Source organism: Miscanthus floridulus, chromosome 1, assembly GCF_019320115.1.
Source record: "Miscanthus floridulus cultivar M001 chromosome 1, ASM1932011v1, whole genome shotgun sequence".
NCBI lineage: Eukaryota > Viridiplantae > Streptophyta > Magnoliopsida > Poales > Poaceae > Miscanthus > Miscanthus floridulus.
This window is the reverse complement of record NC_089580.1, coordinates 48325712-48387933: the sequence shown is the minus strand read 5'-3', so window position 1 is coordinate 48387933 and position 62222 is coordinate 48325712. Positions and strand designations below refer to the sequence as shown.

General features: G+C 46.3%; 2 protein-coding genes, 1 long non-coding RNA gene and 2 pseudogenes across 7 annotated transcripts; 4 read left to right on the top strand and 1 right to left on the bottom strand.

The window, feature by feature from the left end:
* Positions 1–3564: 3564 nt before the first annotated feature.
* Positions 3565–23068, bottom strand: LOC136482986 (uncharacterized). Its single transcript, XM_066480127.1, has 2 exons — positions 22834–23068; positions 3565–3687 (listed from the first exon to the last, which is right to left on the bottom strand). The coding sequence occupies exons 1-2, from the start codon at positions 23007–23009 to the stop codon at positions 3612–3614; spliced, it is 252 nt and encodes an 83-aa protein (XP_066336224.1). The 5' UTR covers positions 23010–23068; the 3' UTR covers positions 3565–3611.
* A 1564-nt stretch (positions 23069–24632) lies between these two features.
* LOC136513055 (uncharacterized) lies at positions 24633–31143 on the top strand. 4 transcript variants are annotated; one of them, XR_010773296.1, is made up of 4 exons: positions 24633–25000; positions 26092–26210; positions 28356–30083; positions 30344–31143. It is a non-coding gene; the product is annotated as an uncharacterized lncRNA (long non-coding RNA). The 4 variants fall into 4 exon arrangements; XR_010773301.1 differs by having other exon boundaries at positions 28465–31143; XR_010773290.1 differs by having other exon boundaries at positions 28356–31143.
* A 14659-nt stretch (positions 31144–45802) lies between these two features.
* On the top strand, positions 45803–50208 carry LOC136512241 (pentatricopeptide repeat-containing protein At5g55840-like). 2 transcript variants are annotated; one of them, XM_066506303.1, is made up of 2 exons: positions 45803–46094; positions 46764–50208. In XM_066506303.1, the coding sequence occupies exons 1-2, from the start codon at positions 46008–46010 to the stop codon at positions 50064–50066; spliced, it is 3390 nt and encodes a 1129-aa protein (XP_066362400.1). In that variant the 5' UTR covers positions 45803–46007; the 3' UTR covers positions 50067–50208. The 2 variants fall into 2 exon arrangements, with proteins under 2 accessions (XP_066362400.1, XP_066362345.1); XM_066506248.1 differs by having other exon boundaries at positions 46729–50208.
* Positions 50209–53035: 2827 nt separating this feature from the next.
* On the top strand, positions 53036–54580 carry LOC136482974 (presenilin-like protein At2g29900; annotated as a pseudogene).
* Positions 54581–56739: 2159 nt separating this feature from the next.
* On the top strand, positions 56740–59980 carry LOC136456353 (uncharacterized; annotated as a pseudogene).
* Positions 59981–62222: the final 2242 nt, after the last annotated feature.

Below are 62222 nucleotides of genomic sequence, written 5' to 3'. Positions count from 1 at the left end.
TGTGAATGTGTGATGTTCTGAGTGGAATGTTTCACCACTTATTAAATGTCTCAGAACCCCTAGAAGTGTTTCTGACACTTTTATCTATAAGTGTGTCAAACACTTCTCTAGATGTCTAGGATAGGAAATGTCGTAAAAAAAAGGTGTGCAGCGGCTGCACATCCTTCCTGCAGGGGGCGAGCGATCAAGTTCAAGTTCAGATCTAGGATGCAAAGGCGGCGGCGGCATCGTCGAGCTCGCGAGGAAGGCAGCGGCCTCGGTGAGGACCGAGTGGGCGGTGCGGGTGACGGCCACGCGGCCGATGTGGAACTACTGCGGCGTGCAGCAGCGCAAGAACAGGTACTACGCTGTGATTTGGAACATAATTTGTGAAATTTGTGAACAATTTGACATATTTCTCTGATGTTTGGAATCCACAGTAATAATTTGAATTTTTTTTGAAAAAATTGTCATATATTTGTTTTATTCCCAAATTACACACTCCGTCTTATAAATTATACTGCCAGAAACAAGAAATGACACTTGTGCAGAACTGCAAGTTGTGATATAGGCATTGTAACAACTCCATGTGGAAGATTTTCAGCTTGAAGAGGTGGAGGAGCTCTAGCTCAAGTTTACTCACACGAATCTCAATATTCAACAGTGCATTCAAACCATCTTCTAGTGTGCCCAACAAACATGCATCCAGGGTGCATGGTACTCCACAGACAAGAAATTTCATGTTCACATCTTCATCATATATTCTTGTAGCTGGAAAACCTTCAGAACAGCCTTCTTCCTTGTTCACTTCATTCCCAGCAGGGATGACATTTGTTTTTGGAGCATCCCCAAGGCGGGGGCCAAGCTTAACACTTTGTACGTAATTATTTCTTACACAGTATAGTCGAAAGGAAACATGTGCAAGTTGAATGCATCCCATGTATGGCTGCAGGAACTCTGAATGACTGACATTAGCGCATGACGAAAATGAGATGCTGTATAAGATGAAAATGAATTCCTCCAATATACCACATATGGTGTGTGTGTGTGTGTGTGTGTGTGTGTGTGTGTCTAGTACTATTTATAGCCAAAGAGTGCTTTGAACATGTTGACTTTTGTGAAATCATGATGAAGGTTAAATCATGTGGGTTATACTATAGCCTGCTGGACAATTTGGAAAGCCAGGAATGGAATCATTTTTTATAACAAAGCAGCATCCCTGGTGGACTGGAAGGCTGCCCTCAAAGATGATCTTAGCTTGTGTATCAAGGCTAAGAAGAGCACTGCTGACCCCCTTTCTGTGTGGCGAGATAGTAGTTTATGATGTATACTTTTCTTTTTATTTGGGCTTTACAAGCCTTGTACCCTGTACATATGTACTTTATGTCTCTGTTCATATTAATAGAAAAAGAAAAAAATAGGTAGGGGGCTTCCCTGCCGTCTCCCCTAAAAAAATATGTGATGTTCTGAGTGGAATGTTTTACCACTTATTAAATGTCTCAAAACATCTAGAAGTGTTACACTTATATCCAGAAGTGTGTCTGACACTTCTCTAGATGTCTAGGATAGGAAATGTCGTAAAAAAGGTGCGGCCACTGCACATCCATCTGACAGGGGGCGAGCGATCTAGTGCAGTCAGGCCGTGTATCCCATCGAAGGCGGTAGGCGGCGATGGGAGCATGCAGGTGGTCAGCTTCAGGTCGGCCAGCGCGGCGGGGTCGTAGGCGAAGGACGGGAGAGTGGAGACCTGAATTTTTTGTTATCAGTGGATCCGCTACGAGCAGGGACGTGAAGTGTTTCTGACACTTCTCTAGATGCCTAGGATAGGAAATGTCGTGACAAAAAAAGGTGTGATGTACATAAAGGGCTTGTTCGCTTCTGAGGGCCTGGCCTGTTTGGATCCATTAGCTGCTCTACCTATTAGCTGGAAGTGTTTGGATACCCAGCTAATTAATGGAATCATTTGTTAGACGCGGTCCGCTTGCGAGCTGATATGGAAATAACAGTATTGCTAATGGACAACTGGTTGATTTGGGCGAACCTAGCAACCGTTTTTCTAGCCGTTGATTTCACATGTGTCGCGTGCTGGACGGTGGATTTGGCTCTCTGTCGCTCACGCTCCCTCTGTCGCCGCCGCTCGCGCTCCCTCCGCTCGCTCCCTCCCGTTTCTTCCACCGCCAACCCCCGGCACTGGCTCCCTCTGCCACCGGCCCCTAGGTCGTCCGTCCGTCCGTCGTCGCCCAAGTCGAACCCTGGCACATTCACATCGGCTGCAGCCACTGCACATCCATCCGGCAAGGGGCGAGCGATTGAGTTCAGATCCAGGATGCAAGGCGCGGTGGCATCGTCGAGCTGGCGAGGAAGGCGGCAACCTTGGCGAGGACCGAGTGGGTGGCGCAGGCGGCGGCGGAACTATCGCGGTGTGCAGCAGCGCAAGAGAACATGTACTACGCCGTGATCTAGAACATAATTTGTGGCGCTCCCTCCGCTCGCTCCAAACCGTGTCTTCCACCGCCGCCCCCGGCACTGGCTCCCTCAGCCACTGGCCCCAGGCCGTCCATAGTCGCCCAAGTCAAACCCTTGCACATTCACTTCGGTTGAAGCCGATGCACATCCATCCGATAGGGGGCGAGCGATCGAGTTTAGATCCAGGATGCAAGGCACGGCGGCATCGTCGAGCTCGGGAGGATGGCGGTGGCTCGGCGAGGACCAAGTGGGTGGCGTGCACCACGGCCACGTGACCGGTGTGGAACTACCGCAGCGTGCAACAGTGCAAGAACAGGTACTACGCTGTGATCTGGAACATAATTTGTGGCGCTCCCTCCCGTGTCTTCCGTCGCCAGCCCCCGGCACTGCCTCCCTCAGCCACCGGCCCCAGGCCATCCGTCCTTCGTCACCCAAGTCAAACCCTGGCACATTCACATTGGCTGCAGCCGCTAAACATGCATCCGGCAGGGGACGAGTGATCGAGTTTAGATCCAGGATGCAAGGCGCGCCGGCATCGTCAAGCTCGGGAGTATGGCGGCGGCCTCGGCGAGGATCGAGTGGGTGGCGCGGGCCGTGGCCACACGACCGGTGTGGAACTACCGGCCGCGGCGTGCAGCAGCGCAAGAACACAAGAACAGGTACTAAGCCGTGATCTGGAACATAATTTGTGAACAATTTGCTCATTTGACATATTTGTTGAAAAAATCATAGAGATTCTACCAATGAACAGATCATTCTGAAATCTGAACGCCATCTAAGGATTTGAGCTGGAGCAAACACGACATTTTTTTTGGTGGTGGTGGGGTGGGTGTGTGTGTGTGTGGGTGGGGGGGGGGGTGTTTAAACACAATCCATTTGTTTTCACAGGGTTTCAACACTACACAGGGAACCAAAAAGTAGAGCCTCAACGAAAGAGAGAACTCTTAAACTTTCTGCACCACAATTGATGACTTGACACAACCTCAGTCAACTGTCTCATGTAGTTGGAAAGTACGATGACACAAGGGGAAACTGAAACATGTTAAAACATGACATGATTGGTATCGACTGTCATCATCTGATACAAAGTGTACCACATTGACTTAAACATAAGTGTGAGCATGTGCATCAGCTAACCCTAATATGGCAGGAGAAATCGGCTCACCTTAAGCTTTCTGTTGCTTCTTCTCAAGAATTTTCTTCCAGCGCTTTTGATCAAGCACCAATGTCATGTCTTGCCAGCTGAGATAAATGTCAATCAACTTGTATTGGGCAAGGAAAAACACGGAATGTTAATAAATGGGATTCCATAAATACAGTCATACAGCCATAACATCGAGACAGATTTTATAAAAAAAATATACCATTCGTTCACAATGAGGAAAAGGACAATAATTCATGCATCTCAAATGCTAAGGATAACACTAGAACAGTTGAAAATAAAGAATGACAAACGACTCATTCAATAAGAAAGTAAGAATGAAAAGGATGGACGACCCCAAAATCTTAGCAAATTCAGATTGATGAAAATAACATTTGAATCCCAACACATAAGACTCAGAGCATATGCCTAAATTTGATGGGTGCCATAAAACTTGCGAGCGTTAGATTGAAATCCAGAACAGATTATCCAAACAATCTATAAACATGGCAGCTCCGTGGCAGAAGATTCTGTAAAACCATGCAAAATTTATAGATATGCTACTGGTGAAAAATAATTTATAGTGAAATCGCGAGAACCATTTTTTCTAATTTCTCCATTTAAACATTAAAAAGTTAATATGGTAGTTCTATTGGTTAATCTACTAATATTCTGGTTTTCATTTTAACAATAACAGTTAAGTTAGGAGGAATACAGGTGTTCGGCATATTGGAGTATCAGTATGCAAGCTTCCTAAACGTCCGTGCACCGCAGCAAACATTTATATATTTGATTGAACAGTGTCAAGAGTCCAATGATACCAAACTCCAGTAATGCAGCCAGCACTGCAAGAAAGACTCGTGGTCAAGTTTGCCATTGACCTATACTAACAACAGTTCTGGGTGGTTTTGCATTACTGGCCATGTGATTTTCGAATCAATGTGCAAATGAGTGACTGATTGCTGGCTTGTAGATTTTTTGAAACGAACGTAATGAGTTCCTCCTCTGTATAGATTCCCTCTCCTAGTTTCGCAGGTCTCCTTGCGTGTTTTGGCTTGGGTAAAGCCTCCCTTTTGTACAGTGCCTCCTTTTTTTCTAATAAATCTCTACAGTGGGGGTCTCCCCTGCTGTATTTTACGCTAAAAAAAACAAGACAAAATATCTATTCCCTTCCGTTCCAATTCAAAGTCATTTTTTGCTTCAGCTGCATTAATAAAGGAGGAAACTGTTATGGTGGGCCGCGTCTACCAGCGCCGCAAGCGGAGCCGTGGCTAAGGATGCAGCGGAGCGGCATGCGACGCGCGCGACGTGCATGCGGCTGCATGGTGACCACGGCCAGAGCGGCTTCAGTTCCTTAAATCTAGGATCTCAGATTTGAGTTTGTTAAGTCAGCTAAAGTTTGTTAGTTAGTTAGTGAATTGTGGAACACTTGGCTATATAGCCTAAACATTTGTTTAATAAAGAGTTAGCTGGAGATTGATATCAATCTCTCCCGTTCTGTTAGCCTCAACGTCCTCCTCTGCTCTTGTGTTCGACGCCGGCCGTCAGCACGGCGTCGCACACTCGCCGCCGAGGAGAGAGCCATCCTCGCCCTCCCACGTCACACGGCTACAACCTCAGAGGAAGTAGCAGCGGTTCTAACAATCTGGTATCGGACATGCCAGGTCCGATGACTGGCGTTCCCACCACCGCCCTTTCCTCCGCCGCCATTCCTCCCATCCACCCAACGACCACCGCCGCACCCACCACCACCGCCCCGCTCCCGCAAACCACCGCGCCTCCTATACCGGGAGATTCCTCCTCCCCAGACCCCCTCACCGCCGCCATACTTGGACTGCAACGCCAGATGGGGCAGTTCGCCACGCGCCTGTCCGCCCTGGAGGGGCGGGCCTCGTCATCCGCCAACGGTCCGTCCGCGAGCAGTCCACCCCCGGCCTCATTTTCGTATGGCATGCCGGGTTACGGCGGCATTCCCGCGGCGCAAACAACCGGCTCCGTCGTGATTCACTCGGCGGCGTCGGCTGAACCCCAAGTACCCTCAGCGCCGCTGCCCATCACCCAGATCCCATTTCCCCATTCTCCTTCGCCACCCCCTACCTTCAGCGCGCCACCTCCACCGCCGCCGAGCCACTACGACGGCCACTCTGAAGGCCGCGGCGCCCCGAGACACTACGAGGGCCACGCAGACGCCCGCGGTGTGGCCCGTTTCCAGAAGCTGGCCTTTCCGACATTCGACGGGACGGACGATCCCCTAGCGTGGATGAACAAATGTGAGATGCAGCTCCGCATCGCCATTGGCAACTGAAGGGTCGAGATGGCGACTAGAGGGGGGGTGAATAGTCTTTTCTAAAACTTAATCGCGTTGGCTAACCGATACAAATGCGGAATTTAAACTAACGGTCTAGCCAAGACTACACCCCACTATATATGTTCACTAGCACCTTGCAAAGATAACAATTATGCAACAAAGGTGCCGGGCTAGCTAGAGCTCTCCTAAATAATTCTAGGAGCAAGGTCACACAAACCTATGCCACTAGTAATTTAAACAACAAGGGAGCTCCTACACATGCTAGTAAGCAAAAGCACAAAGCTAACTAAGCTCACTAGCAATGCTCAATAACAAGGCAACCAATGCCTAATTAGAGAGCGCAAATACTTAGTTACACAAACTAAGCAATGTGACTAACAAGGTTACTAAAACCAAATTAGCCACGCAAGGGAGCTACTTCTATGCTACACAAGCAAGAAGGTAAATAGCAAGCTACACAAGCTATCTAATTACAAGAGCAACTACACAAGCTTAATATGTATAGAAGTAATTGCAAGCTTGTGTAATGGGGATGCAAACCAACGGGAAGAACAAGGTTGACACGATGATTTTTCTCCCGAGGTTCACGTGTTTGCCAACACGCTAGTCCCCGTTGTGTCGACCGCTCACTTGGTGGTTCGGCGGCTAATTAGCATCACCCGCTAAGCCCGCACGTCGGGCGCCGCCAGAACCTACCCCTTGAGTGAGGGTAGCTCAATGACACGCTTTACTAGAGTTGCTCTTCGCGACTCCCGCGGGGCGAGCACAATGCCCCTCACAAGCACTTCTCCGGAGCGCCGCACAAGCTTCTTGCGCGCTTCGACGGAGACCACCACCAAGCCGTCTAGGAGGTGGCAACCTCCAAGAGTAACAAGCACCACCGGCTTGCAACTCGACCACCTAGTGCCACTCGATGCAACCTCACGATGCAATCGCACTAGAATCGCTCACTCACACAATCGAATGATCACTATCAAGTATGTGTGTGATGGAGGGCTCCCAAGCACTCTCAAGCATGGACACAAAGTCCCCCAAGGTGCTCTACACCAGCCATGGCCGAGGGCCACTTCTATTTATAGCCCCAAGGGCTAAACTAGCCGTTACCCCCTTCACTGGGCAACGGTCGGGACGACCGGACGCTCCGGTCGTGTTGACCGGACGCTGGACCTCAGCGTCCGGTCGCCCACAGACTACCACGTGTCCCGGTTCCAACGGTCACTTGACCTGACCGGACGCTCCAGCTTCAACTGACCGGACGCTGAACCCCCAGCGTCCGGTCGTTTCCAGTAAGCTCCCGAGCATGACCGGACGCGTCCGGTCGAACGCGATCGGACGCAGCCAGCGTCCGGTCACTCTCCAACTACTACTGCGTCACCGTACGTCAGTGCGATCGGACGCAGCCTGCCAGCGTCCGGTGCATTTAGATCCAGCGTCCGGTCAGTTGACCGACGCCAGCATCTTCTCCATTTTCTTCACCCTTGCTCAAGTGTGCTAACCACAAGAATTTGCATCCGACGCAATAGAAAATAGACATTCCATTTTCCCGAAAGCGCCGAATCCCGCCTCACAAGCTCGGCGGGAGGGAGAGAGGGACCCAAACCCATCTCACCCCTACAAACACCACCGCCTTTGTAAATGTGCCAACACCACCAAGTGTACACCACAATGTGTATGTGTGTTAGCATTTTCACAATCATTTCTCAAAGGATGTTAGCCACTCAACTTGCCACGCCACTCGATCCTAGCGACAATGCAAAGTTAGATCACTCGAGTGGCACTAGATGACCGATATGCAAACAAGTTTGCCCCTCTTGATAGTACGGCCATCTATCCTAAACCCGGTCATAAACTTCTCTACACACCTATGACCGGTGAAATGAAATGCCCTAGGTTATACCTTTGCCTTGCGCATTCCATTCCATCTCCTCCAATGTCGATGCAACACATGCACCAACACGATCAACAATGATATGATCCACTCCATATCATCACATGATCATATTGGTTCATCGATCTTGACTCTACTTGCTCTTCACCGTTGCCATCGTCCATCGGCGCCAAGTCTTGCTCAAGCTTCACCGCCACGCGGTCCATCACTCCAAAGCCTTCGACTTGCCCTTCACGCTTGCAGCCGGTCCATCAAGCCAAGTCTTGTCTTGATCTTCTCCACCTTGATCACATGACTCAATGTCATGTCTCATGTGCAATAAGCTCCTTCATCATCACATGTGTGAGCTTTGCAACATCTCCAAGCCATTTTCACCTCCATGGCATATGTTGCTCACACACATGTACCTGTGGACTAATCACCTGTGTATCTCACATAAACACAATTAGTCCACCTAAGTTGTCACTCAATTACCAAAACCAAACAAGGACCTTTCAATCTCCCCCTTTTTGGTAATTGATGACAACTCTACAAAGATATAGAAATTAAGCTCTTTTGAATTCATGTTGCTTGCCCAAGCAATTTTACCATGTCAAAATGATTTTGGACAAGTACCATAAACCCGAGATGGTAGTATTAGCTCCCCCTACATATGTGCTAGAGTATTTGACTTTAAGTTTGCACATATGCATAGATTAAAAATGTGGGAGAGTAAATACTACAAAATGATGCTAAGGTGTATAGAATAAACCTTTGAAGCGTGTATCAATCGTAGTTGCACCTTTAAGTTCATCCTTAGCACCATGATTAGCTAGACATCACTTGGAAATAAAAGCACTAGATACCTTGTGAGATCAACATTAAAAGCAAGGCACTAGCATTACTTGAAAAGCATACCAAGTGTCTAGCTATCATCCTATGCATGCTAGTTATCAAATCATCATCCAAGTTCTATAACTAGCATACACCACACAAGCATGCATATTGAATTTGAAAACTTATGCATTGCATGCAAGCACATGAATATGCACATATCAAATGCAATCAATCAAAGTTCATGAGCTTGCTCCCCCTACTTGTGTGCTTCTCTTGTCCAAGACTTGTGATCCATTCTTTTCTCCAATGTTGCTCCCTCTTTGTCCATGTCCACCCTCTATGTCTTTTGTATCTCATCTCTTCCATTGTACATTCTCTCCCCCATTCAATCAAGCTTCATATCTTTGTACAATCTCTCCCCCTTTGTCATCAATTTCCATAAAAGGTGTGCTTCTCATTGATGCAAAGGTATGCTCTTTGGGGTAGATGGTTGAGATTACAATTTTACATTTTTGATGGACCTTATTTGAATATTGGAATGACACCGCATGTAGATACCATTTAGAATTTGCAACTTGTACTACTTGTATCTTATCATTCTTATGCATGGGTCATCCATTTTATTTCACTTAAGCTCTTGTAGGTGAGGGATGCATTCTCTATTTGATGATCACTTAAAGTTGAGGATCACTTGTGGAACCATCGTCTACTATGTATAGATACCACTAGTAGGAAGTGAATACCATTTGAAAGAATCTTCTAGTATGGAACCACTTATTTGATTTATCAATAAAGACCATTTCTTGAACATTTGCTATTTTCATGAGTACCACTTATAGGATATCACTTGTGAGTTGAAACATACTAACTAGATATCCATTTGCATTGTTGTCTTGTGCTTGTACTCTTATCATTATCATGAGCTTCTTATGTGACTTGAACTAAATTGATTTGCTTAAGCTTTCAAGTCCGGTTTGAACCAATGACAAGCTTCTTCACACCTCTTGCAAGGGTTATCTTGCCAATGTTGTACTTGTCACTTGTTAGCAATCCAAATTAAGTCAAGTACTTGGGTTCACTAGCTCATGAACAAATTCATATACTAACCACTAGATCAAGTAATCATTCAAGCAATAGTGGTATGCCATGAATTTAAAACATTTCATTTGTAATGCATGATCCTATGAAGCATGTACTATATGCACTAACCGCATACTAGTAAGGGATGAGATGATCATGCACATTACAATGATACCTTTGCTATGTTGGAGTAGAGGATAGTCACATAGATTCCAATTCATTACTCCAATAGCAATGTGAAGTCCAATTATAAGCTTGGTGAAGACCAATAGATACCAATTTGAATCTCATTCTTCACCCATATGAAATGAATACCACTTATGATCAAGTGCACTTTCTTGTTGTGGTTGACTTGCTTTATCTTTTGATCTTTGCTTGCATGAGAGCATCAATATGAGAATACCACTTGAAATATCATGACTAGCTCTCTTTTGGGTGTTGCTTGCTTTTCTTGATCAATCATTTTGATTGCTTCAACTAAGCATCTCAAATGTTCCTTGGATCACCACTTCCATGTTAGCCTTCCAAGTACCACACTTGGTTTACCTACACATAGGCGGCAAGCCCCTACACTAGGGAGAAGTGACCTCTCTCCAAGAACCATTGTTGACACTCACTTGAAATAACTTGATTGATTGATCCAAGTGATGGACTTAACTTGATGAGTAACCTTGATTCCTTCTTTAAGTCCTTTTCTTTCTACTTGTTTAAGTCCTTTTCTTTCTACCAAATGATCTCCAATCACAACTAGAACTTAAACTTTATTTTCATCTTGAGTTTGATCTTGATCTTTTAATTTGAGTACCAAAAGTGTGCAAAGTATACTCCTCAATCAAATGGCCTTGTACTCATATCTTGTCATGCTTCTAGATCAATTCAAAACCAAACTTAGGTACCTCAATCACTTGTAAACATGTTTCCAACTTGAGGACCTTTCAATCAAAGTGACTCTAGATCAATCCAATACTTGTCACTTTTATGGCAGATTCTGTACTCTCCAAAGAACTAAGCATATTTCTCAAAGTACAAATCCAAATACCACGAAATTTGGTGGAGATGTTCTTTACTAAGTTATCTATCAGCCATAAAAATTTTAGCTTCATTTGATCTCATATGGACTGCCAAATTTTAATTCTTCCACCACTGCTACATGCTGAAAACTGCTGCACTATAGCTGACAAGAACCACTCCAAAACCGAAGCATTTCTTATCTAATTTCCATGAAATTTATACAGCATCTCATACCATAAATCTAGAGCATGTACACCAATTTTCATGCCAATCCAATAAGTTTTCAATACTCAAACATGGCTTTGATCACAGCTAGCTTAGATTTTGAATATAGGACAGATTTCAAGCAATTGAGCTATTCTTCATCACATATGAATCAAACTTGAAACTAACTTGTTTGAATACTTCCATAAGACATATATCCATTCAAATCACTTACTAAATGTCATCTCATGAATTTATCCAACACAAATCAATCCAAACTTGATTACTAAGCAATTATCCATTCAATCATCTTATAGCAAGCAACATTGCATATTTATCTAATTCAATCAACTCATATGCACCCAAATGAAATGATCAACAAGAGATATACCTTTGGTTAGCTCATGATCATCCAATTAGCAAGCTTTCAACTCAAATATTTGCAAGCCATCAAATATATCCAATGAATTACCAACAACTTGAAATTTACACTTGTATGTTATAGCACATTTGGACTTCATTCAATTTGTCATGGCATTGGGATAATGATCATCATATAGAAATACTTGGCTCAACTACATGATCAACAAGATGAATATCATTTGAACCAAGCCTCCAATGCCGATGGTACCTACAATCAATCATCCACTTTTTGATGGTACCCAAACAAGTTTGGGTCCTCTCAAGTTAGGAGCAACATACTTAGGCGTAGCCTTAGTATGAATAGCGGGATGTTTTGCAATTACAACCAATGAGGTACCATTGCCATCCTTTCTAAGCATATCATGATCATCAATTGAAATAGGCTTAGAAATTTTACCTAGGGGACATGAATGTGCCATGTGTCCCCTTTCCCGGCATGAGTAGCACTTCCTCTTTGCTTGAGCCTTCTCTTCTTTGCTCATGTGGTGCTTCTCATTGCCTTGCCTCTCATGGATTGCTTGAGCCTTCTTCTCAAGCTTGTTAGGACACTTAGAGGCAAAGTGTCCCATACTTCCACACTTGAAGCACTTGATGTGAGCATAGACTTTCTTCTCATTGTCATTCTTGCTCATCATCTTGGCATCTTGTATTTGCATTGGATGCCTTGCCTTTCCACCCCTTCTTGTTTTCTTCTTCTTTATCATCAAATCACCACCATCTTCATGGTTGATCTTGATTTGCTCTTGGGGTGTCTTCTCTTGCTCAACTTGTGGCTTTGGTTGAGGCTTCACTTGTTGCTTCACCAATTCCTTGGTTGGGCACATCGAGGTAAGATGACCCCAAGTGCCGCACTTGAAGCACTTGACATGCTTAAGCCTCTCTTCATCTTTTAGCTTCTTGAGCTTCTCGATGTTAGGGCAACCATTTGCAAAGTGTCCCACTTCATGACACCGGAAGCACATGGTATGAGAGAGCTTTCTTTGTTGTAGCTTCTTCATCTTTCTTTCTCTCTTCATTTTGCCCTTTGTCATCTTCTTTTCGAAGCCAAGGCCACACTTGTCACCATAGTTTCTTTGAGTTTTCAACATATGCTCAAAGGTGACTTTTGAGTTGTAGCACCTCTCTAACTTGTTGCTCAATTTCTTCACTTCATTTTTGAGCTCATTGTTCTCCTTCAAAAGGTTAGTCTCACAAGACATAGAAGTAGAACAAGCATCTATATGTGGAGAGCATGGCATATCTAATAAATCATCACAAGAGGTGGATACATGCTTCTTGCCTACATCACAAGGGTTAGCAACAACATGTGATTGATCATTTGACCCATGTGATGAGCTCTCATTATTTTTAAGTTTCTTTGTAAATATTTTAATGAGAGAAGCTTGTTTTTCTAATAATTCATCATGAGATGCAAGTAGTGTCTCATGATTCAATTTAAGCTCATCAAGTGAAGATTTATATGCGTCAAGTAATTTCTTATGATCTTCACAAGAGTTCTTTAGAAATGAGTTCTCACTTTCTAATTTTAATGTTTTAGCTTTCTCATTTTCTAAAGACATGGTCATGCTAGCAAGTCTACTAACAAGCTCATCATATGAATCAATATGATCAACCACATTATCATTTGATACCTTAGTGTCACCTTGTGACATGAAGCAATGTGGTGTAGTGGATGGGCTTGTAGTAGCATCATCATGGCTTGAGCATGAACCATCATTACCATCAAGTGTGCATGGGGTAGCATCGTCACTTGCAACACTTGTGGCATCATCATCAACCTTGTCAAGTGAACTTGTAGTGGATTGATCATCATCATTCTCACTTGACAATGAGGTGGAGCAATCTTCCACAATCACCAAATTGTGGTTATGCTCAACACACTCATGTGCCTCCTCCTTGGGCTCATCATCATCATCGGAGACCGTCCCATACTTCTCATTGAGATAACTCCAAATCTCATGGGCGGTCTTCATGTCCATGATCTCTCCAAATATGCAATCATGCAAAGATCTATACATGATGTTAGTAGCATGGATGTCGAGATCTAGGCATTTCTCTTGTGCTTGAGTTAGATTATCTTCATCTAACACATGAGAAAAGCCTACATCTACCATCCACCACATTTGAGGGCAAATAAACTTAAAATTGCATATCATCCAATTTTTCCATCGTGTAAAGTGTGTGCCATCAAAAATGTGTGGACAATCAACATCTAGCCCATAAGCCGCCATCCTCTCGGGTCGGTGAAGACCACAAATGAGAGACCGGGCTCTGATACCACTTGAAGGGTCGAGATGGCGACTAGAGGGGGGGTGAATAGTCTTTTCTAAAACTTAATCGCGTTGGCTAACCGATACAAATGCGGAATTTAAACTAACGGTCTAGCCAAGACTACACCCCACTATATATGTTCACTAGCACCTTGCAAAGATAACAATTATGCAACAAAGGTGCCGGGCTAGCTAGAGCTCTCCTAAATAATTCTAGGAGCAAGGTCACACAAACCTATGCCACTAGTAATTTAAACAACAAGGGAGCTCCTACACATGCTAGTAAGCAAAAGCACAAAGCTAACTAAGCTCACTAGCAATGCTCAATAACAAGGCAACCAATGCCTAATTAGAGAGCGCAAATACTTAGTTACACAAACTAAGCAATGTGACTAACAAGGTTACTAAAACCAAATTAGCCACGCAAGGGAGCTACTTCTATGCTACACAAGCAAGAAGGTAAATAGCAAGCTACACAAGCTATCTAATTACAAGAGCAACTACACAAGCTTAATATGTATAGAAGTAATTGCAAGCTTGTGTAATGGGGATGCAAACCAACGGGAAGAACAAGGTTGACACGATGATTTTTCTCCCGAGGTTCACGTGTTTGCCAACACGCTAGTCCCCGTTGTGTCGACCGCTCACTTGGTGGTTCGGCGGCTAATTAGCATCACCCGCTAAGCCCGCACGTCGGGCGCCGCCAGAACCTACCCCTTGAGTGAGGGTAGCTCAATGACACGCTTTACTAGAGTTGCTCTTCGCGACTCCCGCGGGGCGAGCACAATGCCCCTCACAAGCACTTCTCCGGAGCGCCGCACAAGCTTCTTGCGCGCTTCGACGGAGACCACCACCAAGCCGTCTAGGAGGTGGCAACCTCCAAGAGTAACAAGCACCACCGGCTTGCAACTCGACCACCTAGTGCCACTCGATGCAACCTCACGATGCAATCGCACTAGAATCGCTCACTCACACAATCGAATGATCACTATCAAGTATGTGTGTGATGGAGGGCTCCCAAGCACTCTCAAGCATGGACACAAAGTCCCCCAAGGTGCTCTACACCAGCCATGGCCGAGGGCCACTTCTATTTATAGCCCCAAGGGCTAAACTAGCCGTTACCCCTTCACTGGGCAACGGTCGGGACGACCGGACGCTCCGGTCGTGTTGACCGGACGCTGGACCTCAGCGTCCGGTCGCCCACAGACTACCACGTGTCCCGGTTCCAACGGTCACTTGACCTGACCGGACGCTCCAGCTTCAACTGACCGGACGCTGAACCCCCAGCGTCCGGTCGTTTCCAGTAAGCTCCCGAGCATGACCGGACGCGTCCGGTCGAACGCGATCGGACGCAGCCAGCGTCCGGTCACTCTCCAACTACTGCGTCACCGTACGTCAGTGCGATCGGACGCAGCCTGCCAGCGTCCGGTGCATTTAGATCCAGCGTCCGGTCAGTTGACCGACGCCAGCATCTTCTCCATTTTCTTCACCCTTGCTCAAGTGTGCTAACCACAAGAATTTGCATCCGACGCAATAGAAAATAGACATTCCATTTTCCCGAAAGCGCCGAATCCCGCCTCACAAGCTCGGCGGGAGGGAGAGAGGGACCCAAACCCATCTCACCCCTACAAACACCACCGCCTTTGTAAATGTGCCAACACCACCAAGTGTACACCACAATGTGTATGTGTGTTAGCATTTTCACAATCATTTCTCAAAGGATGTTAGCCACTCAACTTGCCACGCCACTCGATCCTAGCGACAATGCAAAGTTAGATCACTCGAGTGGCACTAGATGACCGATATGCAAACAAGTTTGCCCCTCTTGATAGTACGGCCATCTATCCTAAACCCGGTCATAAACTTCTCTACACACCTATGACCGGTGAAATGAAATGCCCTAGGTTATACCTTTGCCTTGCGCATTCCATTCCATCTCCTCCAATGTCGATGCAACACATGCACCAACACGATCAACAATGATATGATCCACTCCATATCATCACATGATCATATTGGTTCATCGATCTTGACTCTACTTGCTCTTCACCGTTGCCATCGTCCATCGGCGCCAAGTCTTGCTCAAGCTTCACCGCCACGCGGTCCATCACTCCAAAGCCTTCGACTTGCCCTTCACGCTTGCAGCCGGTCCATCAAGCCAAGTCTTGTCTTGATCTTCTCCACCTTGATCACATGACTCAATGTCATGTCTCATGTGCAATAAGCTCCTTCATCATCACATGTGTGAGCTTTGCAACATCTCCAAGCCATTTTCACCTCCATGGCATATGTTGCTCACACACATGTACCTGTGGACTAATCACCTGTGTATCTCACATAAACACAATTAGTCCACCTAAGTTGTCACTCAATTACCAAAACCAAACAAGGACCTTTCAGCAACCACGAGTTGACCGCCCTCGTCGATTCCGGGTCCACGCACAACTTCATCAGCACGGAGGCTGCTCGCCGCGTCGGCCTCCACTTCCACGACAGCCAGGGCACCCGCGTGGTGGTCGCCAACGGTGACCGCGTCGCGTGCCGCGGCCTCACGCGCGACATCGCTGTCCGCATCGCCGAGGAGCACTTCACCGTTGACTGCTACGCGATTCCGCTCAACTGCTATGACGTCGTCTTGGGCACCACGTACCTGCGTACCCTTGGTCCCATCCTATGGGACTTCGACGACCTCTGCATGGCGTTCTGGCGCCACGGCCGATGCATTCTCTGGAAAGGCATCGGCTCGACGCGTTGGGACATTCCCTCCACCAGCCGCCTCCACGCCCTGCGCAACTCCGAAATGGCCCTCCTCGATCGCCTCCTGGATTCCTACAACGACGTCTTCGCCGCGCCGACAGGGCTACCGCCGCCCCGCGCCTGCGATCACCGGATCCATCTACTTCCGAACACCGCGCCGGTGGCAGTCCACCCGTACCGCTATCCGCAACTCCAGAAGGACGAGCTAGAGACTCAGTGCGCGGCGATGCTTGAGCAGGGCATCATCCGGCCCAGCACCTCGCCCTTCTCCGCGCCCGTACTCCTCATCAAGAAGGCGGACGCGACATGGCACTTCTACGTCGACTACAGGGCGCTCAACGACACCACGGTGAAAGATAAATTTCCGATCCCGGTGGTGGAAGAGCTCATCGACGAGCTTCATGGCGCACGCCTCTTCACGAAGTTGGACCTACGTGCGGGCTATCACCAAGTCCGCGTCCACCCGGACGACGTCGCGAAGACCGCGTTCCGGACGCATCACGGGCACTTTGAGTTCCTTGTGATGCCGTTCGGCCTCACCAATGCACCAGCCACGTTCCAAAGTCTGATGAACGCCGTGCTTCGCCAATTCCTTCGTAAGTGCGTCCTCATATTTTTTGACGACATATTGATCTACAATGCCTCTTGGTCCAAGCACCTACAACACCTCTGCGCCGTCTTCGACGTCCTCCGTGCGCACCAGTTACACATCAAGCGCTCGAAGTGCGCCTTTGGCACCACCTCGGTGGCATACCTGGGCCATGTGATCTCGGCCTCGGGCGTAGCCATGGACGGCGACAAAGTAGAGGCCGTGGCCTCTTGGCCGTAGCCCGCCTCGACACGGTGTCTCTGCGGCTTCCTCGAACTCGCCGGGTACTACCGGCGATTCATAAAAGACTTCGGCACGGTGGCGGCTCCCCTGACCAAGCTGCTGCGCAAGGAAGGTTTCCACTGGACGGAAGAAGCGACTGCCGCCTTCACAGCGCTCAAGGAGGCGCTCTCGACTGCTCCCGTACTTCACCTGCCGGACTTCACCAAGCCTTTCGTCGTCGACTGCGACGCCTCTAGAACTGGCTTCGGCGCTGTGCTGCACCAAGGCGCGGGACCTCTCGCGTTCTACAGCAAGCCCTTCGCCGCCAGACACCTGAAGGTGGCGGCTTATGAGCGTGAGCTCATCGGCCTCGTACAGGCAGTGCGCCATTGGCGACCCTACCTCTGGGGCCGTCGCTTCGTCATCCGCATGGACCATTACGCGCTGAAATACATCCTCGACCAGCGCCTCTCCATGGTTCCACAGCACCAATGGATAAGTAAGTTGTTTGGGTTCGATTTCACAGTTGAGTTTCGCCCTGGCCGCTTGAACACTGCGGCGGACACGCTCTCGCGTCACGAACATGAGGATCCGCGCGTGGCGGCTGTCTCGGCGCCAACCTTCAGCCTCTACGACGACCTACGCACTGAGCTCGCCGCGGACGCCTCCCTACGCCAGCTACGTGACACATTGTCGTGGATCGTGGCATGCCATGGCGTGTCGCCAACGGCCTCATCCTCTACGGCTCGCACGTCTACATACCCACGACGTCGCGTGTGCTTCCGGCGGTGCTCCAGCTGGCGCACACAACGGGCCATGAAGGAGTCCAGAAGACCTTACAGCGCCTACGCCTTGACTTCGCCGTCGACCGTGACCGCACGCTCGTGCGGGATTTCGTCCGCTCCTGCTCCACCTGCCAGTGGAACAAAACTGAGGCTCTCCACCCCGCCGGCCTCCTCCAGCTGCTCGACGTCCCCTCGCAAGTTTGGGCTGACATTTCCTTGGACTTCGTCGAAGGGCTACCCAAGGTGCACGGCAAGAGCGTCATACTCACGGTGGTCGACCGTTTTTCGAAGTACGCTCGCTTCATAGCGCTCGGCCACCCATACACGGCCTCGTCGGTCGCCCGCGCCTTCTTCACCGATATCGTCAAGCTCCACGGCTTTCCGGCGTCAATCGTCAGCGATCGCGACCCCATCTTCACCGGCCACGTCTAGAGGGATTTGTTCAAGATGGCAGGTGTGCAGCTGCGCATGAGCACCGCATTTCACCCTCAGACGGACGGACAATCCGAAGCTGTCAACAAGACGATCGCCATGTACCTGAGATGCATCACCGGCGACAGGCCGCGAGCGTGGCTGGAGTGGTTCCCATGGGCCGAATACTGCTACAACACCAGCTTCCACTCCGCCTTGCGTACCACCCCGTTTCAGGTGGTGTACGGTCGCCATCCTCCGCCGATGGTGCCCTATGAACCAGCAACGGCGCGCACTGCTATGGTCGACACCATGCTCTTGGACCGCGACGCTTTCCTCGCCGATGTACGTGACCGGCTGTTGCAAGCCCAGCACTACGCCAAGCGCCACTACGACGCTCATCACCGCCCTCTAGAGTTCAACATCGGCGATTGGGTCTGGCTCCGTCTCCTGCACCGCCCCGCCCAGTCGTTGGTTCCCGATGCCCGCAGTAAGCTCAGCCCGCGCTACGCGGGACCCTTTCAGGTGATGGAGCGCGTGGGCGACGTCGCCTACCGCCTTCGACTGCCAGACGGCGCGCGCATCCACGATGTCTTCCACGTTGGCGTTCTTAAGCCCTTCCATGGCGCTCCTCCAACAACTACTCCGACATTGCCACCCATGTGCCACGGTCGTCTGCTGGAAGCACCCAAACGCGCCCTGAGCTCGCAGCTGCGCCGTGGGGTCTGGCACGTGCTCATCTAGTGGGCCGGCCTACCGGAGACCGACGCCACCTGGGAACCAGTCGACGACTTCCGCGCGGCCTACCCCGACTTTCAGCTCGAGGACGAGCTATTTGTCGACGACGGGAGTGATGTTATGGTGGGCCGCGTCTACCAGCGCCGCAAGCGGAGCCGTGGCTAAGGATGCAGCGGAGCAGCGTGCGACGCGCGCGACGTGCATGCGGCTGCATGGTGACCACGGCCAGAGCGGCTTCAGTTCCTTAAATCTAGGATCTCAGATTTGAGTTTGTTAAGTCAGCTAAAGTTTGTTAGTTAGTTAGTGAATTGTGGAACACTTGGCTATATAGCCTAAACATTTGTTTAATAAAGAGTTAGCTGGAGATTGATATCAATCTCTCCTGCTCTGTTAGCCTCAACGTCCTCCTCTGCTCTTGTGTTCGACGCCGGCCGTCAGCACGGCATCGCACACTCGCCGCCGAGGAGAGAGACATCCTCGCCCTCCCACGTCACACGGCTACAACCTCAGAGGAAGTAGCAGCGGTTCTAACAGAAACTAAAAACGGCGTTGGTTTGTTCATTTCTTCCTAAACTTTAAGCTCACTTTTAAGAGGCTACACAACATTTAATATTTAGTAGTCAAATATGCCACTGTAATTGTTGACAGATCATAATGAACAAGTTTTTCAGTGTGTGCCTCAATGCTACACATAATGAACAAATTTTGTTAGATACTGATAAATATAATTGGTGGTCGGCAGTCATCATAAAGCAAAGCCTGATCATACTTCTTCCATCCATAAATGTAACCATTTATAGGATTTTTAGGACAGGTTAAGGAGAGGAAATGATCATGATACCCCAGGCCTCAATCAAGTGATCAACACCTTCCTCTTCAGGTAACCAATGCTGGTTGGTAAGTACACAGAGCGCCAACAAATACATACTGGAAAATGTGTCATAGTTCACTTACAACGATTAATCACCTTTGCCACTTACTTCACTGTCTGTCGCACTGACAATAAATGGCCAGTACACAATGTGGAAGAGATCTGCTTGTTTCTATTTGTGGGATAAACACTATGGTTCGGCAGAACATAAATGGTCTGCACAACCTGTGGGGATATCAATCTAGAGCAGGCTGGCAATGTGGACAAACATGACGCATAGTAGACCGCAAACTACCAAAGCTCTCACTGAACATCGTTAACTTGGAATTAAGCCCATCTCTGTTGCCTCCCTCAACATATAGGCAAAAATTGTTGGACACCACCCAATCGCGAAATTTGCTGAAGGACATGGCCAAAACCTAGTCTAGCTGGTGGACAATATTCCTCTTTGGCAATTTGCATGAGCATGCAAGAGGCAATGAATATGCATTTAGATAATCCTGGTGAATAGACCCTCAGTTTAGTGGGGTCCACGAGCTAGACTTGGTCTTCTTTGCTTGATTCCCACCCTTAGGCCTAAGCACACTGTGATTCTACTATCATGATTGGAATCCGACAAATTTGATGACTGATCTGGCAATCCCAAGGCTGATTGCAGTAGTGACTGGGCTGGTCCAGTGTTCGGCCCAACAAAGATCATCAGCCAGCACATCCTCGCCAAGGATGTCGCATACTTCATGCAATTATATACCTTTCTACAGACTGCGGAGGTGTACTATCAACCCAAGCAGAAAGATTCAGCCCACCGCTGCTTCCACAGTCCACAAAGGCGTCAAATGAGAGCATTTGCTATAGAAGTGGTGTCCCACAAAGTAGTGCGCCTCGTAAAGTGTAATACGCACACACATCAACAGAATCAATTTTCAAATTCCACAGAAGTGGACATCGTACAGACTTCACACTATAAAAGGAGGGGGAACGTGTGCCTACCAGCTGGTGCTTTAACGAAGAGGAGGGGCAGGAGGGAGAGGTGGCACCCCACCCATAAATTTCTATCTTGCATCCACCACTGACTTTCGGGCAGTCAAGTGAGGTCATGGAAGGAGACACAGCCAGAGCTGGTGAAACTAGTATTGCATAAAACACATTGGTAGCTCCCCTTCGACAATTAATGACTAGGATTGGTGGGTTTGTGGCCATTTTTCGCTATGCATTGCAGGGAGGGCAAGTTCTGATTGCCCTTTCTTTGAGTTTCCAGGGCATGGTGACCCTGAGGGGACCACCGGCACGAGCTGCTAACAGACCCCTATGGGATGCAGGCTTGAAAAGCCAAAAGGAGCTTCATATGGCAGTACTTGGTAACAAAGAGGTGCAAGGAAAGACAGCCAAGAAGAGATATATTGGAAGACACATAGGCTACTCGATCTGGCCATGCCTGATGCTTCATAACCAACTAGATGACGGTTCTCACCATCTCCATTCATATTTGTCAAGATAAAAGATGTACAAAACCAATTTACCTTAGAAAAAAAAAACAGATTTCAACCAAACCTCCATAATTTGTTTAAGAAAAAATAAATGTGCAAACAAAATGGTGATGTACAATTTCAGTGTGCTGTTGTGCACATCTGAGATGGAATTACATGTTGGGGAGTACACCGTACATCTATCATGTCAAGATTTTTTTGAACTTTGGGAGGGTGCTGCACTACATAGACCACCATATTCATATTGTCAATTGGAGCCTTGCAGGGATCATTGATCAAAAGCCAAAATAAAAAGTGATTTGGAATGGTAACTGTTGATTATATTTATCTAGCAGCTTACTCACAGAAAAAAGTATGAAGCAGATCTTCATAATTTCTCTATCCCTCAAGGGCCACAGAATGAGACATCTTGTGCTTAATAGGCGTAAATATCTAAAGCACTTGACCATGTCTTAATCCTTTACAAGCACTGTGTTGCTCTGCCACATCGACTTTGTTACTTTCTTTTTTCACACATATTTAATTTAGCTCAAATTAACAATAGGGCCCCACCCCATCGTCTTCCCATCCAAAAATAGAATTTAAGTAGCATAGACGAAGCACAATAAACCCATCAGAAATATTATGCACCCTCAAAACAAATCTGCATGTTTGGTATCAGAAAGGGATTAAGGATCGATGCTGAACTTTCTAGGTCTGATTAAATTTGGCCACGCACGCACATAGTATATTTATTTGATATTCACACAAAAGTGTGATTATGCATAAACAACAATTCACTGACAAACCAAAATGGTTAGGGGAAGTGTATCATGACAATATACCATGGTGTTGCCTTATCTTTGGATGATCACAAAGTAGTGGACTGGTGGTAGTTACACAAGATCAGGATATGAATATTTTGTTGTTTTGCATATAAAGTCTGGGTTTAAAAGTTTTCAGCAATGTCAAGTTTACAGAAACGGAAAGGTCCATAATGTACCATGGGCCAGCCCCTCAAGATATCTCCAATGGATAAGTCTCTTGATCCATTGTAGACTAAAAGCAGTTTTAGACACAGAGTATGTCCAACAAAGAAATTTTCTGGTCCAAACATAACGGGTTTAAGAGGTATTTAGTCTAGTTGCCTGGTCAATATACTAAATTCACAGAACCTTTACACAGGCATCTTGATGGCAATTGCATTGCTGGTTTAAGAACACACACATCTCATCCATAACTAGCTCAACATATCACATTAATCGCATGTACATGCAGGACTAGGCCCAATCATATGTATCTAGTGATAAATTGCGATCCCTGGTATCAACATGGTCTGAACCGCAAGCAAGATCAGGAGAATTGGAACAAACTCTAAGCGCACGCGTGCGTGGATGCGGAAGCTCACCTGGTGGGTAGGGACTTGAGGTGAGAGGCGAGCGCGGAGGCGTGGTGATGGACGCAGGCCGCGGCGCCGAGGGCGAAGGCGCCCGTCCAGGTGGAAACGAGGCACTGCGGGTCGGAGTGCGGGACCCCGGAGTCGCCTCTGTACGCCCGCGCCCAGTAGTCGTCGAACTCACCCATTCTCCTGCTCTTTCCCCTAATCGAACCTTCTCGTCGGTGCCGGCGGCGAGGCTCCGGGAAGAAATAGATGGAGGCGCGGCCTAGGGTTTTTGGGAGCACGGACGACGGGAAGAATGGATAATATATTGTACGGAGTGCATTGACGAACCGCGGTTGTTTGAGACACTCTGGTTATGCCAACCGTGCCTAATTTTCTTTCGACAATCCATAATTAGAACCAGCATGATAGGACGACGCTGCGCCGGTCTTTCGAGAGGTAAAAAATCCGCGAGAAGAAATAAAAAGAGAGAGAAAAGAAATAAAAAGAAAAAAGAAAAAAAGGAAATAAATAGTACCAGAAGTGCGGAGAGGCCATGGATTCCTGGGTGCTTAAAGAAGGGAGTTATAGTTATATATTTTTTCTTGTATATGTCTTGCTTGTATTGCTGAGCTATTTGCATTAACTAGGACAACCAATTATGTCCCAGATGATGTTATTCTATAAATTAACATAAGAAACCATCTGAATACATACACTAGAAAGGTCTATGTACATTATATTTATTTTCTAACTTCAAGGAGTGAGGATAGGCTGTGGAATGATTCATAAAATAAGTAAGGAGCAACTCTTACAATGGTCTATGTGGCATATTGTCCATTAATTAAGGAGTTGTTCAGTATAAATATGGAGATTCAAATGCAAAGTCGACCGTGCATGGTCGTGGGCAAGCAGATACGCACAACCAGGGGCATAGGTAGGCTAGCACGCTCAAGCTAGCAACGAGGACGAGGCATAGGTCAACTAAGAGTAGGGTGAGAAATGCGTAGGCCACCAATAAATCATATGAGCGGGTAGAGTGAGGCGATAAAGTCGGCATGGGTTAACTATGAGTAGAATGAGAAATACGTAGGCCACCAATAAGCCATGTGAGCAAGTAAAGTGAGACGATGAAGTCCATAGTGTTAAGATCCTTCGTACCATCATAAATACCAATGGAGGACCACCCACACTCCTTGACACTGTGATTCGAACATGGTCCTCACCAGTCTTCTCATGCGCCAATTGCAACCAGTGTAGTTAACATTATAGGCGACGAGCGAGAGTGACATTTATGTCTGGCAACTTTAGATTCATCTAAAACTTATTTGCCCTCACGAGTCACATGAAGTGCGTTGCTAAAATTATGTAGGAAGTGCTTGCAAATGCGAAAGGCTCTAACTGAGTCTAGGCAACTCTTATTTATTCAGATGTGGTGGCGCCGGGACATGCGCATAGCGTCGAGAAGCTTTCTGAGGAACCTTATGTCTAGAGAGAAACTCATTGTAGGTTTGCATGTGGTCCATGTGTATGAAATCCAATGCCTAATCTTGGTGCCTATGGGAGACATCGATCAGCCATAAAGCAAACACGTTCTAAATGCTTTCGCGTGCCTCATGAGCAAACTATTCGGAAATATAAATCTATGTATCAGTAAAATGAACTAGAAGCTGAATAACACGGTTTTTTTTTTCAATTTTTTTTGGCTGCGCACAGGAAAAAAAAATTCTAAAGTTCTAAAGCTGGCATTTTAGTGTGGCAAAAATAAAACAATTTAAATATCCGGCAAATTTCTGAATCTCATTCACCGTGACCCTAGTCCTCTCCCGATTAACCTGTTCCAATGTCCACCGACTTGCAGGCCGAAATAGCGGCACAATTGACTGTTCCTCTCGAACCCTAAGCTCTGGATCTGAGCAGCAGCCGGGGCATGGGGTCATGGGCGCGAGGTGTCGAGTGCGGCGGTGGCTCAGACGCTGGAGGCGGCGGCGGGGTTCGCCTGCGCGCACCTCTTGGCGTTGGGTGCGTTCGTCACCTCTGCCGCCCGCCTCCCGGCCGCGTTCCGCGCCGTCCTCCCGGCCGCGCAATCTCCAGCTTGTGCCACGTCTTGCGGTCCCAGAGTCTCTCGAGGAGGTTTCCTGGGGCCTGGGGGCGTCTCCCCTGGTCACTGACTCCACGTCTCCGGCGTTCTGAGGTATATTGCCATGTTTAATGTCACCTAGTTGCCTCAGTGGTTCTAGCGTCTCATAACACACTTTGCTTAGCTATGCCAAAGTTCCTGTTGCAACAGCCAGCTTTAGCAATGCGGGCAATGCTAGGATGTACACATGGATGGGGGACTGCGGTGCACAAGTTGTAAGGTTTTGCAGCCGACATAGATGCGATGCCATTTTATCCGACATAGCATGGATAACATAAAATTGAGATGTCTATTTACTCTTGTTACAATCAAAGTTATTAACCACGGTTGTTGAGGTTTCACATTAAGGTTTCATAAAAGCTAGAAGTTTTCACCAATGTATACTGGTGTTTTAGTTTGGAGCTTTGCTAATCGGTTGTATTATTTGGACCTTCCAAGATTAGTAGAGATATTAGTTGGGTGTTTATAGCAAGTGAGGCAGTCGACGAAGTTTGAATAGTCACTGCTTGGCTTGCAGCTGCAGCTTGCCATTGCGTGTTCTTGTTGGGTTATGTCGGTTGCTGGTGGACAACAGTGCTGGTAAGATGGAGGCAGTGTTGTTTCTTTAGCCGCAATTGTGGCATTAGAGATAATAAATTATGTGTCAAAGGACACAATTGCCTAGATGTAGCAGGGGAAGGAGGATGCTTAGAAGAGGGAGAGTTGACACCAAGGGAAGCAATGTAGAAACTGCAACTCAGCCACTCAGAGGTAGTGTAGTCACTGTAGTGTTGCTTCTGTTTGTGTCCAATACCATAACGAGTTATATGGTAAACTTGTGACACAAGAAGTACCGTTTATTGTTTGCCTGTCATGCGCCGAAAGCTCGAGTTTTGTTATTGTTGGGTTGGCAACCTTATATGCTTACCATGTCAGGTGTATCTATTAATTGTAGTATTTTTATGTCTGAACTAGCGTAAGTGAACAAGAGTATTCATTTTGTCGTGAACTAAATTCTTTTAGATTTACATGCTGAACATACAATATGCCATAAATCAAGACTACAAATTTTTAGCTAGCTTGTATGTGTTAAGCTTTTCTGTGCCGATCACATCATTTGGACAAACTTTGAAATAATTGAGATTTTTTTTTTCTCGAACGCACAGGAGAGCAGTGTATGGTTATCTTGAGGAGAAACAATGGGAAGAGCCCTCACACACGCCGGGAGGAAAACATAAACGGCCCTGACCAAAACATCGCACTACTCTGGCAGAAGGGCCATGAGGTAAGAAATACTTCAAGCCTTGGCCAAACTCCAAAACTGCAGCTCTTCGCTGGCAAAGCTCTAGCCAAGCAGAGAGGGACCCATCAAAGACACAAATATTATGATGATTCCATAACGTCCAAGTGCCAAGGATGACAAGGGAGTTAAAGTCCCTTTTGCAGCTCCTTACTGATACCTAAATTGAGAAATATCGCACCACCGTACATACATTTTTTTAATGTTCAAATACACGTCTCACTTTTAGCTCTATTTATTTTTTATTAGGATATTACCTTTACACAGATATTCGATTGAGCTATTACCACTAATCCCTTATCAGAAATAATGGGCTTATGGTAGAAAGAGGATGGAAATTCTTTTGAATGCATGTGATCCCCTATTCAAGCATAGATGCATTAAGGTCAGTAAGCAGCAAGTGCTATAGAGTATAGGCCCTGTTTGGAACCACTTAACTTTTGGGAGCTTTTGCAAGAAGCATGTTTTTTTATAAGTTAGCTTTTGAAGAAGTAAAAGCCGGCAAAAGTTTACCTGCTCTTTGATGCCGCCGCACGCTGATGTGCCATCATATTCCTTTGCCATTGCCATGGATGCGCCAGCAGGGAGGCGCATCGGCAGAGGAGGCGCTCCTGTGGAGGACGCGCATGGCAGGGTGGGTCTCCTGCACAGGGAGTCGCCCTTTGAGGGAGGTGCTCTGGTGGTGGAGGTGGTGGGGGTGGGGGTGGGGGGGGGGGGGGGGGGGGGGGGGGGCTGTCAGTGCTCCGGCAGGAGACGGGCTCCGGCGGGGGAGGGGTGCTTTGGTGTGGGACGGTGGCCTCTCGGGCGAGAAACGGTAGTCCGAATCGCGCGAGTAAAGGTGGAGGCGGAACTCAATGCTTGGAAAGGGGAAAAAGCTCCTCCCTGTGGCCTTCTTGGAAAAGCCGAGTCCTAGATCATTTGCAAAAAAAAAAAAAACACTGAAAAAAATTATGTCTGTATTTAGATTTTAAGCAAAGCAGCCCAATAAGCTGTTCCAAACAGGGCCATAGTAGTGCCACTTTACGTGTTGCAGTTTCTCTTGTACAAATATTGCACAAACTTGTCGCTTACGGTGTTTGAGTAACTGCTCCTATGGGTTGTTCTTTTTATTGACTGTTGGGTTCTAGTGTTTACAATGGGAACTATGCTAGCAACCAATCACCTAGATAACAGCATTGTTTTTCCTATACTTAAACCATACTGGTAACACAAATACACCTGGTAACCTTGTGAACGAGCCGTTAAACTATACCCTTTGCCTAATATACATACCCATTTGGAGAGTGAACAATTGGTTCTTGTGTCAGGGAAGCTTTGCTAGCGAGAATAGTAGTGATTTTTTAGTTTCAACCTGTAATCATTAGTGCATGTTGGTGTCATATCCATTTTCTAATTAGATGGTATTAACTACTGCAAAAATAAGATTACTTTATTTAGCTTGTTATCTACTTAAAGGAACTAAACAAACGTGTGCTTTGAATTAAACAAGCTGATATATTAGTAAGTATGTAGCACATTAAACTTTGGTTTTGACCTGCTACATGTGTCTCACTGCTTGTATAGGAATTATGTTGGTACAAATATTGGTGTCTCTATACAATATATCAACTTATATTATATATTTTTTTATACATGTGGTACAAGTCATATTGCCTTTTTTTGGCATTAGCACAATTCCCTCCTTTACACATTGTTCTTTCATTGAAGCTCTAAGAATTTACCACGGAATATTTGAGACCCTATAATATCCACTCCAGAATAAAAGCCTGGGAGTTTTAGATCGGCTGTGGTTGTGAATTTGTGGATAATTAACAAGTTCATCAGTTGGCCAATGCCTCCTGGTTTTACTTTTCTAGACCTTTACTTTTGTTTGTTGTATATTAGCGATAGAAACATGTCCGTATATGTCTTTTTTCTGAAACACTCGTCTTTAGATACAAGCATGGTGAGTCCATTATCTTCAACGTCGTCCTTATTCGTAGTTATCAAAGTTTGGACTTGGGAAGGTTTTCTCACATTGACCTTCCCATAAGGCCATAAAGTGGGAGTCACTTGTGGCACATGAAACATAGACTTCACCTGGAACTGAAGTCTCATGACACGTTCACGCTTCCTGGGTTTCTATTACAGTGCATGCCGCTTTAGCCAGCCTTGAGTCTACTGGCATTTGGGAGATATGATGCTTCTGCTAGAGTGGCTGCTGGACTTTGAAATGCCTAACACATGTGTCAGTACTCAGGACCCAGATATGGATCAAGAAGGTTGATAAGGCTTTGTGAACATGGTAATGGAGCAAGGTAATGGATGACTGAATCACTGAAAAGACGCTGCTCAGCTTGCAGCCGGAGCTGTGTGCTTGATGGTTTTTGTTTATCTCTGGTGGTCAATGGTGCTGGAAAGATGGAGCCAATGCTTCTTTAGCCATGCTTGCTCAATCGCCTTATAGAGGAGGCGTTAGAGGCCGCAATTGGCTGGGAAGGATTATCCTACGAGCTAGGAGTGCAAAGTTGATGCCAAAGGTACATGCTAACAGTCTTGGGAATTCGTTAAAATTGTCTGGGATGAAATGATTCACAATTATTGTGCTTTTCTTAGTTGATCACTTGTGGGGCTAGACCCTAAATGAGGTTGAGGAGTGTTTACTTAAAGTAGAACACACCGCTGGTGTGCGTGTCTAGTGCTATTTATAGCCAAAGATTGCTTTGAACATGTTGACTTTTGTGAAACAATGATGAAGGTTAAATCATGTGGGTTATACTATACCTTGAGTGTGAATGTGTGATGTTCTGAGTGGAATGTTTCACCACTGACTAAATATCTCAGAACATCTAGAAATGTTTCTGACACTTTTATCCAGAAGTGTTTCTGACACTTCTCTAGATGTCTAGGAAAGGAAATGTTGTCACAAAAAAAGGCGTGCTGGAGCGTCAGGTTGGGATGATATATGTGTTCTCTGATGCAGCTGGAGCATCAGGTCAATGGCTTCCCACCCAACAATTAAACCAGATGGCGGAGTGGAGCTTCATGTTGGGATGATGCATGCACCTTCCAAGTCTCAACATTCTGAATGAGCTCCTCAGTTGGCTTCTGGGAAGTCTGTAATAGCTTAGCAGCAGGATTAGTGTTGACACCACCGTAGCAGTAGTCATCGTCGTTGTCTTTGTGTCACTGGAGTAGTCGTCGTAAGTGTCTGTGCTGGGGGATGGATCTCCTGCAAGCAGTTGCTGGTGGTCCGTTTACTCTGAGTAGTCACTCTCAATAATCTATCTCTTAGGAGTCTGCTGGTGGAACCTGGTGGTGTAACAAAATAAAATGCTATGGCTATTGGTTAATAATAATAGGCAGCTGTGTTTGGTAAATGTGCGTGCTGTGTGATGTGCTGTATAAGATGAAAATGAATTCCTCCAATATACCATATATGGTGTGCGTGTCTAGTGCTATTTATAGCCAAAGATTGCGTTGAACATGTTGACTTTTGTGAAATCATGATAAAGGTTAAATCATGTGGGCTGTACTATACCTTGGGTGTGAATGTGTGATGTTCTGAGTGGAATGTTTCACGACTTATTAAATGTCTCAGAACCTCTAGAAGTGTTTCTGACACTTTTATCTAGAAGTGTGTCAAACACTTCTCTAGATGTCTAGGATAGGAAATGTCGTAAAAAAAGGTGTGCAGCGGCTGCACATCCTTCCTGCAGGGGGCGAGCGATCAAGTTCAGATCTAGGATGCAAAGGCAGTGGCGGCATCGTCGAGCTCGCGAGGAAGGCAGCGGCCTCGGCGAGGACCGAGTGAGCGGCGCGGGTGGTGGCCACGCGGCCGGTGCGGAACTACCGTGGCGTGCAGCAGCGCAAGAACAGGTACTACGCTGTGATTTGGAACATAATTTGTGAAATTTGTGAACAATTTGATCATTTTTGAACAATTTGACATATTTCTCTGATGTTTGGAACCCACAGTAATAATTTGATTTTTTTTTTAAATGGCATATATTTGTGTTATTCCCAAATTACACACTCCGTCTTATAAATTATACTGCCAGAAACTAGAAATGACACTTGTGCAGAACTGCAAGTTGTGATATAGCGCATTGTAACAACTCCATGTGGAAGATTTTCAGCTTGAAGAGGTGGAGGAGCACTGGCTCAAGTTTACTCACACGAATCTCAATATAAAACAGTGCATTCAAACTATCTTCTAGTGTGCCCAACAAACATGCATCCAGGGTGCATGGTACTCCACAGACAAGAAATTTCATGTTCACATCTTCATCATATATTCTTGTAGCTGGAAAACCTTCAGAACAGCCTTCTTCCTTTTTCACTTCATTACCAGCAGGGATGACATTTGTTTTTGGAGCATCGCCAAGTAGGTGGGGGCCAAGCTTAACACATTGTACGTAATTATTTCTTACACAGTATAGTCGAAAGGAGGCATGTGCAAGTTGAAATGCATCCCATGTATGGCTGCAGAAACTCTGAATGACCATCATTAACGCATGACGAAAATGAGATGCTGTATAAGATGAAAATGAATTCCTCCAATATACCATATATGGTGTGTGTTGTGTGTGTCTAGTGCTATTTATAGCCAAAGATTGCTTTGAACATGTTGACTTTTGTGAAATCATGATGAAGGTTAAATCATGTGGGTTATACTATAGCCTGCTGGACAATTTGGAAAGGCCAGGAATGGAATCATTTTTTATAACAAAGCAGCATCCCTGGTGGACTGGAAGGCTGCCCTCAAAGATGATCTTATCTTGGTGTGTATCAAGGCTAAGAAGAGCACTGCTGACCCCCTTTCTGTGTGGCGAGATAGTAGTTTATGATGTATACTTTTCTTTTTATTTGGGCTTTACAAGCCTTGTACCCTGTACATATGTACTTTGTATCTCTGTTCGTATTAATAGAAAAAGAAAAAAATAGGTAGGGGGCTTCCCTGCCGTTTCCTCTAAAAAAAATATGTGATGTTCTGAGTGGAATGTTTTACCACTTATTAAATGTCTCAAAACATCTAGAAGTGTTTATGACACTTATATCCAGAAGTGTCTGACACTTCTCTAGATGTCTAGGATAGGAAATGTCGTAAAAAAAGGTGCAGCCACTGCACATCCATCTGACAGGGGGCGAGCGATCTAGTGCAGTCAGGCCGTGTATCCCATCGAAGGCGGCAGGCGGCGACGGGAGCATGCAGGTGGTCAGCTTCAGGTCAGCTAGCGCGGCGGGGTCGTAGGCGAAGGACGGGAGAGTGGAGACCTGAATTTTTGGTTATCAGTGGATCCCAGCTTCAGGTCAGCCAGCGCGGTGGGGTCGTAGGCGAAGGACGGGAGAGTGGAGACCTGAATTTTTGGTTATCAGTGGATCCGCTACGAGCAGGGACGTGAAGTGTTTCTGACACTTCTCTAGATGCCTAGGATAGAAAATGCCCTGACAAAAAAGGTGTGTTGTACATAAAGGGCTTGTTCGCTTCTGAGGGCCTGGCCTGTTTGGATCCATTAGCTGCTCTACCTATTAGCTGGAAGTGTTTGGATACCCAGCTAATTAACGGAATCATTTGTTAGACGCGGTCCGTTTGCGAGCTAATATGGAAATAACAGTATTCCTAATGGACAACCGGTTGATTTGGGCGAACCTAGCAACCGTTTTTCTGGCCGTTGATCTCACACGTGTCGCGTGCTGGACGGTGGATTGGGCTCTCTGTCGCTCGCGCTCCCTCCGCCGCCACCGCTCACGCTCCCTCCGCTTGCTCCCTCCCATTTCTTCCGCCGCCGACCCCCGGCACTGGCTCCCTCTGCCACCGGCCCCTAGGTCGTCCGTCGTCGCCCAAGTCGAACCCTGGCACATTCACATTGGTTGCAGCCGCTGCACATCCATGTGGCATGGGGCAAGCGATCGAGTTCAGATCCAGGATGCAAGGTGCGGCGGCATCGTCGAGCTCGTGAGGAAGGCGGCGGCCTTGGCGAGGACCGAGTGGGTGGCGCAGGCGGCGGCCACGTGGCCGGTGCGGAACTATCGCGGTGTGCAGCAGCGCAAGAGAACATGTACTACGCCGTGATCGAGAACATAATTTGTGGCGCTCCCTCCCAACCGTGTCTTCCCCCCCCCCCCCCCCGACACTACCTCCCTCAGCCACTAGCCCCAGGGCGTCCGTCCGTAGTCGCCCAAGTTAAACCCTTGCACATTCACATCGGTTGCAGCCGCTGCACATCCATTCGACAGGGGGCGAGCGATTGAGTTTAGATCCAGGATGCAAGGCACGGCGGCATCGTCGAGCTCGGGAGGATGGCGGCGGCCTCAGCGGGGACCAAGTGGGTGGCGTGGACGCGGCCACGCGACCGGTGTGGAAGCTACCACAGCGTGCAGCAGTGCAAGAACAGGTACTACGCTGTGATCTAGGAACATAATTTGTGGCGCTCCCTCCACTCGCTCCCTCCCGTGTCTTTCGTCGCCAGCCCCCGGCACTTGCCTCCCTCAGCCACCTAGCCCCAGGCCATCCGTCCTTCATCACCCAAGTCAAACCCATGGCACATTCACATCGGCTGCAGCCGCTACACATCATCCGGCAGGGGGCGAGCGATCGAGTTTAGATCCAGGATGCAAGGCGCGTCGGCATCGTCAAGCTCAGGGAGTATGGCGGCGGCCTCGGCGAGGATCGAGTGGGTGTCGTAGGCTGTGGCCACATGACCGATGTGGAACTACCGGCCGCAGGCGTGCAGCAGCACAAGAACAGGTACTACACCTGTGATTTGGAACATAATTTGTGAAATTATGAATAATTTGTGAACAATTTGATCATTTGACATATTTCTATGATGTTTGGAATCTACTGAAATAATTTGAATTTTTTTTTGAAAAATTTGGCATATATTTGTGTTATCCCCAAATTATACAACTTCATCTAATAAATTACACAAAAGAAATCATTGTAAATATAGTAAAAATGCGATATAAATATAGCTATAAGACAATATATGTGCATGAGCAAAAATCTGGTTGTTAGAGGGGCTAAACAACTAGTTGTTGGCTAGACAGACTCAATAAAAACATCTCTGTGAAAAGCTTTTATGTAGTGATGGTGATATTTCTCGTACGCACCTGAAATGTGGTGCAGTCAAAGTTAAGGATCTCAAGCTCCCTGACGCTAGAAAGCTCAGTGATCAGCCTCCCGTAGTCCTCTTGGCTCTTGGGCGTTGAGCATGATGCTGGCATAGTCAAGCTTGTGGAGGTGCCCCTAGCTCTCGAGAGCCTAGCGCCGGCCATTGTCATGTGCAGCTCCAGCCACCGGAGGTTGGGCGCGTGGATGATCCACGCATCAGGGACAGGGTGGCCCCTCGTCGGGGGCGACATGGTGGAAGACGATGTTCGCCAGCCATAGCTTCTCCAATGTCGGCGTTGCTGCCGAGGTCATGGCCTCGGGCCGCTCCCACGCCTTCTCTCTAGAGAATATGACATATTTGAGGTCTAGCGCAGTCAGGCCACGGAGTCCCACTACTACATAAACCTTTTCTAGGGGCGGCTCTGGAGGCTTTATAGGGGCAGTTTGCCCAGCCGCCCCTACCCAAACGCCTCTACAAATCATGCATTTATACGGGCGGTTCCCAGACCGTCCCTATAAATCGATTTGTAGGGGCGGCTGGTGGTTCCCAAACCGTCCCTACAAATTGATTTGTAGGGGCGGCTGGTGTCTACAGCCGCCCCTACAAATCTCACCAGCCACCCCTATAATACATGTTTGTAGGGGCGATTCAGTCTAGAACCACCCCTACAGTACATTTTCCACAAAAAAAATTCAAATTTACAAAACACATATATACATATGCATATATAATTCGAGATAGGCTAATCAATCAATCTATCATGCACGCGGTCATCTCCTTCGCCCGAGCCCCCCCCCCCCCCCCCCCCCCCTCCCATCGATCGAGACCACGCATGGCGACGTGAGATGAAAGGAAAGCGCAAGCAAAAGGCAGGGAAGGGCACGGCAGGGAGAACAGCTAGCCGACACGTACCTTGCTCCAAAGTCCAAGTCCAAGAGTACAACAGTATTATATAAACTACAATTACAAGTCCAATTTACAAAATATATACAAGACCTAATATAAACTACAATTACAAGACCAATGTCAAATTTCATACACATTGTTATCAATGGCCTAGAGCAAGCCTTTTAGTCTCACGAAGGTGTTTGTACTAAGAATTTCTACCTAAGTCAGAATCTCGGTCATGGTAGGTGCATTTGACGTGTACAATCTGGTCCAATATGAAGTTACAAAGATCGCCGACGAGCTCTAAGAGTTGGTCATCCTTGTATGGGTCTCTTTTCATTTCTTTCTCTTCTTTCCACTACAAGAGAACAAGTTTTGGTTTAGTATTTCATACCATGTGCGAAGTTTTTATACTACGGGTGAAGATGTTCAAACTTACCCTTAAGGGGTGTCTCCTATAGGCACCGGTGTTACTTATCATAGAACATACATAGTATCCACAATGTACACTCTCAGGCTTCTGCTTGGGGTACTGTGTGTTTTGCATATGGAAATGTTAAGTAATGCTTTTGACAGCCATGTAATGAAATACTGAAGAAGTAAGTTACACTTATCGCACATAGTGTTTTTATAGCCCGCCTTTCCTTCCTTACTGGATCATGCCTTCTGTGATGTTTAGTAACATAGAACCTAAATGCCATGTTAGAACCTAAATGCCATGTTCGAATTATTTTAGCAAATACAACTTGTTAGTATTCAAAAGTGAACATTACAAGTATGTATACAAACATATAAGCTAATGAGGATTGTCGATATGTATACGTCTTGAGAATCAATATAAAGTCTTTGTATGTTACCGGGTCCCTATCTACCGAATCAAAGACCCATGCCATGCTCCTCCCGACATCGACGCCTATACAAATCCAGTGGTTGCTGCATGGATTTAATCATAGAACTAGATAAGCTCTTTTGCATCGAATAAAATATATCGAACAAAGCTTTAAGTATAGAGTTGAACTTACTCGAAGTTTATGGTAGCCATATAGTAGAGTGTTGTTGGAGATTTTTAAAAGCCAGGGCAATATATGCCGAAATCTTAAGGGACTCTTACCTTAGTTTCTTCGTACGGATGTTCTCTTTCTCCCGAAGGGTCTTTCCAGCAGCTAGCTCTTTGTCATCCAGTTTCTACTATTTAGGGTAATTAAAATTTGTTTGTGCTATAGCTTGAGTGTCTATATACCCGGCTTTCACACTTGACATTTGTTTTATAATATGCACTTGCATTCTACAAATCACGACGTGCGTTAGTTACAATAAAATTCAAAGATTACATTCATATCATATCGAGAGGACAAGGACTTATAGGCACCACGTGTGAATTAGATTCATCTCTATTGCTCCAAGGTGAAAGCATGACTGCATGTCATTGAAGTCAAAGGCAATTTTCTCGGCTGGGCTTCCAAATATGCCGGTGGGGAAGCATGCTTGTACGATGTCTATGCTCGTTAGGAGAACATGCAAGTACCAATCATGGAACCTTCTCATTCCAAGTGGTAGACGCTGGACGTCCTAGTTTGGTAGGAAGGGCTTGCCTCTTTCATATATTTTTGGGCAATCCTTTGACCATTTGATGGCATCAACATTTGGATACTACTTTGCTGTTTGGTGGAGTTTGCTAGTGACGGCCTTTTTAGAAGCCCATGATGGGACTTTTTTAACTTGGTTCTCAGACTTAAACTGGTCATGGAAATACCACTTGTGCACCGATGAGACGTCTTTCATCGAAACATAAATCGGTCTTATGGTGATTGGATGCTTCTTTCGAAGTTCCCATTCAGACACGTCCTCATCTTCTTGTGCATCACCTTCTTCATGAGGCACTCGTTGTTCATGTATCGGCTGTGCTTGTTGAGAAGACTGTGGCATCTCATTATGCACTTGCTCGGTACGAGCTGGAGAAGGTTGTGGCTTATCAGGCACATGCTCGCTAGGAGGCGGGGAAAGAATGTGGCATCTTAGGAATGTGGTCGGTCACGAGACTGGTGAAAATATCTCCCCGTCCTCAACAACTCGCTCCAAATTTGGGAGAGGGGGAGGCGGACGAAGAAGCGATCAATATAATGTCCCGTTTGTGCCAGAGGATGAACTGCCCCAATACGTCTCTGAGTAACACCAGCTCCTCGGGAGTTGCGTAGTCTATCCTCCACTGCATGAACTCGGGCTTCACGGTATGCACCTCGACCCTAGTGTAGTCCGGCGATATCTTATTATTGTGGTGTAAGCCACCAGGAGGATGTGCCACACCCGTTGCCACCTCCATCACAATGTTCTGCCGGCCGTTGAGAAACACCAAGGTGCAACTAGTTGGTTCCCGTATGCGATCGACAATTAATGGCCTATTTATCCATAAATAATATAAATACATATTTGTTGATTACAATAAACAATTTCAAAGACAACAATTATATTTTACCCAATATCTTTCATGCAAATCCTAGTCCAATTTCATCAAATATAAATTTACAAAAACAAAATTAATAAAAAAAACCAAACCCTAGATCTAGATCTACATGCACATGAAGCATCCATAAAACTAACTAATTGTTCACTAAAATCAAGAAACATGGACCAAATAAGGGTATGATTTTGTTCTCCTACCTAATTTGCCCTAATACATTCAAAACTTGGGTCTAATTTGCTTCATAAGTAGCTCAAGCACCATAGAAGAGAGAGAAAAGCAAAACTCTAATTACTCACTAACCAACTATTAAAACTTCAAAAAAATGTGGAATAATATTTTTTTTACCTTCTACAACCTCTCCACCAAAGGATTTGAGACCAAAACCTCCCCCCTTAGTAGAGCAATTTTTAGGAGGTGCCTAAGGCCTTCCCACCTTTGTTTCACGGGTTAAAGTGAGTGACCCGAGGAGGAAGAAGATGTTGCAGTTTTTTTATATGTGGGTCATTTGTAGGGGCGGCTGGTGATTGAGCCGCCCCTACAAATCGCAGGTATTTATATGAGGGACATTTGTAGGGGCGGGTCAATCATCAGCCGCCCCTACAAATAGCAACACCGGGGGCGGCTGGTGAGTGAGCCGCCCCTACAAATCCGACCCATTTGTAGGGGCGGCTCGTATCACCAGCCGCCCCCTGCTGTTCCTTTTGTAGGGACGGCTGGTCTCGTGGGTCCCGAGCACGCCACTGTAGGGGCGGCTCCATCACCAGCCGCCCTTACAAAAAAATTATCCCGTTGCTACAAACCATTTTTCACGTAGTGTCCATCAAAAGCGGCGAGCGGCGATGGGAGCATGCAGGTGGTCAGCTTTAGGTCGGCCAGCGCGGCAGGGTCGCAGGCGAAGAGGGACGGGAGTGCAGTGAAGAACCGAAATTTTTGCTATTAGTGGATCCGCTTTGAGCAGGGACGTGAAGTGTTTCTGACACTTCTCTAGATGTCTAGGATAGAAAATGTCTGTCAAAAAAAAGGTGTGCTATACATAAAGGGCTTGTTCGCTTCTGAAGGTCTGTATGGATACATTAGCTGATAGTAGTTAGCTAGCTAATAGCATATAGCTAATATTAGCTGGATAATAATTCACTATCTACCTATTAGTTGGAAGTGTTTGATACCCAGCTAATTAACGGAATCATTTGTTAGAGGCAGTCCGCTTGCCTGCTTATGGAAATAAAAAAACGTCTCTATGAAAAGCTTTTATGCAGTGATGGTGCTATATGCACGCATGCACCTGAAATGTGGCAGAGTCAAAGTTAAGGATCTCAAGCTCCCTGGCGCTAGAAAGCTCTAGCCTGTTCGTTTGGCTGTGGCTTGTCGTAAACGATCGTAAATTTCCAGCCGGAATAATATTTTTCTCTCACATAAACCAGCCAGCAATACTTCTTCACGAACCAGCAACGATACGAACTAGCCAACCGAACAGGCTAGTGAGTAGCCAACCTAGTCTCTTGGCTCTTGGGCGTTGAGCATGAAGCTGGCGTAGTCAAGCTTGCGGAGGTGCCGCAGCTCCCAGGAGCCAGCGCCGACCAGCGTCAGGCGCAGCTCCCGCCACCGGAGGTTGGGCGCATGGATTATCCATGCGCCAGGGACAGGGAGGCCCCTGCCGGCGGCGACATGGTGGAAGGCAATGTTCGCCCGCCTCAACTTCTCCAGCATCGGTGCGGCTGCCGAGATCATGGCCTCTAGCCGCTCCCATGCCTTCTCTTTGGACAATATGACGTAGTCGAGGTCTAGCGTGGAGAATATGACTTAGTCGAGGTCTAGCACGGTCAGGCCACGGAACCTATTGAAGGCGGCGGGCGGTGACAGAGCGCGCAGGTGGTCAGCTTCTGGTCAGCCAGCGTGGCGAGGTCGCAGGCAAAGAGGGATGGGAGCGCAGTGCAGAACTGAAATTTTTGTTATTAGTGGATCCGCTCCGAGCAGGGAGGTGAAGTGTTTCCTGACACTTCTCTAGTTGTCTAGGATAGGAAAATGTCGTGACAAAAAAATGTGTGTTGTACATAAAGGACTTGTTCGCTTCTGAGGGCCTGTTTAGATCCATTAGCCGATAATAGTTAGCTAGCTAATAGCATATAAGCTAATATTGATAATAATTCACTATCTCTCTATTTGCTGGAAGTGTTTGGATACCTAGCTAATTAACGGAATTAGAGGCGCCTGCTTATATGGAAATAAAAGACGTCTCTATGAAAAGCTTTTATGCAGTGATGGTGATATATCCTTGCACGCACCTGAAATGTGGCGCAGTCAAGTTAAGGATCTCAAGCACCCTGATGCTAGAAAGCTCAGTGAAGCAGCCTCCCGTAGTCTCTTGGCTCTTGGGCGTTGAGCATGATGCTGACGTAGTCAAGCTTGTGGAGGTGCCCCAGCTCCCAGGAGCCGGCGCCGGCCATCATCAGGCGCACCCACCTGTAGGTTGGGTGCATGAATGATCCACGCGCCAGGATCATGGAGGCCTCCGCAGGACATGGAGGCCCCTGCCGGGGGCAACATGGTGGAAGGTGATGTTCGTCGGCCGCAGCTTCTCCATCGTCGGCGCGGCTGCCGAGATCATGGCCTCCAGACGCTCCCACGCCTTCTATATGGAGAATATGATGTAGTCGAGGTGTAGCGCGGTCTGGCCACAGAACCCATTGAAGGTGGTGGGCGGCGGTGGGAGCACGCAGGTGGTCAGCCAGCGCGGTGGGATCGCAGGCGAAGAGGGACGGGATCGTGGCGGAGAACCAAAATTTTTGTTATTAGCGGATCCGCTCCGAGCAGGGACGCGAAGTGTTTCTGGCACTTCTCTAGATGTTTAGGATAGGAAATGTTGTAAAAAAAAGGTGTGCTATACATAAAGGGCTTGTTCGCTTCTGAAGACCTGTTTGGATCCCTTAGCTAATAGTAATTATCTAGTTAATAGCACATAACTAATATTAGCGGGATAATAATTCACTATCTTCCTATTAGCTGCAAGTGTTTGGATACCTAGCTAATTAACGGAATCATAAGTTAGAGGCGGCCCGCTTGCCTGCTTGTGGAAATAAAAAACGCCTCTATGAAAAGCTTTTATGCAGTGATGGTGATATATGCCCGCACGCATCTGAAATGTGGCACAGTCAAAGTTAAGGATCTCAAGCTTCCTAACGCTAGAAAGCTCAGGGAGCAGCCTCCCGTAGTCTCTTGGCTCTTGGGAGTTGAGCATGATGCTGGCGTAGTCAAGCATGGGGAGGTACCCTAGCTCCCAGGAGCCAGCGCCTGCCATCATTAGGTGCAGCTCTAGCCACCGGAGGTTGGGCGCATGGATGATCCACGCACTAGGGACAGGGAGGCCCTCGTCAAGGGTGACATTGTGGAAGGCGATGTTCGCCAGCCACAGCTTCTCCAGCGTCGGCGCAGATGCCGAGATCATGGCCTCCAGCCGCTCCCACGCCTTCTCTCTGGAGATATGACGTAGTCGAGGTCCAGCGCGGTCTGGCTGCGGAATCCATCAAAGGCGGCGGGCGGCGGCGGGAGGATGCAGGTGATCAGCTTCAGGTCGGCTAGCGTGGCAGGGTCATAGGCGAAGAGGGACGGGAGCACGGTGGAGAACTGAATTTTTTGTTGTTAGCGGATCTGCTCCGAGCAGGGACGTGATGTAGCCGTCATGCTGGTGGCCCGACGGTGTAGACGGAGGAGGCCCTGGTGACGAAGGCAGAGGAAGGGCACGCGAAGTTAGCGATATCTTCAGTCCATTGCCCGTAAGTCTTGTAGCAGCTTGCTTCTCCGTACCTGTTTGTGGTGGCAGATGGTGCTACTGTTGCCGGCGAAGGTGCAACTGCTACTACTGAAGGCTTCGGGCCGTGCAAGCTTCCGGCCTGGTGTGCCACACCCAACATCCTCACCCGCGCTGACATCAAGGACATCACTAATAATAATGAGGCCAGTCTCAGTGGGGGTTCTATCTCCCAGTTTCCAACATACCCATATTTTGAAAACAGTGCAGAAGAGTTTCATCCCCATGAAACTCTCTCTACTCCCATAAAACTTTTATCTTCTCTCTTCATCCAAACAATGTCATGTCAGCATATTTAATGCTCATGAAACTTTATAAAATCCTCATTGAGACTGGCCTGATTGTACCTTAGCTGACTTCTTCAGTCCACTGCCCATCAGCCTCGTGTGCCACACGCCAACATCCTCAGGGATGTGCGCATCAGGCTCACGTGCGCTGACATCAAGGACATCACTACGAATGACACGCGCACCTTGACTGACTGCTTCAGTCCATTGCCCGTCAGTCTTGTAGCAACTTGCTTCACCACACCTGTTTGCGACGGTGGATGGTGTTACTACTGAGGTTGTGTTTAGTTCTCAAAAAGTGCTACAATAGCTATCACATCGAATCTTGCGATACGTGCATGGAGCATTAAATGTAGACGAAAAAAACTAATTGTACGGTTTGGTTGGAAATCGTGAGACGAACGTTTTGAGCCTAATTAGTCCATGATTGAACACTAATTGTCAAATAAAAACGAAAATGCCATAGTAGTCAAATTCCCAAATTTCGCGAACTAAACACAGCCTAAAAGCTCTAGGCCGTGCAAGTTCAACTTCCCAGTGTGTCGCACCCCAACATCCTCAAGGATGTGCATGTCGGGCTCACCCGCACCGACATCAAAGACATCGCTAATAATCATGCACGCACCTTGCCTGACTTCTTTAGTCCACAACCCGTCGGTCGTGCAAGCTCAACTTCCCGGTCTGCTGCACCTTAGCAACCAAGTTCTCGGAACGTAGGGAACATGGTACGGCATTTTCAGAAACTACGGAACGTAAGGGGCATACAGCTTCGACTCGTTCCTTCAACTGCTAGAACACGTACCAAATTTGAACGGAACGCGTAGGGGACGTGGTGGTTGGTCTATGAAGGATAGAGTCGTTTTGGAACGTGACATCCTGAGTTTGACTCCCTGCTCGTCTTCTTTTTTCTAGTCGGTTTCTTTTTTTGTCTTATTATTGGGCTGCTGGATGGCAACCATCCACCAGGTACTGATAACCCTAAAGCCCATTCCAGGTCCAGAAATCACCATTAACCCTGCTCGCCCGCTGTCGCCCCCCCGTCCCGGTTGGATCTAGCCATTCTAGCGTCTCGTCGTCTCCGCTCCTCTTCCTCTCTGACCCTTCACACCCACAGGCCCGCCTCCTCCCCGCTTCTCTCTCGCGCGTTGGCACTTGGAAGAGAAGGGCATGGAGACGGAGGCTTCTTCCCTAATACCTCGCTCTCCGTCCCTGCTTCTTCCCTGGTGCCTCGCTCTCCGTCCCAGTCTCCTCTCAGGCGAGTCATGTCGTTCCATAGTCTGTCGGGACAGCGTCCTGCCATGTTCCGTTCCGCGAATCGGAATGTAGTTCCCGGAACGGGAACAGGGGGCATGTTCCCATTCCTCGGCTGCTAAGTGCGGCACCCCAACATCCTTAAGGATGTGCGTGTCGGGCTCACCTGTGCTGACATCAAAGACATTGCTAATAATCATGCTCGCACCTTAGCCAACTTATTCAGTCCACTGTCTGTCATCCTTGTGTGTCACACCCCAACAACCTCAAGGATGTGTGTATCGGGCTCACCCACACCGACATCAAGGACATCACTAAGAATCACACGCCCGCACCTTGGTCGACTTATTCAGTCCATTGCCTATCAGCCTTGTAGCAACTTCACCACATCATTTTGCGGCAGCGGCTGGTGCTGCTATTATCGACGAAGGTGCAGCTGCTACTACTAAAAGCTCTAGACGTTCAAGTTCAACTTCTCGGTGTGCCGCACCCCAACATCCTCAAGGATGTGTGTGTTTGGCTCACCCACGCACACATCACTAATAATCAAGCTCGCACCTTGGCCGACTTCTTCGGTCCACTTCTCGTCATTCATGCATGTTCAACTTCCCGGCGTGTTGCACCCCAACATCCTCAAGGATGCGCGTGTGGGGCATGGCTCAGCACCGACATCAAGGGCATTGCTAACAATCACGCTCGCACCTTAGTTGACTTCTTCAATCCACTACCTGTCAGCCTTGTGTGCCACACCTCCAACATCCTCAAGGATGTGCGTGTCGTGCTCAGCCATGCTGACTTCAAGGACATCGATGAGGACATCACCGGCTCAGATATGACTATGTCGACCACTTCAAAACCAAAGGTGCAGCCATTCTATATGAGGCTTATCGTTGATACATTTGATGAATTGGTGATCGGGACACCCATACCCTTATCAACATCACTAAGAATAATGCCCGCACCTTGGCTGACTTCTTCAGTCCATTGCTCGTCAGCCTTGTAGCAGCTTCACCACACCTGTTTGCGACAACAGATGGTGCTGCTATTGCCGACAAAGGTGCAACTGCTACTATATTGAAAGGTAACAGCGACGATAGCTACATGGGTGAAGGATGCAGATGCCACTCTCTTGTGCCTTGAGGTGTCCTGGCCCGAGCTAACAAACGCCGAAGATAGGACGATTGGGTTCACCTGACACAGCCCGACAGACTTGATACTAATTGGAACAAAAACACAGTGGGCCAAGTTATTGGGCATTTACACCGTCATTTTTATTTTTGGTAATGGGTTATTGTAGTTGACTTGTTAAAATTTGGATCCCTATCTATCAAATAGGTCCTTAGAATTCAGAAGATTTTCCACATAAAAAGTGTCGAAAAAACCACCAAAGGAAGACTGAATAAAGGAATGATGTGGGGAGTGTTTCTTGTGTGCACTCACAAAAGTGAAAAGGGTTGTTGCGAAAAGTGTGTAGTACATTTTTCACAAAAGTGAAAAAAGAGTTGTCATTGTGAAAAGTGTGTAGTGCATTTTTTATACACGGAGGAAATTGTTGGAACGGTAAGTCACATAAGTTATACTATGCTATAGAGTGCGTAGTGTTGGGCTCTAAGGCGCAGTCTCGGGCTCACCCGCACCAACATCAAAGACATCGCTAATAATCAGGCCCGCACCTTAGCCAACTTTTTCAATCCACCGTCCATCATCCTTGTGTGCCACACCCAACATCCTCAAGGATGTGTGGGTCGGGCTCACCCGCACCGACATCAACAACATAGCTATGAATCACACCCGCACCTTGGCCAACTTCTTCGGTCCATTGCCCATCAGCCTTGTAGCAGCTTCATCACAACTGTGGTGTTGCTATTGTCGATTTTCCATCCAAGGTTGTTCGAAAAATTTGGTTTTTAAAATTTTAAAACTTCAGATACAAATTTGAGACTATAAATGATTTCTATTGAAATAGTTGTCCACTACAAAGTTACATATCTCATCAAGATCTACAACTTTGGTTTTGGTCATTTTTCCATCTAAGGTCGTTTGTACAATTCAAAAAATTTAAATTCCAAAATTTGAGTGCTTCAAACATAATTCTGGGACCGTAAATGATTTCAAATGAAAAAGTCATCAACTACAAAGTTGTCGATCTCGTCGAGATCTACAACTTTTATATAAAGTTTGTTTTCATCTAACTTTATTTAACAATTTATGAATTTATTTATACTACAGCATGGTTATCTCCGCCGTATCATACAACTAAGCTGGCGGTAAAAATGTCTTCACCACTGGTTCATATGGCAAGACGCCAGTGATGATGAGCACATTATCACCACCGGTTGGTGGTGCAAAGCAGCTGTGATGATAGACTATCACCGTCGGTTGGTAAGACGAAGCGACGGTGATAGTTATCAACCCGCACGTTCTTACGAACCGGTGGTGATACTCTCATCACCAACAGTTCGTATTATGAATCGTTGGTGATAGCTATCACCCTAATGGGGAAGGACCTTATCAGATTAAACGTTGTGTGTCTGGCAATGCTTATATTTTAAAAACACTAGGAGGAGAAGAAGAGTTTGACAGAGCAATCAATGGAAAATATCTAAAAAATATTATCCTAGCGTTTGGATTAATACTTGATAGCCGATTTATTCATTGTCTCATTAAGTTACCGATCTTACTGATGTTCTTGTCGTCATTAGTTTCAGCAATATCAATATGTCCAATCGAGATCGATTTAGATCGGTCTCGCACCATTTTAGTCCATCGTTTATTTTGTCACATTGCGATGGTTCTTATTTTAAACGACAGATTATGTTTTATCGGCCGTTCTACTTTGATCTTGATCGTGCATAGTACGTGGTTAAGGCATGTCTGATCTTGAGAAGGTTTACTAGCTAGTTAAATCTAGTCTATATATCATTATTATGAGTGTAACGATCTGGTCGATCCCAACCGTTAGCAGTTTAGATCGGAGTATGCTAGTTGGTAGATTTGCTTTCGACTAGGCGTGATCTTGGCCGTTTGCTATGCCTGCATCGGCTAAATAGCCGATTGCTCGTACTTTAACGCTTACAGTGTCTCTTCATGATTCTGTTAAACGTGAATATATCTGTTTACTTTAAAGGTTTGATCTGTTATCTTTATCATGGCTGCCATCGATCCGGTCGAATCCTACTGTTAAGGATAACATGTTAGATTTGATGAGTTTATAGATCTGTCTATATTAAACAGCCGATTGTTCACATGCTGTAACCTCTTTTCTACCTAAATCAGCTATTTTATCCCATTCGTCTGTGCTTTCACAGATATGGCACATTTTCGTGAACCTGATGAAGTATGGTCGGTTCTATGAATTTTCTGGTTCTAGACTATCATCATTATCATAGCTGCATCGATCCAGTGGAACCTCACTGTTGACGATAATAGATTAGATCTGGACGGTTCGTAGGTCTGTCGATATCAAACAGTCGATTGTTTGCGTGGTATATCCCTTTTCACCGGATTCAATGGCTCTACACCACATATTGATTAGATCTAATTTAGCCAGTGATGTATCTTTGACGCATACTTGTTAATAACTTAAAGAAAAGGATCATTAAAACTGAATGTATTGTATTCATTACTATAAAATCAATCGTAACCTGCGAACGTTACAACACTTGACGGCCGATTTTTTCTCGTATAGACTGTTTAGTCGATTTTTTCCGTCTGCCTCCTCCCGCACACTCGTAACTACGTGGGTAAAACCAGCACGGTCCAACATTATCGATTGCAGGTGAAATCGAGTCACTCCCCTTTCCTCGCCTACTCCGGCTTTCCCACAGCGCCGCCGCTCGACGGGCCAGTCGTGCGACCGGGCTCGCCTTTGCGCCGGCGTCCCCTCTTCTCATCACGCCAACGCCAGGGGGGTCGCTAGCTATCCAGCCGCCATGGCACGGCCGTTCTCGTCGCTGGCGCACTCCTCGTATCGCCGCAGGATCGTCGAGTGCAATGCGGCGGCTTGCTCCTCGCGGCTCCCTTCCCGCGCTAGGCCGCCCGCCCGCCCCCGTATCGCTGCCAGCTCCAACACCACCTCAGGTAAAATTCTCTGCGAAAACGCAAACTGCCTGAGCCCAACCAGTGTCAGCAAATAGGAACAGTCACAGTCAGTCAGCAAACTTGTGTGCAAATAGGATCGTTAATTCTAAGGATTAGGGGAAAGATATTGGGTATTAATACTTTAGTTGATCTTTCTAGTGCAAAATGGAAACCCCAGACCTATAAGAATTACCCTGACTTCATGCTTTCTGCAATTACTAGAAGCGCTCATTACATCGTGCAAATCTGAAGATTTCAGAATGCTGGTGGTTGTGCATTCCACACATGTTTTCTATCTTGATCCTCTCATCATCTATTTGTAGCATCTGTTGCAAACTGATTCCTTAATGTGTTTGATAATAATTACTGTAATAATGGACATGTCAAACTCTGATTAGGGTTGTTCTCTGTTTGTCTATCAGTTCAACTCAAGATTATCTCCACAGAGAAATGTACATACATTGCATATGATAGTGTGTGCTACTCCAGTACCAGATGCCAATCCTAGAGACTGAAGTAGCATTTCCTTTAGAAGTTAGAAGTCAAACTCTAAGCCCCATCAGATTCCTGAGTGCTATTCTTCTTTCTGGGTGGTATCAAATCGCTGTTTCATTGATTTGGTTCTTTCTTTCAGCACATGGAATTGATAGTAGCATAATTACTATTCAGACTATGACGCGGTGGGAGACCCTGAATCACATGGCCTACAAATTTGGGAGCCTTGGCAAGTCTGATGGAAAGCTGGCCTTGAAGATACTGAGTTCTATTGTGGAGCGATCAGGTTTAGACCGAATTACCTACATTTACTGTATGGCTGTTCCCATTCTCATCCAGGCTCAAATGCATTCGCAAGCAATGTCAGTGTTGAGGCATCTGGCTGTGACGGGCTTCTCCTGCACTGCTATTTTTACGTCCCTCTTGCGGACCATTTCACGTTTTGATTCCACCAATCATGTCGTTTTTGAACTCCTTGTCAAAGCGTATGTCAAGGAAAGAAAAGTGCTAGACGCAGCTGTGGCAGTTTTCTTTATGGATGACTGTGGATTTAAGGCTTCACCTGTTTCTTGCAATACCATCCTTAATGCTCTTGTGGAGGAAGGGGAATCAAAGCATGTTTGGTTGTTCTTGAGAGAGAGTTTGACCCGTAAGTTTCCTTTGGATGTTACCACTTGCAATATTCTTCTGAATTCCCTATGCACCAATGGAGAATTTAGAAAGGCTGAAGATATGCTTCAGAAGATGAAGAGCTGTCGCCTATCTAATTCTGTCACTTATAATACAATGCTACATTGGTATGTTAAGAAGGGAAGATTTAAGGCTGCCCTGTGTGTTCTAGAAGATATGGAGAGGGATAGTATACAGGCAGATATATATACCTACAACATCATGATAGATAAATTATGTAGAATAAAGAGGAGTGCGCGTGCTTTCCTTTTGCTCAAAAGAATGAGGAAAGATGACTTAACACCTGATGAATGTACCTATAATACTTTGATCAATGGGTTTTTTAGTGAAGGTAAGATAAATCATGCTCGCTATGTCTTTAATCATATGCTGAGACAAACTTTGGTTCCAAGTGTAGCTACTTACACTACAATGATTGATGGGTACTGCCGGAACAGGAGAATTGATAAGGCCCTAAGTGTTCTGTCGGAAATGCAAATTACTGGTGTCATGCCAAGTGAACTGACTTATAGTGCTTTGTTGAATGGTTACTGCAAAGTTTCCATGCTGGGACCTGCTCTAGATCTTATGGAAGATCTGAAATCAAGAGGTATAACCATCAATAAGACTATGTGTACTATTCTCATTGATGGTTTCTGTCAAGTGGGTGAGATTTCCAAGGCTAAACAAATTTTGAAGAGTATGCTTGAGGGTGGAATTGATCCAGATGTCATCACTTATTCAGCATTGATCAATGGTATGTGCAGGATGGCTAAGATGCATGAAACAAAAGAAATTTTGTCAAGGATGCAGAAAAGTGGAATTTTACCTAATGATGTGCTATATACAACTCTGATTTGTTACTATTGTAAGGCAGGGTATGTCAAGGAAGCACTAAAGCATTTTGTGGACATTTATCGAAGGGGGCTAGTTGCCAATCCAGTTATCCATAATGCATTATTACGTGCTTTCTATAGAGAGGGAATGATTACAGAGGCTGAACACTTCAGACAATACATGTCTAGGATGAATATATCATTTGATTTTGTCTCCTTTAACTGCATAATTGATAGTTATTGCCACAGAGGTAACATAGTTGAGGCATTTTCAGTTTATGATGATATGGTTAGATATGGCCATTCTCCAAATGTTTGCACATATCAGAATTTGCTTAGAGGATTATGTCAAGGAGGGCACTTGGTACAAGCAAAGCAGTTTATGTTCTGTCTTCTTGACATACCTTCTGCTATTGATGAGAAAACTTTCAATGCACTACTTCTTGGGATTTGCAAATATGGAACCCTAGATGAAGCTTTGGATCTATGTGAGAAAATGGTAAAAAACAACTGTTTACCTGACATTCATACCTACACCATTCTTCTCAGTGGTTTTTGCAGGAAAGGTAAGATTTTGCCTGCGTTAGTCATGTTGCAGATGATGTTGGAGAAAGGAGTAGTCCCTGATACTGTTACATATACCTGCTTGCTCAATGGGTTGATCAATGAAGGCCAAGTGAAGGCTGCTTCTTATGTTTTCCAGGAGATCATATGCAAGGAAGGCCTGTATGCAGATTGTATTGCCTATAATTCATTGATGAATGGGTACCTCAAGGTTGGAAACGTGAATACTATAAAAAGGATGATGTCCGATATGTATCAGAATGAGGTTTATCCAAACTCTGCTAGCTATAACATACTTATGCATGGGTATGTCAAGAGGGGACAATTTTCAAAGTCCTTATATCTGTACAAATATATGGTGAGGAAAGGAATCAGGCCAGACAATGTTACATATCGCTTGCTCATTCTTGGTCTTTCTGAGTGTGGGTTGATTGACATTGCAGTTAAGTTCTTGGAGAAGATGATCTTAGAAGGCATTTTCCCCGATAGGTTAGTTTTTGATATACTGATTACAGCTTTCAGTGAGAAATCCAAGATGCATAATGCACTACAACTTTTCAATTGTATGAAGTGGTTACATATGTCACCCAGCAGTCAAACTTTTAGTGCCATGATAAATGGATTGATCAGAAAAAATTACTTGGACCAGAGTCACGAAGTTTTACATGAGATGTTACAAGTAGGGCTTCAACCAAACCATACACACTATATTGCATTGGTCAATGCAAAATGTCGGATTGGTGAGATTGATAGAGCGTTCAGGCTAAAAGAAGAAATGAAAGCTATTGGCATTGTGCCTGCCGAAGTTGCTGAGAGCTCAATTATTAGAGGACTTTGTAGATGTGGAAAACTTGAGGAGGCAGTCATAGTTTTCAGTAGTATGATGCGTTCAGGAATGGTGCCAACTGTTGCTACTTTCACTACTCTAATGCACAGTCTTTGCAAAGAATCCAAGATTGCTGATGCTTTGCACTTGAAGAGGCTAATGGAGTTGTGTAGATTGAAGGTTGATGTTGTCAGTTATAATGTTCTAATTACTGGTTTATGCAAAGACAACCATATCTCTGATGCACTTGATCTTTATGGAGAGATGAAATCTAAGGGTCTTTGGCCGAATGTTACTACCTATATCACACTCACTGGAGCTATGTATTCGACAGGGAGAATGCAGAATGGAGAGGAACTACTGGAGGATATAGCAGAAAGGGGTCTTATTCCGGCATATAAGCAGTTTGAAAATCTTGAAAGACGGATGGAGGATGCAATTAGAAGGCTGAACATGATAAGAAACTGCAGAAAGGAAGTGCCTTTTAGAGGTGTTGAGCTACTACCTGTAGATCCTGAACCCGTGTGTAATGCTGCTAGCGATTGTAATCCCACTGAATCTCGCCAACGTAAAGGAATTTGAGCATTTGACCAGTATGGTTGGTACAAAACTATTGGTATCTTTTCTGAGTAGTGCTTGTGATGCCTTACATTGTTGTGTTCCTCCACTGAGGGATCCATGGAACCATTTCTAGATATGTTGAATATGTGATTTTACTTAAAAGGTAATTCAGGTTAGGCGTTGTGTTAATTTTATTATTGTGTTTTTTTTTGTGATAATACTATGTCTTCACTTTATCATCTGTTTGGTACTTTGGTGTTTGCAGAAATACAAAATTACCCAGGGAGAAAGAGGAACCTCACATATTTCAGTGGATCCTAGGGGCAGGTAAATGGGATTATGAGTGCTGATGCGTGATGTTAGGTATGATATGCATAAGTTACAGCAGGCATTCGCAGGTAAGAAGTGTTACTATGCCAATTGTTGTATCTACATTTATGTGCTTGTTGACCCCTTCTTTTAGTTAGTATTGCTAACAATTATGCATGGAATCTCAGTGGATCTTTTATCTGCATTGGTTGGCTAGAGTGAGGAATATTAATGACCATATCTCCCTAAAATCCAACTATTATAGCTGCAGTCCTGCAGAGTTGGGTGTTACCAGGTATTTTTTTTATAGACGTATAGAAACAACTTTTCTGTTGATCGTGCTTGAGCAATTTCCGTGTTTGTATCTTCATTTGCATAAGAACAAACATAACCATACAATCCAAACCACATTAAATAGACAAGTAAGCCACTCGGGAAACCACATTTCGAATTCTCCTAATGTTTTTTATATGCTGTACAGATTAATTGCTCACTTGCTTCATGATTCTTTTGTGAGCATTCCTCGCATCTTGTCCTCTGGTTCACTTATTCGTTCCACAGATGAACTTATCATCAATCTGCAGCAAAAAAGAACCTCCAAAAAGCTGTCATCATCTCAAATACTTCGAACAACCACACGTCACATTATCAGGACATTTCTCATAACATTGTGCTGCAGAGGATGATCAGTGGAGGGCAACAGTGTGTTGGTCCCAGGCAGAGCCTACTAAACCACAGATAGGAACTGTGTGGGGGTGGAACCAAGTGCTGTGCTGAGCTCAGCCTGTGTTTGCGCTTGTGGGAGGTCAGCAAAATTTTCAGGTTTCATCACTTTGTCGTTCACTGAACATGATGCCTATTCTCTCTTCGTACCAATCCAATTGAATATCCTCTTCTTCTTTTCTTTTTGTATCCAAAAGGAATCTCCTTTTCTTTTCCTTAAGGGAGAAAAAAACTCAAGGTTTTGGGTAAAATTCAAGGCATTTCACAAGTTCACACCGTTGTCAATTTCAAAACAAGGGGTTTCCCAAATTTATTTGTCCAACAAAAATAACCACTTTATTACGAGGAGTGGTTTTCAAGAATCAAGATTTACGCTTGTTCGTGTAGCGTTTCTGTTCCTGGATCTTATTTCCTCCTTGCATCCATATCATGAATCAAGATTTATGCTTGTCCGTGTAGCGTTTCTGTTCCTGGATCTTATTTCCTCCTTGCATCCATATCATGTCCATCACTTCTTTGATTCTTGCTCTGTACATTTCAGGGATGCCACCAAGAGGAAGGAAGCACTGGTGCATAAGCTATGCAGGAAAAGCTTCCCATCATACTATTCACTCAGAGGCCACATGAATCTTCACAGCAGGCAAACGCAAGCAAAAGAAGCTCTCCAAGACCATGCCTAGCCTTCCCAACATCAGAGATGGTGCCACGGGTATGGTCTCCTGGAGAGGCGACATAGTACCTGGTTGCTGTGTGAATATGTGATTCTAGCGACGACGAGTACCTGACACCGGTCCCAAAGACAATGTCAATTGTGCTTCAAGGTTTTTGCCTCCTGCAATGCGCGGAGAGAGAGAGAGAGAGAGGGGGAGGGGGGAGGGGGAGAGGGAGAGGGAGGGGGGGGGGCATAATGTTGACATATGGGAGAGAGGAGGTCAGAAGATGAATGCTGCACGTGTTCTGATGATGATTTCAGGAAATTCTGGCATGGACTCAGGCACTCAGCTTATAAGTATTAGTATGAGTATTAGAAGAGTGAGATGGAGCTGGATTACTCTGGTCACCTCCAGACTGGGGATGCTGAGTTGTTGATGCCAGAAAGCCGTAACTCTGATGTGAAGCTGAAATTCATCGGTCTTTCGCAAGTGTTGAAGGTGACAGCAACTCAGCAACCCACGATTGCAATCTCTACGGCAAGGTCTTCACATCCAGCAAAGGATTGGCAAGCCGCAAGGAAGTTTCACAAAGTCCCTGATCATGAAAAGGTTGCAGCATCACCCAACTCTGCAGCGTCTCAAACAGGAAAGCAGCTGCTTGAAGTGGGTAGCCAATTGCTCTGTCTCAACCTTTCAGGTCTCAATGACAGGAACTGCAGCAGCAGGAGTCCAAAGTCTGAACCAAAAGTTAGCTTTCGGTGGTTTCTGTTATTCTGTATCAGTTCGGTGACAAAAAAATAAAAACTATAACTTAGCTACTAATATGAAGGATATTTTTTCCTGCGCATACTAATGTGAAGGATATTGATGCCATGAATGCCCTTGATAGATTTACTTAGCAGTAGTACTCTGGTATTAGAAATGGTCAGTGTTCTCAGACGTAGCACTGCAGTAGTGCAGTTCTGTTCCTCAATACTGAACTGTGTTCGATGCCAGCGAATTGAGTGGGGGCCATGGTCACATTTTTTGTACCCTGGGGCATAGTAAGCTTGTTTCACAGTTTGTTACAAACTTGCAAATCACTTTTGCTGGACAGAGATGGATAATTAGTGATACCCGAAAATTCTAGATGCAAGTAATTTCACGAAGTAGAGATTAGGGCATTAAGCATTTAGGCTTGGCAAAAAAAAAAAAAAAAAAACTTGAGAATTATGGGAAGAGAGGCACCAGACAGAAAAAGAGTGAGGTACACAGGAGGACTGAACTGAGCGGACGCAAATAGGTCAATACTCGCCCGAACGCCAACGGAAGCGATCCCCATTCCACATCCACCAAATGGCAGACGCCGCCGCGGCGGCCGCCGTGCCCGGCGATGCCCCCGGCGGCACCACCGTGCTGGACTCTCTCGGCGAGGACATCACCCGCATCGTCTACCCTGTCTCCGCCTGCATGCTCCTCGTCGTCCTCCTGGTCTCCCTCCTCTCCTCGCCCTCCTCCCCCTCGCCCCTCTCCGCCTCCATCGCAGCCGCCACCGGCGGCGTCTCTGGAGGAGGGGACGACGAACATACCCACCGCGCTCATCACCGCTCTCACCTTCGTCGTCGCGGTCACGGCCGCCACCTTCCTGCTCGCGCTCCTCTTCTACCTCCGCTGCACGCCCTGCCTCCGCGCCTACCTCGGCTTCTCCGCGCTCGCCGTCCTCCTCGTCCTGGGCGGCCAGGTCGCGCTCCTCCTCCTCTCCCGCCTCCGCTTCCCGCTCGACGCCGTCTCCTTCGCGCTCCTCCTGCCCAACGCCGCGGGGGCGCTCGCGCTCGCCGCGCTGGCCCCGGCCTCCGTCCCCATCGCGCTCCACCAGGCCGCGCTCGTCGCCAGTCGCCGTGCTCACCGCCTTCTGGTTCACGCTGCTGCCCGAGTGGACCACCTGGGCGCTGCTCGTCGCCATGGCCATCTACGATCTCGCGGCCGTGCTGCTCCCCGGTGGCCCTTTGAGGGTGCTGCTTGAGCTGGCCATACAGAGGAACGAGGAGATACCGGCCTTGGTCTACGAGGCCAGGCCGGTAGATCCCCGCCATGGCCGAAATTGGCGCTTGTGGAGGGAAGGGAGGCAACCTGGTGCGGATTTGGATGACAGTTCCACGGTTGAGGTGATTGGGGAGGTGTTGGGGAGGAATCTTCAGGCCAACTCTGGAAACAGTTCGTCATCCCAAGTTCATGAAGCTGCCACTCTTGCTGGTGATGTTAGTAATTCAAGGCCCAGGGTGACATTGGTGGCCGCTTTGAGCTCCTCGGATTCTACTGTTGCACAAGTTGGGGAGGTTTCAGCATTGCAGGAGCATAGAGTGGCTGTTGCTGAAATGAGTGTACCTTTGATCCAGCCACGCCCACAGAGATCTGGGGAAGAGGTGGTGGAAGATGAAGATGGCATTGGGCTGAGCTCATCTGGGGCGATCAAGCTCGGGTTGGGGGACTTCATATTCTACAGCGTTTTGGTCGGTAGGGCAGCGATGTATGACTACATGACAGTGTATGCCTGCTACCTTGCCATCATTGCAGGGCTTGGCATCACTCTGCTCCTGCTGGCGTTCTTCCGCAAGGCATTGCCTGCCCTACCAGTGTCCATCGCCCTCGGCGTTGTGTTTTATGTGCTCACCAGAACACTGCTTGAGGAATTTGTTGTGCAGTGCTCCACAAAACTTTTGATGTTTTAACATTAACGGAACATTGCTTATTGCTGTACTATTGTAGTTCATGATTGGCACCTTTACCAGTTGATTAGCTCTTAATTTTCTGGAAATGTTAATTTGACTGGTCTGTGCACAGCCTATATGAAGACATTTGAAATTCCTGTCATATTTTCCACTACTAGTCTTGTTCTGTATGTCCCAACTTAGGTACATGCCCATCTGTTTATGTTGTAACATCTGAGTTTTTTTTAGGGGAGTAACATCTGAGATTTTGTAATAAAAACAATAGGAACATTTTGTGTGCATTTTATATATTATGGAAATTTTCTTGGACTATCTAACCATAAGTCCATAAATATGCCTTTTTCTAGAGGGACCTTTTTTTTTGTATGTGAACGAAAAAAAGTTTGTTAGGCTGCACGTAGGTGATGAAGATGGATTCGTTTTCAGTCTACTATAACTTTTCTGAAATTATTTTGGCAGCACAGACGAGGAAAAAAAATCTATTTTCTTAAAATTTAGGACCGAGGTGCCTTTTCAGCACCATTTAAATGAACCTGAGAACTGCTTTGGTAGTCCAGTTCAATATGGGGTGCCTCACTTTCTGATTGCTATATGTATTCTGCTACTAATGATTTCTTTATTTCCTTACATAGAATCCTGCATCCCTTTCTGTATTTGAAGCAACATAGGAACAAAGCAATGGTTGGCATTGGGTCTGGCAGTGGTGGCAACAACAGATGTGCTTGAAGGAGGGAGGTTGATGTGGACTAGCAGCCTGCTGCTTTTCCTATTCTTCAAGAAATGAGGATGCAGCATTTATTCTCTATACATTCATATATCTCCCTTTGCAGAGTTATGTTCAAACCAGGGTGCCTCGACAAAAGTCTAAACCCTTATAATTCTTGTTATATTTTTACTCCTAAAATGGTAAGGTCTTGAATGGATCTTGATTTATTATTTTTTTCAGAGATAGAACTAACTCATATTCAGATTTACTTCACATGCATAGCACAAGAATGATTTGTTTGCATTTCTTATGGAGCTAATAGTTTCAATTCCATTTTCTTATGTTCATTGTTGACATGTCTTGGTTATAGAAAAGTACAATAGCGGCTAATATGATATTATTATTGGAGTCTGGAATTTCCAAGTCTAACTGTTTTTTTTCTCTTTGAACTTTATTTTTTTGGCTTGTGATTACAACAGAAGAGTTGATAGTGGGTTTCACAGATTTCGATTCACTCAATATAGGTCTTTTTGTACACAGACATTTTTATAAAAAATTGATGCAATAACCTAATGATGATAAGCTGGGTGAAGAGACATGAGGTATCAGGCTATGAACTTTAGAAGTTCGGGTCATCCTTTTTGGCTCTTTGAGCTCAATAATGTCAGTATACTTTGACACATGGTGACATGGAGATACTATTTTTTACCAACACCATGTCTTCATGGCTGTTGTGCTTTAATACTCTCATTTTTATTATGGTTTTCTCTTGTACCTTGAATTCCATGTGATAACTGAACTGATGTCTATTGGTCAATTTACATTTTGGCCTCGCTTTTAAGACTATTGTACAATAATATTTAGTTACCGTCCTTGGGTCCAATTAATTAGATCTTAGATTCTTCTCAGGTGTTTGTTTTCTTTTATTTTTCATAAGTTCCAGAAGTTCACCTTTTCTATGGCTCAACAAATATTTGTTTAAAGAATAAATTGCACCCCATCATGCAACAACTTGTATGGTTGTTACTTTGGTTCTATATAGTAAGCTGCAAAATGTGCAAATGGACATATGAACTTGTCAAATACTCCATGATTTGTATAGAGAGAAATAGCTCTAGTACCCCTATATATTAGAGGTGTTTCCCCTAAAACAAGGTTATCGGCTTGTCGCTGGGGTAATAACCTTCTACTATAATATTAGTTACCATTCTTGGGTCTAATTAATTGGTGCGATAAATTAACGTGAATGTATTCATTACATACCCTATCATATAATGATGCTTTTTTTTAGATAAAATTTGAATGCAAAAATGAAGTTTTTTAGGACATAGGGAAGGTGGATGTTTTTTTTTTTTTTTGTTCCTTTATTCTCTTCCTAGCGATCTGTTTGCCCATTAACAGATCGCAGTCGCAGCTGGAGGTAGCACTGGTATTTAAAGCCCACTAAGAAAACAATGCATCGGCAAGCCCACGAAGCATTGGCCATTGGGCTTGGGCATTGGCCTTCTACTGCCTCATACTGCTCCTCAACACCAAAGGGTTCGATTTGCAGTTTCTCCGTATGGGCCACGGGGCCCGTTTCCGTCCTGGAAAAAATGTGGAAAAACGGGCGGGTCAGGACTCGGGTTCCGTCCGTTTTCAAGACCACGGGGCAGCAACTTGCCGCCGGCGCCGGCCACGAAGTAGAAGATCCTCGCGGCCGTCGGTTGCCAAGTCACAGTGACGCCAAATTCCGCATTATGGGTGTCAAGCGTCGCCTGAGCGGGCGTGCCCACGCCGATCGCCCCTACAGATGCAACAGATCGAAGCGCATCTCCCAGAACAAATCAGCGCTGCTGGAGACCATCAACGGGTTCTACGCGGCCGCGCTGGACCGGCTGCCGGTGGACGAGATGCCAGGGCTGATCCCGCGCCTCCTCAAGGCCAGCTTCTGCGTCGGCTTCGCCGACACCCCGTCTCCAACATCATCGCCAACACCGTCTCCTCCTACAGCCGCCGCGTCCCCGACCGCCGCGAGCCAGCCGCAGTGACGTCGACGTCCATGCCCGATGACGACGGGAACAAAAAAGAGAAGACGGCGGCGAGGAGGCGGCGACGGAAGGCGCTCTCCCGGGCCATCAACGGCGCCAGAAAGGTGAACTGCTGCCGGCCGGCTCGCTCCTTCCTCCGCTACATGTCCATCGCCGAGCGGTCGCTCGTGGCGCTCGTCGCATTCCTCACCTACTACTTCCGCGCCCTCCCCGGCTGCGAGGAGCTCGAGTATCTCCGCCTGGCCAATGCCAACCTTCTCTGCGCCGTGCGGCTTGTCGAGGAGGACCGCAACTCCAGAGGGAGCTTCAGCTTCGGCTCCCGGACCACCAAGACTGCCCTCAAGTGCGCCGCCTTGGCTGCCTGCCACCCCAAGCCAAGAGCCCTCGTCAACAGGTCCTACTCCCTCGCTTCTCGCATGGAGCAATTGCGCCAGCTCCTGACAACCGAAGGCGGCTGCCTGTCTTGCACAGCCATCGAGAGGAATATCAATGGATTGCTGATCAAGCCCCATCGGAAGCTTGGACGCCTTGTTGGAGTTACCCCGCCTCAGTTCCTTGAGGAGAAGAAGAACAAGCAGCCACCGTTTGTGCTCACAGAATCTCTGCAGAGCACCCTTCTTCACAAAATCTATGGATTCTACCTCAAGGCGCTTGCGATGCTGCCGACGGATGGCTTGCGCACGCGCTACCACCGGGGTCTCCTTAAGGCTGGCCACTGCTACGGGCCTTTGACGGATCCTGTCTCCAACATTGTGCTCAACACTCTCTGGTACAATGCGATGTTCCCACCGCCAGAAGAAGAGCTCTCTGTCTCTGTGACCACCATGATCTGCTTAAGGAGCCTTGTTCTGGTCGCACGCCGCTCCCTTCGTGGCCTTGTTGCTTACATCAGCACTTGCTTTCGCATGATGTCTGAACACCAAGCCATGCGCTATCTGCTCTCAACCGATGTCAATCTCTGGGGAGCAATTGAAATGGCAAGGCAGCAAGGACACATTGAGAGAACTATGTGGAGCCTGTATAGTCCATACAAGGCTGCAGCCACCGCAGCACAGCACCCGGATCCTGATGCAGTTGCAGATTTTTTCGTGTCAACCTTTCCCACGATGCCCTTAGCGCCATTTGTGTTGGATGTGGAGCTCATCGTGCAGTTGCTGTCTGAGTACTGTTCCACTCCCAATGGTTCAGTTGAGACAACAGTTCCTGTACTCTCTGCAGGGGCATCCAAGTTCCTGTCGAGCATTCTGAAAGATTTTAGGGAAGAGGAAAGCTTCGTCTGCAGGAAGGTTAATGCCATGCTGAAGAAATACACGCAGCAAACTGGGGTATGTTTTGTGCTTACTCCAGTTCTAAAGTACTATAAAAACTATTATGAATAGTAACCACTGACTCTTTCTTTACCATGTTATATGCATATATAGGGACCTGAGTATGAGCTTCATGTTATCTGTGGCCTGAATTCAAACGTAGGCCCTGGTCGTGTTTTTGGCGTCCATTATGGCCCCATGCTCTCTTGGCGTCCAAGGAAAACTCAGTTTTCTCACATTAACTTTTTGGCAAGGCCGAGAGATTTGCATTCTCCTGACACAGTTCCTATACTGTTCTTTGCTCAGTGCTCCAACGATGAAGATGCCATCGATGAATTGTCCTGCTGGCCAGTCACGGGACATTCTGGTATGCTTTCTTTCTTTCCATTTGAATATTCAAGTCATATGTTCATCAAGACATATACTATTAGCCTTTTACATATGTTCTTTTTGACAATGTCTTGTGTGAGCCAGCGGTGACTCAGATTACTAAAAATGTTTGAAGGAAAGAAAAGGGGTAGAATAAGGCATCTGAATGGATAGAACTCCTGTCACCTCTATGCACATAGTTGTCATAGTGATAATCCACCTCACCATAAAAATACTACTGGTCTACTTCACTTACATTCAGGCACTAACACACAAGGGTCCAAATATCAATGGCAGTGCGTCATTCTCTCAAGTTGCTAGTGGTCATCACCCATACAAACTCATGCAAATTGCCACAATCCTTGATTTTATTGTCACATGAAGCATGTCGCATACATATCTGAGAACAGCAATAGTATAAAAATATATTGGGACAGTCAAAAAAAATATATTGGCCTTTTAGAGCTTCGTCTACGAAGGAAACATTCAGAGCATGCTCAGAATTAGTAGGCTTTAACACATTTTATTACATGCCGGTTACCAGTGCTTTTTTTTAACGTAAATGCCGGTTACCAGTGTTCTTTTCCTGTAGATGTTGTTGTCTGCATTTTTGCTATGCTGCAGTTAGTGGTTTACCTTCTTTTTTTTCCTTATATATGTATGCAAGCTATGAAGTGACGATAACCTTTTCTTTTCACAGATGATTGAAGAGCCTTTAGGCTCATGATTGAACTGATAACTGTTTTTCTTCTTCTTCTTCTGCTTCTTCTTCTTCTTTTGCAAAAGGTCGCTGTTATTACTGTGAGAACGAAGGGGCAAAGATTATCCATCCAGATCTAGAGAAGTACATTGGGCGTGACAGAGCATGGCTTGCAAAAGTAACGTGAGTAAAGGTTCTATCTGTGACAACGACTTCATAATTGATTTTGTTGACATATGCGAGGAGGACTTCATCTATTTCGATGCCAGTAGGGATGCCAAGTGTGCAGAGTTCTTGAATGCCCGTGCCATATGGATGCAGCGTCCCAGATTTGTTTAGTAATAATTCTCAGCTTCATGTGCCTCTGAATTCCTTCAGTGCTATACATGCTGATACAGACTTACAGAGGCGTTGTCATATATAGTTTGGCAGTTGGATAGTGGTAACATGTTATCATGGGTACAAAAGCTGCTGAAAGGGACAGAGAGAAAAGCAGTGAAGCCACCATGGAGAAACAGTCACTCATGCATACCATGTCATACTCGTAATACCACGAAAAATCAAAATAAATATCATTTGCATTACTGCAGGATACTTACGTACTAGATAGTGACCATTCCAAATGAAAGATAAGAATGAGTAGTAATGAGCCAATGGACAGAACAAATTCACGAGCGTCTCATTTACTACAGAGGGACAGAACCATTGCAAGTTTGCAATAATCTGAAAGGGCCTCCTTGCCCTAGGGAAAAACCAACAACGAGACCCTGGCCTTCACTTTCACTGGACAATCAAACTTCCTTTAATAATCGTTAGCACATCTGTGTATGAGAACAAAAAATGCTGCATGATGGACCTGGCATGGCACATGTTCCATCCTTGTTTGCGAACCCAGGATGTGGTAGTTTTTTAAGACTTAACACTTACGGTGCTTGGCATCAAAGTTGGCTGCAGTGTGGCTCAGTGTCCATTGCATAAGCTCGCAGTCTGGCAAGGCAACTGCAGAAGCACCCAAGGTGAAAGGATATACAAACCAGAAATTCAGACTAGCACACCGTATAATCAAGGCACACGCATGACATTACATAACGTAATAATAACTAGTAGATGATACTTGATACTGGAAACGATCCAAATAGATGAATGGGCAATAAGCTGAACAAAGTCGGAACCATCTCGGTTGCTACATAGTTATAAAGACAACAAAATGCTTTGCGATTTTGCAAAAGCCTGAAACAAGCCTGCTACGCCCCAGGGTACAACCCAAAGTCCAAAAAATGTGACCATGGCCCTCAATTCGCTGGCACTGAACACAGTTCAGTATTGAGGAACAGAACTGCAGTGCTACAGATAAGAACAATGATCATTTCTAATACCAGAGCACTACTACTAAGTAAATCTGTCCAAGGCATTCATGGCATCAATATCCTCCACATTAGTAGCTAAGCTATAGTTTTTGTCAACGGACTGATACAGAAACAAGCCTCTTTTGGTCCACCATGGAGTAAGTTCAGACCTTGGACTCCTGCCGCTGTGATTCCTGTCACTGAGACCTGAAAGGTCGAGACAGAGCAACTGGCTATCCACTTCAAGCAGCTGCTTTCCTGTTTCAGGCATTGCAGAGTTGGGTGATGCTGCAACCTTTTCATGATCATGAACTTTGTGAAACTTCTTGTGGCTTGCCAATCCTTTGCTGGATGTGAAGACCTTGCCGCAGAGCTTGCAGTCGTGGCTTGCTGTCGCCTTCAACACATGCGAAAGACTGATGAACTTCAGCTTCACATCAGAGATACAGCTCTCTGGCATCAACTCAGCATCCCCAGTTTGGCGGTGACCAGAGTAATCCAGCTCCATCTCACTCTTCTGCTCTAGGTAGGCCAAGTTGCCATCCATCTCATAATCCTCACCGCAATGCTCATAAGCTGTGTCCATGCCAGAATGCCCTGAGATCGTCATCAGAAGTTCAGAACACGTGCAGTATTCACCTCCTCCATCCCATACGTCAAGGTCACTGGGGTAGACACAGGGACATTGTGATCACAGTATCCATCGCTCTCTCTTGGCACCTCCTCTGCCACCATCTTCCTCTCGCGTCGAATGTGTGCTCTCGTGTGCATCCCCAGTGCACCACGGGCCTTGAAGCACAGTTGGCATTCTGTCTTGGGGACCGGTGTCAGGTACTCGTCGTCGCTGGAATCACACAGCAACCAGGTACTGTGTCGCCTCTCCCTGAGGCCATACCCACCGGCACCACCTCTGGTGTTGGCAAGGCTAGGCGCGGTGCTTGACAGCTTCTTTTGCTTGCGTTTGCTGCTGTGAAGATTCATGTGGCCCCCGAGCGACATGTATGATGTGAAGCTTTTCCTGCACAGCCTGCACCAGTGTTTCCTTCCTCTCGGCGGCATCCCTGAACTGTACAGAGCAACAATCAATGAAATGATGAACTCGATATGGATGAAAGGAGGAAATGAGACCCACGAACAGAAACGCTACACGCACACGGGTAAATCTTGATTCTTGAAACTACTCCCCGCAATAAAAGCGGTTATTTTTGTTGCTGAAATTATTTTTGGGAAACCCTCTACGGCATGAATGAACTTGTGAAATGGCTTCAAATTTAACAAAGACATGAGCTTTGTTCTCCCTTGAGAAAAAGAAGACGAGATTCCTTT

Excerpts from the sequence above, each read along its gene's own strand:
- LOC136482986 (XM_066480127.1), bottom strand. The coding sequence starts at position 23,009 with ATGGGTGAGTTCGACGACTACTGGGCGCGGGCGTACAGAGGCGACTCC. Across the intron at positions 3,688-22,833 it reads CTCAAGTCCCTACCCACCAG|CTGGCAAGACATGACATTGG; the intron begins GTGAGCTTCCGC and ends CATTTATCTCAG.
- LOC136512241 (XM_066506248.1), top strand. The coding sequence starts at position 45,947 with ATGGCACGGCCGTTCTCGTCGCTGGCGCACTCCTCGTATCGCCGCAGG. Across the intron at positions 46,095-46,728 it reads CAGCTCCAACACCACCTCAG|CACATGGAATTGATAGTAGC; the intron begins GTAAAATTCTCT and ends TCTTTCTTTCAG.